The sequence below is a fragment of the Hibiscus syriacus genome, unplaced genomic scaffold (genome assembly GCF_006381635.1).
Source record: "Hibiscus syriacus cultivar Baekdansim isolate YM2019G1 unplaced genomic scaffold, ASM638163v2 tig00005856_pilon, whole genome shotgun sequence".
Taxonomy (NCBI): domain Eukaryota; kingdom Viridiplantae; phylum Streptophyta; class Magnoliopsida; order Malvales; family Malvaceae; genus Hibiscus; species Hibiscus syriacus.
In genome coordinates, this window is record NW_024062067.1 from 909,082 (window position 1) to 981,170 (window position 72,089).

The window sequence follows — 72,089 nt, forward strand, 5'->3', positions numbered from 1 at the left end:
CCTTCTGGACGCACATGTGAACGATCGGCAAGTTGCAAGATGACTGAAGTAGGTCTCGTATTTCCTATCTCCAGTTTACGAAAATCGACTTAGGCATCAAGTTTACACTTGAGCCAAGGTCACACAGTGCTTTTCCATTAAATTTGTTTCCAATCGAACATGGAATGATAAAGCTGCCCGGATCACGTCTTTTGGTGGTAGCTTGCTTAAGGAAGAGCAAAATCTTTTGCGTGGCAATTGTTTCGTACTGCTCAACCTTTCTCTCTTTGGTGACGATTTCTTTTAGAAATTTAGCATATGTGGGCATTTGTTCCATTGCTTCAAGAAAAGGAACATTGATCTGCAGTTGACCCAGAATGTCAACAAATTTTTAAACTGAATGTCCTCGTTATGTTTCTTCAGTCTTTGCGGAAAGGAGGCGGGGTCTGGTTCTTATAATGATGGGGTGCGAACAGAAGTTGCCGTGGCATTTCTATTTTCCCCCAGCTTTGTTACTGATGAACCCAGATTCTTCTTTCTTTGGGGCTTCCTCCTGTAGTTTTATCAGCTTGACTGGTTGTGGGGGGTGAATCTTCCTTCGATTTCTCCCACTTATCTCTATATTAATTTGTGTACCGCTTCGGAGAGTTAGCACATTGCATTGTCTTTGCTATGAGGTTTGGTGACTTCAGTGTCACTGGCAAATGTCCGGGTTGCATTCTTGTAATGCCGCGGCAATCTGACCTACTGACTTTCTAGTGCCCTTAACGATGAACTATGGCTCTGGAGTAGAGCTCCTTGATTTTTTATAGAGGTCGAGTGGTCTTGCAACATTGTTTTTTGTTGCAATGAATTCTGCATTGTGGCCTCCAAAGAACTAGTATTTGATGAAGATGGCCTCCCTTGTTTTGATTATGCCATGGCATATTCGATGATAGCCCTGGGAATCATTAAAATTCTGCTGACGAGCTGGCTGTTGAGCAGTGCTGTTTCCTTGATTTCCCCAAGAAAATTTGGATGCTGGACGCCATCCAGGATTATAGTGTTTGAATAGGGGTATTATTGCCTCGATTAAAATTGCCACAAGTTGATGGATTCTTGATTGGTGGGCAATTACTCTCATTGTGATTGCCTGGCATAATAAACAAACTGAACAGTCTGCCTTCGCTTCCCTTACTCACCTGGACTTTGTAAATTCTTTGCATGTTGGTAATGGTAGCAAGTTGGGCTGACACGGCATCATTAGAATCTAGCTCGAGAGCTCCATGTGTTTTACGCCCAAACCCATGCTTAGTTGAGGGAAACTGATAATCATTGGTAGCAATCCTATCCAAGATATCAAATGCCTCTGCTGGTGATTTATCTAGTAACGTCCCATTTGCCGAGGCATCTAGCATCATCCTCGTGGGTGCGTTCACCATTATAGAACATCACAACTTGTGTCCAATCTTGAAAACCATGGTTTGAACACTTGCGAAGCAATGCTTTGTATCTATCCCAGCACTCATGCATACTCGTCATCAGCTTGACGGAATGAAGCAATGTCGTTCCTAAGTTGGGTTCATGTTCGGAGGATTATACCGCAGCAAAAAATATTTGCACAGATCTGTCCACAACTCCATAGAACCCGCTGGAACTCCACTCAACCATGCCCTTGCTCTGTCTCGTAGGAATATGGAATAGCTTTAATTTCAGAACATCTTCGTGCACCCCTTGTTGGCGAAAAGAATCGCACACTTCCAAGAAGTTACGAATATGTGCCTGGCATCTTCATTTGGCACGCCCCCAAACTGCCCTATAGAGTTAACATGTTGAACATGACAGGTTTCAGCTCGAAATGGGATGCCTGAATATCAGGTGCCACAATTCCAGGGTTGAGATCCTCTAAGATTGGATTTAAATGATCACGAATAGCGCGAGGCCTAGCTGCATTCCCAGCATTTGGATTTGCCTCGATATTTTATCACCCTCATGGCCAATTCCCTGATTTCCGAGTTGGTACATGTTGACACGTTGTGCTCGTCTTCTTTGTCTAAAGAGCCTTTCAATTCAGGATCAATAGGTTCCAATGGCTCTTCAGGGTTGCTTCTAGTCATAAACTCAAAAAATCTGAAAAAATTAAAGAAAATATGAAGTAAAGATAACTAAAAGAGAAAAATTTACACAAGTAATATAAAAATGCTATGACAAATCAATTTAACTTCCAGTTGCAATTTCCCAGCAACGGCGCCAAAAAACTTGTCCGCTATTTGTGAGTACTAAAATATGATGCGGATATGTGTGCAAGTATATCAATCGAACAAGTAATAAAGTGATAAGTAGAGTATCGTCTCCAAGGAATTGGGGAATTCAAATAGGTTTGTCAAGGCACTTTACTTTGTCACCTAAGTAAAGTTAGTTATGGTATACAGATGAGAATGCAGTGGCAAAATGGAATGGACGTAGTGGAAATGGAATGGTGATAGTGTGGTAGCGGATGGATATGTCGTGGCAAATTAAATTATGATACGTGAAAACAAATGGAAATGTCAAGGCAAAATAAAAATGCAAATACTAGATTTAATATGTAGGACTTTAGCTTTCTCACAAGACAAGAAGCAATGGAAATGAGTGATGGAGACACAAGGAAAACTTAAGTCTATTTCTCTGAATGGTGCTTCTTCTCTGCTTACCCTGCCGACAGAGTCTACTGATGTGCCCTATGCTATCTCTAGTAAGGGACTCGACAAACTAAAGATGCCTGGCAAAACGATTGGCGTAAGCCCAAGCAGTGATCCTATTGACTCAGCTAATAGAATGTCTCGGCAATACCTTTTTACGGCAGCATTAACATCTAACCTACGTTTACACAACTCTTTTAGTTGAATGAAATCCTATCCTTATCTCTAAGGTGGATTAGGCCTAGTTACTATCTAGAACCCGTTTTTATGTAGTTCCTCCCTAGCTTCTCTCGAAGTCTAAAGATAAATTGCCAAGGCATTCTCTCGAACCTCATGAACCCTCCTAAGGAAAGGCTACTCTCGTAGCTCCTACAACCTTAAGGCTTTAAGTCTCACAAACAAAACAGAATAAGCATGAAAGAAACCATTCATTAAAACAAAACTTAAACATCCATGCGAACTCCCACAAATAGGATTAGTTCATGGTGGGGTTTGAAATCAACAAGCACAAAGCAAGATTCATTCGTTCCTTACAACCCAATCAACAAAATATGAAAACAAGTACTAAGGGGAGGAGAAAAAGCCTTCGACGTGCACTGCCTAATGCTTCCCTCTTCCACCATGAGCTGCTCTTAGCGGACTGGCTCCTCTCGGATGCTTAGAACGCCGCTCCCTTTAGCTTGTCAAGGAGAAATGCCACGGCAAGTGGGATGACGGAGAAAGATGAGACTTTCTCTCTCTAACTTTTTAAGATCAAATGTAACTGTAACTAAAGTCTCACTCAATATGGCTTCCTCCTCTATTTATAGGGGAAAAGAAATCCTAAGGTTTGGTGTTAACCATCCTAGGAAACCCCAAAACCATGGTTGAGTTGCTTAGGAGTCGAGCAGACTGGCATAATCCCGCTACAGGCGCCTAGGACCGACAGGATCTGCAGGGTCAGACTAGGCAACGTCATCAACAGAACCGGTGGTTGAAGCGCCATGCTGCGGGGGTACTCGGGCAGAGCATGCGTAAAATCCGGGACGCTGGCTAGAAAATATCTTCTCTCCTTGTACGCTCCTGAAATGCCATTTGAACTTGGCATTTTATTTTAGCTCAGCAATATCCTTATGCCACAGCATTTTAAATCCTCTTTTCCTTGCTTTCAACACCCTGCATCATCAGACAGTACCTTTCCCATAAAGCATCACCGCTGTAAAAATAAAATGCCACGGCAAACTGAAATCCACCACATGCAACTATATGCTCCTAAATGCATCTAAATGGTTCTAATGGTCTTTTAGACATTCAATAACTTAAGTAAAAAGGTACAAAATGTGACCTTTATGGAGTTATCAGTACTCATCATGATTTAGCTCATGTTGTTAGTCAGTTTGTAAGTACATGTCTAAACTGGTAAACAACATGGAAGAAATCAAGTGGATCTTTAGGTACTTAAAGGGTACTATGGGACATGGAATTATTTTGGTAGTCAGCGGGATAATCCTTTGGTTGTAGGATATGTGCACTCAGACTATACCGGTGACTTGGATAATAGAGATCTACGACAGGGTATATCTTTAAAGGTGGTGTCTCTAATGGCTTATGAAGAGCCCGAGGTATCTTTAACTCAAATGAATTTAATTCATATACATTTGAGTTTTATAAGATGCTTTTAATAGGTTATATTCGGAGTTTGAGACCATGAACTCCAAATATAAGAAAATGATTTCAAAATTTAAAATTGAAAACGATTTTCTTTGAAAACAAAATAGAATTTGAAAGCCAAAATGAAATTTTGAAAAAGGATTTAGAGCTTTCAAAAATAAAAATGATAGTTTTGAAAAACAAAATTTTGATTTAAAAGTTAAGCTTGAATGCTTAACAAAAGAAAATAAATCATTTTAAATAATTCATTTAGTTCAATAATGACAATATGCTCACATTGTCATTATCATGGTCATTGGAACATACTTGTCCTTTGAAGAAAGGAAAACGTTTTAAATTAGGCAAGTATGGATTCCGAAGGAACAAGGGGCATTGAAACTAACGTCCAAGGATCCAAAGCAATTTTGATACCAAAATCTACTTAAATGTCTCTTGTAGGTGTGTGGGAGCAATGGTGATGAGAGTGATGATATTCAAGATGCTCTAGCCACACATGAAAAAGGAATGGGTAACCTCTAATCTTAATGCTTTTAATTTTGGTTATTGGTTGCTCATTTGATTTTTAGCATGCATGAGTTTTGTTTTTAAATGATTATGCATCATGTTTTAATCTCATGTATGTTGAAAGATGATTATGATGAACATTCTAAAGTTATATTAATTTTTAAGAATTTTAGTTCATCATAATAAATTTTGGTCAAAATTAGTTTTAATGCTATCTCTCTAACAATTGATATCAAATTTCAAATACTTTGATTTTACAAATTTAAAATTTTTGACTAAATTTGAATGTTTAGCATGTGGTTTAAATGAAATGATATCTCTCTAACAATTGATATCAAAATTTTCAAATGCATAACATTTTTGGAAAACTTTATGCATATGATCTTAAATTCAACAATTGGTAATGCATAAAGTATTTTAGTCTTGGATATATTGAATTCATGTGCTACTAACATGTTGTTATTCTTTGTTGAAATTCAATTTTGTTTAAGTGTGTCTTGTCTTAAAGCTAATTTTATTTGGAATGCATTTATTGAAGGGGAGCTTTGATTTTTCAAATGATTTTTAAAATGTCAAATTTATTACTTACTCTCCAAAGTTATTTTGAACTTCAAGATTAGAGTCTTTTGATTTAACAAAAAGGGGAGAAGTGTAAGGTGTTAAAGGGGAGAAGTGTTAAAGTAAGGGGAGTAATTTCAAACTTGATTTCAAATCTTAAAATTACTCAAATGTTTTGTTATATCAAAAAGGGGGAGATTGTTGAAAACATTTTGATGTTTCGATATAACAAATTAAGTTAAATGAATTTTAAGATTTTACAAAATTTCTAAGTATATTCGATGTAATTATTTGAATATCAAATATTACTCCAAGTCTTTCAAAGTTCATTTTAATCCTTACTAAAGTGTAAAATTGTGTTTTATACTTAAACTATTTTAAAACAATTTTACAAAGTATTTCGAGCCTTAATCGAGCCAAAAATATTTTCTTTTTAAAGGGTTTCAAGAAAAATCATATTGTCCAGGGGTACAGATTCCCCCCAGGGGGAACAGATTCCCCCCAGGGGGTATCGATTCCCCGGGAACAGATTCCCCCCAGGGGTATCGATTCCCCGGGTACAGATTCCCCCTGCATGGTTTGGCTCCGAGAAATAACTGTTTACTCGGAGAGAACCGATTCCCCCTTGAGGGTACCAATTCCTTCACTTTTCATCAGCCCAACGGTCATAATATTTGAATATTATGAAGGGGTATCGATTCCCTATGAAGGGGTACCGATTCCCCCCATTCTTGACAGCCTATTTTTACAGAAAAATCATTCCCAAACGGCTCCAAAACATCCCCAACGGCTAGATATGACTTCAAACACATTCCAAGCTATAAATACAAGCTAAGGACACTTGAATAAGTAAGAGAACAACTATCCAAGCAATCAAACACAAGAGAAGAACTTTTCATTCTTATTTCATCTTTCTCTTGTATATATTTTGTTCTTGTGAGCTCAATCTTGTAAACACCTACCTTAGAGAGGTTTTCTTGTTTACATTTCTTATCCTTTTGTAAAGGGGAAAGGTTCTAGCTAATATCGTGTAAAAGCTAGGGAAAGGTTCTAGTTTAGCCCGGAAAAACTAGGGAGTTTGTAAGGTTACTCTTTATCCTCAAAAAAAAGAACATATTAGTGAATTTGTTGGAAAATCCTTGGTGAGGAGCTAAGGTAGTGGACGTAGATTTTGATTGAGAAAGTCGAACCACTATAAATCGCTGTGCAATTCTCTATCTTTCAATCTCCTTACTCCTAAACCAAAACCGTTCCGACCCTCTTTGCAAACCGTTCCGGTTGTCGATTCGAGCTTCCAAAATCCAACAAGTTTGTGAGATACAAGAAATCTATATATTATGCCCTTTATGATCTCTACTTTTATAATGAATTATTTGTTTTTCTTATCAATAGAGGTAGATAAGACCACACCATGTCAAAAAGCTCGTCTTACATTATCTTAATTTTATCTTATCTTATTTTGATTTCTCTTCTCCTTACAAATTTCTAAAAAGAATCATGAGTTATGATTTGAGTGGTAGAGTTTCAAAGTAGTTTGTTGGTGTGGATTTTGTTAGCGATGTTGAAGTTTATTACATACGAATTTAACGTGGTTAAATATCTAAAATTTTTAAATTCGTATATATTTTAGATATTTTCTTTATATTTTTGCCCCTCTAAAATTTTATAAGCTTGCCACTCCTAACATAAAATCCTGCATCCGTCCCTGCTTGATGGTGGTGTTTTAATGGATATTTGACTTACACAAATTTAAGTTGATAAGACTTGAATGCTAATTTTTTGATGAAATTTGTTTTAGGGAGAATGTTGCATGTTAACTAAAATTCTAATTCTTAATTAAGTTGAATTTTATTGTAATTCTAGTGGTTAAAGATTAATAGGTGAATAAGTTTATATGGATAAAAATAAGGATAAGCTACACGTTTAGTAGCTAAATTATTATTTTTGTTTCGTTTTGGTACCTAATTTTTTTTCTTTCAAAACCATATCTAATGTTTAGTTTATATTTCATTTTGGTACCTCGCCGTTAAATATTTAACGGTGATGTTGGTGTGTCATTATAAGGTAATGTATGTGTCATAATTGAAAATATTTTTAAAGAAATGAATGCTATCAATTCTATTAAGTTTTTAACGACTGATACAAAATTCAAGCATAAACTAAACATTAGATATGATTTTGAAAAAGAAATTTGAGTACCAAAACAGAACAAAAGTAATAATTTATTAACTAAACGTGTAGTTTACCCAAAAAACTTGAAGTAAGAATTCTAGGCGACTAAGTTTGTTTTCTCTATAAATATAGAGTATGTATTCACCTTTATAATTATGAGAGAGAATTATTTTGAAGAGATGTAATTATTTTTGTGATATTTGCAACTATTAGAGTTTATGATATATAAATTATTTCGCTTTTTTAGACACATAAAATTTTTGAGATTATATGTATTTATATTATTCATGATATTTTTTATTTATAGTGGATTATTTGATTATCTAATAGAAATAAAACTTAATAGACCATGTTATTAAAACTTGATAGAAATAAATAGTTTTGATTTGACCATGTTAATAAGACTTATGTTATCAAAACTTAATAGAATTATTTATTTATTTTAACACGTAAGATCCAAATTATACATTTAATAACTATAAAGTGTTTAAAAATAGATCAATACATTTTAAATATACTTTGAATTAAATTTAAATTAGTATATAGTATCTTAGTAGATAACTAGACTAACAGTTGATCTAATTAAAATTGGATCGTTTTAAAATTTATATATTAATTTAAAATCTTAGCCATAGATTCATTTAACTCGTAAAAGAAAAAACAAACATTACGAATTTACTTCATTTGTTGTCTCTGCCGGAGCAACCAAACGGAAAAACAGGTGAAGCGAGTTGGAGCGAGAAAGTGGAGGATTTGGTGGCTGCCGGAGACAAGCAGGCCGCCATTACTTTCCTCGAACACCTCATTTCTTAAATCCAAACGACGTCTTCCGACGATCTCCGATTAGCCTCTGCTATTTCCGACTTAGCTTCCCTCTATTCCTCCATCGGTTTCTCCCTTAAATCCGATGAACTTCTTTCACGCGCTTCTCTTCTCAAAGTCCGTACTCACTCTTCAAGGTACTTTCTTTCTTTTTTTCTCTTTACTTTTAATGTAAATGGAAATGATTTCATGGCTAAATTTCCTGCCTTTCTTTGAACTTCAGTGCGGGAATGAAAAACAAGGACTTGAAGGATTCTTTAACGTCACCTAATGTTTCTTTGGCTGCAAATGGCAATCCTTTGACTCACGGTGCAACTCAATTTACTTACTCTTAGCTAAACCTTCGCTTGATTCCTTTTTTTGTTTCTGAATGCACATATAGTATTTCGGTGCTTAGATACGATAAAAAGTTTGCTTCTCTTGTGGAATGGTGTGATGGGGACAACCTAATATCTTGGGGTTTGGGGGGATTTTATTGCATTTATCTCTTATGAACTATGTGTAACTGATTTTTTTTCCTTTTAATGGTTGGCTAAAGCGAATCTTGGAAAGTTGCCGGCATTTCCCGATGATTGTTTGCCACCTAACTCATCTGCAGATGATGGTATGTTTTATTTTAGTAGTTTTGCTCCTCGGAATGAGTTTTTTTTTGGTTCCCTGAAAAGGATGACCTGCTATGTAATTGCAATTCTAATTGTACAGATTGAGAAGCCATTGCGGATCGCGAAGCAAATGAGATACTTTCTTCAGAATGTTTGCCTGGAGTATCAAAACTTTCTTTGGAGGATAGTAAAGCCGAAGCCCCTAAGAGACGCGGAAGGGGGACATTTTCTTATAAAAGAAGTGATTTGTACAGTGATCACTCTCTGACATGTCTGCTCCTGAAGATACTGAGAATGAGGATCTGGGGAAACACCCTGAAACAAAACGGTGGAACGTAAGCCTTTGTCTCAAAATTCCATATTTTGTTTCCACAAATGTTCTATATTTGTACAAGATAGGTAGCCAAGTCTTTTCTTAATGAACCTGAAACTATGTTTATTTGCTTCTTTCCGGGCCTTGACCTATTGAGACATAGGATTCCTTTCAAACTGAAATATTATACACTGTGTTTTGACTACAGACTTTCTTCAATCTTGTCATCTCTTTCAATGATTTCAAGTTATTTATGGTCTTTCCTTCTTCTTTTTCCCTGGTCAAATATATCTTTATAAAAAGTCGAATGAAAGTTTCTGTATATGGTTTGTAACTTTGTGTTATCTTTTTCTTTTTTTGTTCTTATTTATTTTACTTCATTGTAGTAAGATAAATTCAAGTCACAATATGGGGAAAGGAATAAGTTATTTTCATGGATTTGAATATGTTCCTGTTAAACCTCTAAAACCAAGGCTGATTGTAGTTTGACAGTCAATTCTCATGTTAACTTTTCTGTATTGTCTTTGTAGATCATACTAATCATTAGGGTTGGAAATTCTTTTGAATGCAGCTAAATATGGCACACATCATGTTCTTGTTTTGGCCGACTTTTCACCAAGTACTAGGACACAAGACCTAGAGAAGCTTTTTGAGAACTTCAGAGATCGAGGAGTTTCCATTCGCTGGGTCAATGATACAACTGCCCTTGCAGTATTTCGAACACCTTCTATTGGTAATAGTTACTAACTTCGTCGTTGATGTTCTGTGAAATAGATTTCTAAAGTTAGTTTGAGGTAGGTGATATCTTTTTAAAAATGTTTCCACTAGTTTAGAGAACCGGAACTGGTATCATCATGGTTGTAGCTCTTTAATGTGCATCGTTCAAACTTGGGGCTGGATACAAGCATTATTCCCCTTGATTAAATACTTGTCCAAGAACATGATGCAATTATGGAAAAGATATCTCCACCCATACCGTTTGGTTGGAATGGTGAACAAACTTTGTATGTTTCACCTTTCTTGAGTGACCATCTATCCTTCAAATTTAGTTGTGTAAATTAGTTGATGAAACATGAACTCTTCAGCCTAATTTTTATGTGCTTTCATCTCAAAGTCAATAAGAGATCAGAATGCAAACATTTTATGTGCCACATATGTCCATGGGAATCGTTCAAGTAGAAACAAACATAGGACTTGTAAAGAAATCAACTTGAATTGCATCTAGTGTTGTCTATATGGACTATAGTGACAATATCAGACCTTGAATCAGCATCACTTCTATGGAATGTTTTTATTTTTCATTTCGAACCACTTGAACAATCTTAGCATAGCTCTTAAGAAAGGGTAAAACATGTTTGTGTTGTCCTATCTACAATCAGCTTGCAAAGTTCTGCAACAATAGTTTTTATTTGGCTAACTATCTCAAAATTTGATGCCAGCCCTTGAAGCCCTCAACTATGTTTGCTGTCCATTTACTGTACGCATACTTGATAAGGATGATGCACTCTTGGGCTCAATTTCGGCTAGAGGTATTTTAAATAGGCTTACTTTCATTTAGTTGGACAATAACAGCTGCGTTCCAATTTTAAATGCTCCATGTGCATTTCTTCTTCAGTTTGGCTATTGGTTCCTTGCATTTTTATTTCTTTATTTATTTATATTTGGTATTGTAGGTCTTGCTTTGTTTTGTTTTGTTTATGCATTTCATTTGCATTCCATGCCTAGTAGATAGTATATTCTTCATTTTATAAAATGATGCAACTTCTCTGTTCAAAGTGTTTCAGTTAGCTTCTCAAGTAACAAACATCAAAAAATAAAAGGAGAGAAAAAAATGATGTTATTGCATTTTGGGCTTATGTTTGCATAATTTAGAGTTGTAAGATTTATCTAATGAAGGAATATGAAAGCCAGAAAAAAATTTGATATCGGTGAATACATGTTCTGTTCATTTCCCAGATTTGGAGCCGCCTCGGCAAAGATCACAAACATCAGCAAGAACTGCCCAGAGGATGATTGCTCAGGCAATAGGGTCGAAATTTACATCCACCTTTGGGTCTAGAGAACTGAGAAACCAGGAAGAAGCCAGGAGGAACCGAATAACTACAAGGCAAAAGTTGAGAGATGATGCCTGGGGCGATGATTGAATTGAATATAGGGTTCTTATGTTAATCAATACATTGTTAACCATCCAAAGGGAAAAAGGAAAAGCAAAAATGGAGCTTAAATACTTGTTTGCTTGTACTCAACAGGTTCTGCAACACAACTAGGGATAGCTTAATAACCAGTTTCATATTTTCTTTGAAGATTAACGTTGATTGCATGATCGTCTTCACCTATGACACATTTCTGGAAAAATGTAACTTTGATATCAAACCGGGTTTATAATGCTACTTTAACACCTTCAAAATGTTCAACTTTCACGATAAAACATGTTATTCATTACAAGTTGCTGCCAGATTATCATCATATCCATGATGTCTCTTGGCAATTATTTGAAACAAATGAAAAGCATCCATGCAGCATGCTGTCATTCACAGTTCTAGAGGAGTACTTACGGTCAAAGACTGCTCTGTCATGAACATCAGCTAATTAAGGATTTGACATATCCACATTGATTCAACTTCATGATCATGACCATGATCATCATCAATGATTCTAATGAGTGAGATATATGGTGAAGTGGGGATGTTGTCATTTACTTTTCCGCATATACTCTCTACCAGGCCATTTGAAACCTCAAACAAGCGGACCTCTTTCAAATGGGTTAGATGCTCCCAACCATATGGCAATCTCCTCAGCTCTCTGCACCTCAAGACTTGTAGTTCTTCGAGATTTGGCATCGCTCCTCTCTCCACCAGAATCTCATTCAACTGAGGGCACCCCATTATTTCTAAAATCTTAAGCTTTGGGAATCCTTCAATAAACCATAAGCGCTCTCCTAGAAATGCATTACTTAAAAGACTGAGATGCAACAAATTAGGCAATGCTTGGATGTGAGGAAGTGCATCCTCCCACAATTCTGACCACTGTAGGTTCAAGTATTTGAGGTTGTATAGGGTGTTAAACCATCGCGGCACCGTTCTCAATTTCCCGATTAGAAGAAGCTTCTCAAGATGCCTAGGAGCCGACGAAAGAGCATCTAGCTTTAGTGTAGCCTGAGGTCGAGCAGTTAATGATAAGTGGTGAAGGTGTTCCATTCTTTCACTGAGATGCATAGGGGTATTTCATCAGCTTCTGTTATTCCATCAAGTCCAAGCCTTCTCAATTGTGTCATTTCTTTGAGCTTAATCAAGAAGGCATCCACTCCTTTAACATATAAAACTTGCAAACTCTTTATCGTACAAATGTTTAGTGGTACACATATGCCCTCTATAGTTGGAAGAGTAAATCTGTATCACTTACTACCAAATAGGAAGCTCTTAGATGCCGCAAATTCTGCAACATCATGATTTCATCTGGGAGCTTCTGAATTTTGACGAAGTTCAGGAGTAATGTCAGCAAGTTAGAAAGTCTACCGATCGATTTTCGGAAGCTCCTTCACTTGAGTTCTTGACAAGTTCAGATATCTCAAATTGAATAAATCTCCAAATTCCCTTGGGAGTTCATGGATTGGAGCATTCTCTAAATCTAGTACTCTTAACAACTTCAAACCAGATGGCAGTTCATAGTGCAAAGATTTAGAAATTTCGCCAACAACGAAAACAATTAAGGAACGAAGTTTGACGTACCATTTCCCGGCATTATCTCGCCATCCGTAACTTGAATCGAGTAGCGACGACTTCCTTTTTCTTCTTTCCTCTCTTCCCATCAGATACAGCAACGAATTTTCTTCTTTCGATATTGAAAGTGCGAAATCTCGTATGAGATCATGCATTTTAAATGCCTTGGGCCTTCCAAAATAGTTTCTCCATGCGACTTGAAGCAAATTTCGTCTAATGAGATCCATTAGGTAGCTCTCAGCAATAACTTCCGGTGGTGTATCATTAGCCTTCTCCAGAAAGCCTTCTGCCATCCACAGTCTAATGATTCTTTTTCGTCCTATGTCGTAATCTTCAGGGAAAATACAGCAGTACAAGAAGCAATGCTTGAGTTGGAAAGGCAAATCATGATAACTAAGTAGTGAGATAGTTCTCACCAATTCAAGTGAAGGGTTGTTGCCGAGCTCCCAATTCAAATTATCGTGAACTCTCTTCCATTCTGCTAACGACTTCTTCGAAGACATCAAACCGCCGAGCGCAGCAATAGCTAACGAAGGCCTTGGCATTTTTCAACTAGATTTCTTGCCAAGGAATCAAGATACGACGGACATCCTCCTAGCTCGTTTGGAAAAGCTTTCACACAAAACAGTTTCCAGGCCTCATCGATTCGTAGGGGTTGAATTCGGTGGATGTAGCTTACAATTCCGGATTGGAAAGGAGCTACATCTTCTTTACGAGTAGTAATCATGATCCTGCTTCCACGCATACCTTCCGGAAGGGCTATATTGATCGTGCCAGAATCGAATGCTCCACACATCATCTAAAACAATAAGGACCTTCTTGACTGCAAGAATTGCAACTCTTCTATTGCATATTGTTGGGAGACAGTGATCCAGTGCAGAAATCAAAATGTTGCTTAACATTTTGTTTGTTGAAAGTGTTGGCAACAAGAGTGGTCTTTCCCGAACCACCCATGCCAACCACCGAGACGACGGTCCGTTTCGGTTCTTCATTCATTAGCCATCCCAACAATTCATGCTGTGCTTTTCTGATCCCCACGAGATCGTCGTCTTTAAAGTAAAGCGACGCCTCGCTCAACCTGTTCTTCCAATTAGGATCATGGTGAGAAGAAGCATCAACCCTTTCTTCAAGCTGTTGAACTCCAAATTGGTTGGCTTTCTCTGTGATCTTTTCATCCTCGTATGATATCTTTCAACTTGGTTGCTACTTTATGCCTCACCAGCAAAACCTTGGGGAAATGAAGGGTTCGATGGAGGAAGCTACATTGTCTTTGCCGATTCAAGTGATAAATGTATTCATCGATGGCGTCTTCAACTTGGTATGCAAGGTCCCGGATACTTCCGACCCAAGCCTTTTGTGTTTCACTATTTTCACCAGCTCTATCAGCATCCACAAGAAAGGATGTGATGGTTTGAAACAGAGCTTCATCTCTTGGATTTCATTAGAAATGCCAGCTAAAGAAGAAGCTTCGTTTTCTAGGTTGAGATGAGTTGGCCAAGAAAAGGATCTAAACTGTTTGAAGCCATTGCAGCTCCTCAATGTGAAGTGTGAACAATAGCTAAACAGAACCTAATCAACATATCTATTAACAAGCTAACATGGTGGTGGAAAACAGAGAAAATAAAGCAGAGAGAGATTCATACTTTGCAAACAGAAAGATGAGCAAGATTTGTTGATGAATGAGCTGCTTTGCTAATTGCACTTGCCACTAGAGACAACGTTTCCAGGTCAACACGTACAAGAAAACGATTTAAGAAAACGCGTTAAGTTAAAATAATCAACAGGTTGTTTTTCTTATTTTATTTTAAACAAAAACAATCGTTGACTGAAGCTTTAAATTTGTGGGCAATGGACCTGAATCGTGGAAAAATCACTTTATCGTTAACATAACCATTAATATTTTAACGGGAACTTAACTAGTATAAATATAATTTCATAATTACCAGATTTATTTTAGTTAATTTTAATATTAATAATTACTCATAAAATTGGATATTCTTTAGTTGCTAATACTCCACGATAAGTATCACATAATCATTAAGCTACAAAGCGTACAATAATTGGATTAACTGGCTTAAAATGCCATCTAGTATGTAATTTAACAAAAATAGCACATATGTAGCAGATATGGATTCTAGATCATATTCCCTGCAATCAGTGTATTCATGGCTCTCGAGCGAGAAAATGAAGCCGAACCAGAATTAATGGCTACACAATGTCATCAGGTATCTTTCTGGACAGGTTCTCATCCCAGAACCCCAACATTTAAGGACACCGTCCCTGTGGATGGATCTGGCTTGATCACAAATTGAACATCTAGAAAATCCTTGATTTGCCTTAGCGTTTCAATTCCATATGGTGACAATTTTCCCACACGAACCTTTGAAACATCTTTCGGACAAAGTGCACAAAGAAGGAATAACAAACCCTACAAACCAAACAATGGGTTATGCTGTTAAGTAACCACATACACTAACCCAAAACGAAATATTACAAGTAGCTTATGAAGTTTCATCTTATTCTGAAGAAGAAAAAAACATTCTTATCAAGATAAATCTTATGTTCAAATGGAACTTGATAAGATGCCACATGGTAAAGCTTAGATGTCAAACCCTGGGTAAAAACCAGTTCTTTTGTATGACAAGTCTACTAAGTTAAAAAAGATGATTAAATATGGAATAACTTCCATTTTCTTGGCCAGTTAAGATATTTCGATTTCCTAAAAGGAAAAAAATATGGAAAATAGAAAGGAAAACAAGGATCAATAAAAGCAGAACAGCCAGAACTAAACCAATATAATCAGTATGAAGACAAGGCCAATTGGCCATATTGTTATAAAGATTTTAACAGGAGTCCATTTCCATGTTTACAACTTAAATCTTTTAAATCTCTAGTGGAAGATAAACACAACAGGACAAAATAAAGGAATGATATGCAAAAAAAAATATTTACTAAACTTGTATGTATCCAAATCAGCAGATTAGCAGAGGTAGAAAGCTTTTGATTAATGCAAACACTGCCCATCTTCTTTGATTCATGCTAAACATGAAGACTTCATTTTAACCCCCCCCCCAACACACACAAAAAAAAAAGGAGTTTTAGATGAGCATAATATTCTAAACAAAAAAAATCACATTTTATGTAAAAATTATCCTAGTCACTGCTCATACATACAAACAATACTGTATACATGATAAGCAATAAATTTAAAATTTAAGCTATTAGTTCAATGTTAATGAAGAATGAAGACAGAGTGATATCACGAACATAAAATGGCATTAGAATAATGAAACTGGACGGTGGCAGGTTAATGGAACAGAAACTTTGAAATACAAACCTGGTGAGTTGAATCCACCACTCCACCTTTCTCAATCTCTTCAAGAAGCACAGAAGCAATTTCTCACCAACATCAGCTGCAGGTATCAGCTCTTTCTTGTCCTCACTTTCAATATCTTCTGCTTCTCCCCCATAAGAAATTGTAATATCAGCAGAGATGCAGCAACCAGAAGTAGTTTCAGCAACTAGTGAAATTCCATCCGGTGAGCTGTGTATTAAGGGAAAAAATTTTGAAATTTCCTGGTTACGATAAAAAAGGAAAAAAAATAAATTTCAAAATATAGATAGTGACCGTACTTTCCAGATCCGGCCTCTAAGCGCTTTCTATAATCACTAGCGATATAAACATCAGGAAGCAAACGATTAAAAATTCCACGAGCAGCATATATCATCTCATTTCCGAGCTGGGGACTCACTCTGGTAGTGAAAGCTTCCCCTCTGATTCTCTTAACCATTCCTTCATCAGTCCACATGGTTGCCTGTACCAAAAAGTGTGATAAATATCACCCAAAAAAATTGAAGTAACATTAGATTAAAAAACTCACTCTTAGGTGCTGAACATTAGGAATTGTCAAATGAACTTCACCACCACCATGAGGTGAAACCCCACGACTCTTTATTTCCAACTTTAATCCTTCTGAAGGAACCCCAAAATGCTTCAACATGGGAAAGGTAGTGGAACGGAAAGTATCGACAGATGGGTCCTTAGAATCATTTGTAATCCCTGAAAAAAACAACATATGGAATGGCAACCACTTAACTTTTGTATTACAACAAGGAAATCATATGCATTAGCATTATGGTGAAAAGCAATACCAGGTTTGAGAAAGGATAATTAAATACTAGTTTACATGCATTACATAAACGATCCAAACGATCAGTGAAGGTTATCAAAGGTAGTCTAATCATATGAATCAAAATGACCTATGACGCTTTCATACTTCAATATTGAAATAATATACCTTCCGATTGTATGTCATTAAACATTGCACAATAATACTTCAAAACTCAGATGAGTTTTTCCTAGCAAGGGTGACCAAGGAGCATATTAACAGAAAATCAAGGAACCAACGCAAAAAAAAAAAGATTCTAACAAAAAAAGGATTACCTTTGAGGATTATAGCTAGGGGTTTCCTAGCAAATAATCCAAGCAAGATCAAAGGCTCCAAAAAATACCCAATTGCTCTACTCACACCACAATCATGCACCAGATTACTCCCTCCAACTATTATCCCAGGCTTGTACTTCAATTTAGTACCTATCAATCAAATAGCACCAGTAGCTTTTAAATTGTTTATTACTATTTTCAACTGAAAAGCTAATAGCTCAGAGGGGACAAAAAAAGGGGTTACCGGTTTCGTTGATTTCAACGACGCAGTCATCGGTGAGCTTTTCAAAAAGATGGAGGAGGGTAATCTCATGTGGCCGGAGGCCAGGTAAAGTGTCGTCGGCGTGGATGTCTTCAATGAGAATAGGAGTTGATTTCAACGTTGCTAAGAGTAACCTTTGCCTCATGTTTTGACTTCCCTTCAGTTTCTTATACGTTATTTTCCCCATTCAACTTTCCTTCTTCTTCTTGGCGTTGATCTGTAGAGAGGGAGGCGAGAGTTTTGGTTGAAACGGGGGAGATTCTGCCCGGGAAGAAGAGATTGAAGGGTTTTAGGGATTTCACTAAACCCTAAAACTAATAAAGAAAAGATTGGGTTCTAGTTTGTGGGCTGGAGTTCCTAGTGCTTCAAACAAAATATTGACGCAAATATTGTGTCTTTTATTATAAAAATATGTTTTTATTTTAAATATTTAAATTATACTTGTTTTATTTTAGGTATTTATTTTTTCCATCAAATTAGTTGTATAATATTTCATTCTTTAACTTTTTATTAATTCCTCTATTAAAATATTTATCCTCCATTATAAGTTTTTCAAGCTTTAAATTTTTTATTCAATTCGTCATTTTAAGTTGTGTTATACATTAATCATTTATAATTTATTTTAAAAAAAATTATATTTTAATTAATATTTTCAAGAAAACTTATAAATAGATGAGATTAGGTATTAACTATGAATGTAATTTTATTAAAATAATTTGAAATAATAATAAGATAATATTTATTTAATTTTTTTTAGTTGTGGGCATGTACGAGTGAAGGTTTCATTGTATTAATGTAAAACCAAGGTTTAATGTAAAATTAAGTATCCCAATTATAATCAAAGTTAATTTTTGGTGTTTATCGTTAAAAATATGTGCTTAATGTTTTTTCCGTTACACTTTTAGGTGTCTATCATTAAAAAAACTTTAAGTGACATGTGTCACATTTATATTTTTTCTAACATTTTAAGAAAAGAAAAAAATATTATTTAAAAAAATAAATCCCTCCGACCCCTGCCGTCCCTTCCCTCCCATTCGCCCCCTGCTTTTTCTCCCTTTTATCCCCCACCTTCGATGATGAAAAGTCACTATCAACTAAGCTTTGTTCGGAGTATGATGAAGAACTCAATAGTGGCGGCCATGTAACTAGGGGCGGAACATCGGAGCCTTGGCCCCCGCCAATTATTTTTTAAAATATTAATTAATATTAATATATATATATATATATATATATATATATATGAAAATAAATAAATAAAATTTTACCAGGCTCCCCTTAATTTAAAAAAATTGTATTTGTGAAAAATAAAAAATACATAACCCGCTATAATAAATTTCTAGTTCTGCCCCTACATGTAACGCACAAGAGTAGTTGGAATCACCAAAAAATAGTAAAGTAAAATCTTGAATTCCGACGACCCTTCGCGACACTTTTCATGACGATCGACACAGTTTCACGGTAGGTGAGGGACTAGATTTTGGTTGCGACAGCAAGACGATTATGATGGTATCAACGATGACAACAATAGACCGACAATGGTTGATCGGCAGTGGAAGAAACAAATAATATTTTTAAGTTTTTTTAAATAAAAATTTTAAAAAATATATAAACATGTCACATGTCACTTAAGGGGCAAAATTAATAGACGTTACGACGTAGGTACATAAAAGTGTAACGTTAAAAACATTAAATACCCAATTTTAACAAAATATTATTTAAACACTTAAAATTAATTTTAAATATAATTTAATCACTTATTTTTAGATTAAGCCTAAAATACATTAAAAATTTTTACCTACAATCATTGACAACCCAATAAGATCATCATATGCCCAAGAAATTGGCAAGTAGTTGTACAAGTATTCTATTAAAAAAGTATACAATTATTATAATAATAATTAATATATGCGAGAAAAATCAACCCCTCTTAATCTTTCATAGTGTTTTATATTCGATAAATATATAAAAAGAATCTGTCAATTGAGATTATACTTTGACCGCCAATCTTAGTTATAATTGGTCTAAACTTTGTACCTAATTCTTGGTATATTTTGGAGCAAAGTTGTAACCAGTAAGTAAATAAAATAGATTTTAGGTCTTTTGGAGAGAAAAAAACTAATAGGTTAATATAAAACTCGAAAAATAAAATCAAACATTTAAGTGTAAAATTAAAAATAATTTTCTGTGAGAGATACGACTCTTAAAATAAAATAAAAAATGTATCAGGTAGATATAAAACTAGAGAAGATCCCAAATATTTTCAATTAAAATATAAAAAATTCAAAGATTTTATTTTAAAGTTTCATGTTTAAAATTTAATTGATTTAATTTAAAATTATTTAGATACTTGATCTTTATGCATATTAATTTGTAAAAGAATATACATTAAATAGACTTAAAATAATTGATAATGAATCTATTGAATGGTCTTGATGATAAAAGAAGATAATAGTCTCTCTAAATGACCAAATTCGAATAGTTGCATTTGTAAGAGACGTGTATATTATTAATGATTAATTTTATTTTAACAAATATTATCTTAGAGTCACATCGTAATATTAAAAATTTGATAATACAAAATTTGAATTAAGATAAATAATGATTTAATCGCCATGTGAATGATAATTTAGTACATTATACTATATAAACAAATAAATTAGATGATGAGGTTTACCCAAAGCTAAACTTATAGTCGACAGTGTATTTATTGATCGATTTTAGTGGTTAGAAGGAAAATTGTTTTTTTTTTTATATTATGAATTTAAATAATTATATTTGTAGAATGATTATGCATTATTAATAATTAAAAAAATATATAGATATATACTATCTTTTTACTATAAAGAAAAAAAAAACCTTATAGTCGGCTGTTTACAATAACATTGGTGAGCGAAGAGAAGTTTGAATTCCATTCCACGCATGGCTGTCATTGTTGGTTTTGTTTGGTGTTTCATTCCAGTCCAAGTCGCCAGGTCGTGCCCCATGCCAGTCTTCTCTTTTTGTCGGCATATAATAAATTTTGGAAATTGCTAAAAAAATTATTAAACCCCAAAGCCAGAAAATGGAAGAAATTACCTTTGAAATAAACGTTCGTCATGGCCACTTTGTTTTAACCGCGTGGTTAAAGGAGTCAGGCTTGTAGGGGATCCCTTTTGACCCACCATTGTCCTTTTCCTGCCTTCGAACCACTAAATAACTCCCAAATGGCGGTTCATTACCAGTTGGAAGGGATTTTCATACCCAATGTGATTAGGATTGTTGACCATTGAATAATCTGAACGACACTTTTAAGTATACTTGGAACTATCCCTTGTTGCATATAAATATAAGCCACTTTCTCTTACCATTTTGGCTCTAATCTTGGAATTTGAGCTTTTAGCTTTATACCAACGGATGACGTTGAAATACCTCAATATTTCATCTGTCCGTTTTGCCGTCCGGTTCCGAATTGACGCCGAACCACACGCTTCAACGGTTGAGTCAGGCTTGGTGTTCGGCAAATGCGGGCGGCGGTGTCGATAAGGTTCCTACCCGGGAGTCTCCTCTATGTAACATTCGTCTTCTTGAACTCGTTCGTGAACTAGACGTTCCTGGTTTGTATGTAAATGCTTTGAACGAAATAGAAGTCCTAGGAAAGGACAATGAGGGGAACAAGAAGTTCATGGAGGACGCTGGTGTAGCCAGAGCTGTGATCTTGTTGTTGATACTGTCGTAACCGGTTTTCGTCCGGACACGAAATATTATACTTGGCAGGGAAATTGATGTAAATAAATAATTTTGAAAATAATTTGTGAGTCGCCATCGGCCTTTTGGATCAGGTAGGTCGAATACCTAAAAATTATTTTCTTTAAAAGAGTTTTAAGAAAACATCAATTAAAAAAATGAACTGATCTGCGTTTTATAACCAAAAATTCGTTCTTTTTAATAATAAAAAGGGATTCGTGGTCGGTTACGTTTAGGGAAGGATTAGCACCCCTACAACGCCCAAAATTGGTACTTTTTAATTATAAATTGTCTCTATTATTAAAATTTAAAAATTCAAAAATATATTTAATTTATAATCCTATTATTTCAAAATTATATAAAAAAATTTATTTATTTAAAAATATCAGAAAAGAACTTCTAGGTGCCTTAAGACAGCTCTTTTCTTTGATATTGATAAATATTAATTTAAATAATATTGTTTAATTTTTAATTTTAAAATATCAGAATAGGACATCCAGTTGTATTAAGACTGTCCTTTTCTTCGATATTAAAAATAAATATTTAAAAATTACTATTTATTATATATATATTTATGAATACATGAAAATATTTAAAAATATAAACAAATAAAATAAAAATACCACTAAAACAATATATAAAAAAACAGAAAAATAAATGAAAACATATAAAATAAATGACTAAATTACAGTAAAAATAAAATTAAAAATCTAATTCATAATTAATCACAATTATAGGGATTAAACATGCAATTTATTTATTTTATTTATTTAGTGACTAAAATAAAATTATCTAAAATTCGGATATTAGAATAAAATAAATTAAAAATATAAACTAAGGATTAAAATATTATTTATTAAAATTAAGGGATTAAATCTGTTATTTATCCTAAATATATTATTTTAATATAGAAGACTAAAATAAAAGAAATTAAAATTAAAGACCTGAATTAAAAGTATTATAAAATCGATTTAGTGACTAGAATGTAAAAATTACAAATTCGGAGGACGGCGGACGGGGTTTAACTATTGTCTAATTACACTCATAGTCCTTCCCGAAACGACGTCGTTCGGGAAGGTCTATATAAGTCCAAAACCGGCTGGCCCGAAGGGCCAGCTTCATTTCATTTTTTTTTTCTTTCTCTCTCAACCCGAGAGAGCTCTGACCTCTCTCTAGATTCCCTCATCGGAGGGAAGCCGATCACCGGACGGCAACCGTCTGCCGCCGTGACCGTCACCGCCGGCCACCGCATTCGGTGGCCGGAAAATTTTATTTTTACACCATTAGATAGATCGGGACGTCCTAAGGACGTTTCCGGTGTTCTTTTTCCTTAAAAAGCTCCTAATCGGAGCGAATCTACAAAAGTACCTTCGGTGTTTCGAAGGTTCCGGTGAGATCCGGTGGTCGGGGCTTCCTCGGTAAGTTTCTTTTCTTCATTTTTCTTTCTTTTCTGTTTCTTTGCTGCTGAGATCGTTGGTAGTATTTTGTATATATATTTTTTTTGTTTCTCTGGGATCTGTTCTCTGTCTTCTTCCTCTCTTTTTTTTTTCCAGGTTCGGGTGGTGGCTTTTATAGCCACCACCGGTGTGGCCATCAGACCGGTCCGAAGAGGGGATTTCGGTGAGTCACCGGACTACCAGTGGTGACTCACCCCGTAGCCATGGCGTGGACGGCTGGCGTTGGAGCTTCTGGAGCTTCGGTTGGGACGTGGCAGCGGCGGAGCGGCGAGAGCAGCAGCGGCAGCGCGTGGCCCTAGGGTATCATACCCTAGGGTTTCCATCTGGAGCCATCTGGACCGTTGGATCTTGCCAGATCCAACGGTCAGTCTGAGGCGGCTGGCTAGAGGCGGCTGGCATGGGATTAGGGTTAGGAAACCCTAACTGAAACCTTAAATTGGTTTAGGGTTTCCTTTTGGGTCTGGGCCGGTTCTGGTTGTTTGTAACTGGGCCGGTCCAGTTGTAATTGGGCCTGTAATTAATTATTTATATATGTATTTAATATATATTTAATAATAATAATAATAATGATAATAATAATAATAATAATAATATGGGTAAAAAATTAATATCTTCAGCTGCCCCTCTTTGCTCATTCTTGTGTTAACAAGAATAGGGCAAAGATGAAAAGATAATAAATTTTTTTATCCATTTGGCTTCACTTGATCACAATGGAGATATTGAATAAATTCTTCTCTTTCTTCAGATGAGTTCTTCTCATTATAAACTTTCTGCTGGGGATGATGCTGACCTCTTTCTTTCTGTGATAGAGTCATTCAAAAGGTTGAATAAGCTTTTGATGAGTTCTTCTCATTATGAATTTTCTCCAGAAAGGCTGATGCTAATCTATCTCCTTCTGTGATAGAATTATTGAACAAGTTCTTCTTATTATGAACTTCTTCTTCCTTCTTCAGATGACGAGTTTTTCTCATTATGAACTCTACTTGGCAATGTTGATCCATCCAATGATGAATTCAAAAAGATTGAACAAGTTCTTCTCATTATGAACTTCTTCTTCCTTCTTCAGATGACGAGTTCTTCTCATTATGAACTCTACCTGGCAACGTTGATCCATCAAATGATGAATTCAAACAAAAAGTTGAACAAGTTCTTCTCATTATGAACTTATTCTTCCTTCTTCAGATGAAGAGTTCTTCTTATTATGAACCTTCTCTGGCAAAAATAATCCATCAAGTGATGAATTCAGACAAAAGGTTGAACAAATTCTTCTCATTATGAACTTCTTCTTCCTTCTTCAGATGAGTTCTTCTCATTATGAACTTTTTCTGGAAAAGCTAATCCATCAATTTGATGAATTCAAATAAAAGGTTGAACAAATTCTTCTCATTATGAACTTCTTCTTCCTTCTTCAGATGAGTTCTTCTCATTATGAACTTCTCTGGCAAAAATAATCCATCAAGTGATGAATTCAAATAAAAGGTTGAACAAATTCTTCTCATTATGAACTTCTTCTTCCTTCTTCAGATGAGTTCTTCTCATTATGAACTTTCTCTGGAAAAAATAATCCATCAAATGATAGATTTGAATCTTTGCTAAAATCTTCGAAATTCCTGTTAAAAATTCAACATAGATGAAAATGAATGAAAATGCACCTATTTTTGTAAACACCTAAAATATGATGCATGAATGTTAATTTATTTGATTTCAGACTGGTGAATTGAGTATTTCTTCAATTGTAAAAACCCAATAGATCTTTCTTCTTCAAATCAGAGAATCTATCATCTTTGACAAATGTAGATATAATGTCACAAAACCTCTTGAGAATAAAACTCAATAGTATAGGCTCTTGAAAAGCTTGCATTCAGGCAACATGTTGATTCTGATAACAACTCATCTGATTATGAAGTGACCTTTCAAGATGATTTCACAGATATCAATAGTTCTTCTAATACCGAGAAATCTTGAATTCTGATTCTGATGAGGAGAATAAACTGTTATACTTGACAGAAATGGGATTCTCAGAGGCTGAAACTTCAAATAGCCCTGGAGAAATGTGGTCCAGATTCATCAATTGCAAAATTGATAGATTTTATATGTGCTGCTCAAATGATTAAAGATGCTGACGCACTTCTTCCGGTAAAAGATGGGAAGCCATTATGTGATGATCCCAATTACAAGAAAAGGCAAAACTTGGACTATGATTTTTGGGAAAGGAATAAGCAAAAGAAACTTGAAAAGAAACTTCTTAATGAAGACAATCATGCAGTTCATCTTTTAATTCCAATGATTGGTTCTGTAGTTCCTACCAAACCAGATCAGATAACTCAAAGAACACTTCCAGAAGATGCTATTGGCAAATTCATCTTCTAAATTCAATGATTGGTTTACCAAACCAGATCAGATAACTCAAAGAACACTTCCAGAAGATGCTATTGGCAAATTCATCTTTCATTTAATGATTGGTTCTATCCAACCAGATCAGATAACTCAAAGAACACTTCCAGAAGATGCTATTGGCAAATTCATCTTCTAAATTCAATGATTGGTTCTGTCCAACCAGATCAGATAACTCAAAGAACACTTCCAGAAGATGCTATTGGCAAATTCATCTTCTAAATTCAATGATTGGTTCTGTCCAACCAGATCAGATAACTCAAAGAACACTTCCAGAAGATACTATTGGCAAATTCATCTTCTAAATTCAATGATTGGTTTACCAAACCAGATCAGATAACTCAAAGAACACTTCCAGAAGATGCTATTGGCAAATTCATCTTCTAAGTTCAATGATTGGTTCTGTCCAACCAGATCAGATAACTCAAAGAACACTTCCAGAAGATGCTATTGGCAAATTCATCTTCTAAATTCAATGATTGGTTTACCAAACCAGATCAGATAACTCAAAGAACACTTCCAGAAGATGCTATTGGCAAATTCATCTTCTAAATTCAATGATTGGTTTACCAAACCAGATCAGATAACTCAAAGAACACTTCCAGAAGATGCTATTGGCAAATTCATCTTTCATTTAATGTTTGGTTCTGTCCAACCAGATCATATAACTCAAAGAACACTTCCAGAAGATGCTATTGGCAAATTCATCTTCTAAATTCAATGATTGGTTTACCAAACCAGATCAGATAACTCAAAGAACACTTCCAGAAGATGCTATTGGCAAATTCATCTTTCATTTAATGTTTGGACTAGGATATCACAATGCTTATTCGAGGTAGAGCCAGAATTTGTAGATTCGAAGCATTTCCATGCTACTACACTGAAAAGGGCTATATTCATAATTCTGCCAATTAAGAATAGATTTTCTCTTTATTCTGCTTCCTCCATGTGCTGATGCTTTTCCATTGACAAAGAAATGATGGCCTTTCTGGGATCCAAGAACAAAGTTAAACTGTTTATAAACATGTACAGGAAGTGTCAAATTGACAGAAAAGATCTGTAAGGCTCTTGAAGCTTATGACAATGAGCCACCTTCGAGTGTCCAGAAGTATGTTCTTGATGAGTGCTGAAAATGTAATCTAGTATGGGTTGGAAGGAATAAAGTTGCTCCACTTGAACCTGATGAGGTGGAAATGCTTCTAGATTTCCTTAAAAACCATACACAAGGATCTGTATAGAGATATGTTTCCCAGTGATATCAATGTCTTGTTTCTTTTTGCTGGAATCAGTGCTGCAAAGATCGCCTTTTATTGTCTTAATATATCTTTGAAAACAGATGTGCAAGAACTGAATGGTGATCGGTTGGAGCAATTGATGAGTAGATTTGGCGGATTTGACCTTGTTGTCGGTAGCATCCCGTATAACAATCTTAATGTTCATGGCTTTAAGATGGTGATGATTTGCTTACTTTGTATTCCATGTATTTAAAAGTATTAACATAAAGTGATATTCAGAAATCTTTAACTCATTTCAAAATTATATTAATTCATAGAAGAATAAATTGAATTTCCAAAAATAAATTGAATCTCAAATAAATTGAACTTGAAATAAATATAATTGTATTCAAAGTTATGGCAAGCATAAGAATGATAAAAATTCAAATGTCTCAATAAATTATAAGCATAAGTATTTCTAAATTAATCAAGTTGACACAATTTAGAGTAATGATGTAAGCTTTTGTCTGGAAGATCTCAAACGTTGTTGAAATACTTGTAGATGTGAAGTTTCTTCCAAACTGTCAAAATCTTAAGAGAGTTCAATTGCCAGATGCCTAATATCAACCTGCATTCGAGCCGCCTTTTCAGGTTTTCAACTCAAATCCTTCCTTTGGTTACAAGATGCCCTTTGCGGGTTTTCACCTTGACCCCCTTTTTTTTCTCTCTTTTTTTTTTTCTTTCTTTTTTTTTCTTTTCTTTTTTTTCTTTTCTTTCTTTTCAAGCATAATATTTCTTGACAGAATCCGAGTTTATTGGGTTTCTCAGAATTTTTCCATCCATTTCTGCTAAGATCAATGCTCCTCCGGAAAAGGCCTTTTTTACAACGTATGGCCCTTCCCAATTAGGCATCCATTTCCCACGGAAATCTTTATGTATAGGCAAGATCTTTTTTAATACTAGATCACCCTCTTGGAACTCTCTTGGATGTACTTTTTTGTCATGAGACTTCATCATCCGTTTTTGATACATCTGTCCATGGCAAATAGCTTTCAATCTTTTCTCCTCAATAAGGTTCAATTGATCAAATCTAGCTTGGATCCATTCAGATTCATCTAATCTTATTTCTCTCAATATTCGAAGCGATGGAATCTCAACTTCAATTGGTAAGACTGCTTCCATCCCATAGACTAAAGAAAAAGGCGTTGCCCCAGTAGATGTTCGAACAGTAGTTCGGTATGCATATAAAGCAAAAGGTAACTTCTCGTGCCAGTCTTTGTAAGTTTCAGTAGTCTTTGTAATGATTCTCTTGATGTTCTTATTTGCTGCTTCAACTGCCCCATTCATCTTTGGACGATATGCCACTGAGTTTGCATGTTTGATCTTAAACTGTGCACAAAGTTCGGTCATCATTTTGTTGTTCAGGTTCAGAGCATTGTCTGTAATGATCCTCTCTGGTAGGCCATATCGGCAAACTATCTCTTTCTTTATGAATTTGCAGACTGTGGATCTCTTAATATTGGTATATGAAGCAGCTTCAACCCATTTGGTAAAATAATCAATTGCCACAAGGATGAAACAATGTCCATTCGATTCTTTTGGTGTGATTGCTCCTATGACATCTATTCCCCACATAGAAAATGGCCAGGGTGCTGTCATTACATGTAAAGGAGATGGAGGTACATGAATCTTGTCTGCATATATCTGGCATTTATGACATTTCCTTGCATAATCAATGCAATCTGTGTACATAGTAGCCCAATAGTATCCATATCTCATTATTTTTCTGGCCATAGAAAGACCATTTGCATGTGTTCCACATATTCCACTGTGTATTTCTTCAATGACATTTCGAGCTTCACTGGTATTTAAACATCTCAATAACATTTGATCATTGCTTCTTCTATACATAATCTCTCCATCAAGAAAATATCCAGCAGCCATTCTTCTCAAGGTTCTTTTATCAATTTCCGATGCATTTGGTGGATAACTTTGATTTTTGATATATTGCAGAATATCATGATACCATGGTTTACCATCTACCTCTTCTTCCACACTATAACAATGTGCAGGAATTTCATATACTTGCATTTTGATTGGCATCATATCAACCTTCTTAGTTGCTTGAAACATAGCAGCTAATGTAGCCAAAGCATCTGCCATTTGATTTTCTTCTCGAGGGAGATAATTGAAGGTAACTTTCTCAAATTCCTTCACTAATTCAAGGGTAAAATTTCGATATTCCAACAATTTGGGATCTTTTGTTTCCCATTCTCCTCGCAATTGATACACCACTAACGATGAATCTCCATATATTTTGAGACATTTGATTTTTCTTTCTATAGCTGCTTTCAATCCCATGACACAAGCTTCATATTCTGCCATATTATTGGTGCAAAAGAACTCCAGTCTACTCGTAAAGGGATAATAAACATTTTCTGGAGAAATTAACACTGCCCCGATTCCTCGTCCCAAAGCATTAGATGCTCCGTCAAAATAAAGCTTCCAAGTTGCAAATTCATCATTTGTTCTGACTTCTTCATTCATGGATATGCATAACAAATCTTCATCGGGAAAATTGAAGTTCAAAGGCTGATAATCATTTGATACACGACTGGCCAGAAAATCAGCTATTACACTTCCTTTTATCGCTTTTTGGTTGACATATACAATATCAAACTCAGATAATAACATCTGCCATCTAGCCATTCTGCCTGTCAAAGCTGGTGATTCCATTAAGAATTTCAAAGGATCAAGTTTTGATATCAACCAAGTAGTATGGTATAACATATATTGTCTGAGTCTTCGAGTAGTCCACACCAAAGCACAACATAATTTTTGTATTGGTGGATATCGAACTTCACAATCAGTAAATTTCTTGCTCAGATAATAAATAGCTTTTTCTTTTCTTCCAGATTCATCATGCTGTCCTAGTACACATCCCATCGAATTTTTGAAAACCGTCAAGTAGAGAATTAATGGTCTATCAGGCATTGGTGATACTAAAATGGGGGCATTGGATAAATATTTCTTAATAATATCCAAAGTTTCTTGACATTTTTCATTCCAGACTTCAGGATTGTTCTTTCGAAGTAATTTGAACACTGGATCACATTTGTCAGTTAATTGAGAAATGAACCGAGATATATAATTTAATCTTCCCAAAAAGCCTCGAATTTCTTTTTTTGTATTGGGTGGTGGAAGACCTTGAATTGCTTTTACTTTATCTGGATCAATCTCGATTCCTTTTTTGCTGACCACAAATCCCAAAAGTTTTCCGGAAGTTACCCCAAAAGTGCATTTTGCGGGGTTGAGCTTTAATTGATACTTCCTCAATCTCTGGAAAAGCTTTCTCAGATTTTGAATATGTTCTTCTTCAGTCCTGGACTTGGCAATCATGTCATCTACATATACTTCAATCTCTTTGTGCATCATGTCATGAAACAAAGTTACCATGGCTCTTTGATATGTTGCCCCTGCATTTTTCAATCCAAATGGCATCACTTTATAACAGAATGTGCCCCACATGGTTACAAATGTTGTTTTTTCCATGTCTTCAGGATTCATTTTTATCTGATTATATCCTGAAAATCCATCCATAAATGAAAACCATGCGTGCCCTGCAGTATTGTCCACCAATGTGTCTATGTGGGGTAATGGAAAACTATCTTTCGGACTAGCTCTATTGAGATCTCTGTAATCCACACACATTCGAACTTTCCCATTTTTCTTTGGTACGGGAACAATGTTGGCTACCCATTCTGGGTATTTAGATGTCTGTAGGAAACCTGCATTGATCTGTTTCATTACTTCCTCTTTGATTTGTAACAACATTTCTGGCCTCATTCTTCTGAGCTTTTGTTGGACCGGTTTATATTCTGGATTGATTGGAAGCTTGTGTATCACTATATCTGTGCTTAAACCGGGCATATCTTGATAAGACCATGCAAAGATATCTTTGAACTCTTGAAGGAGATTTATCAATTCTTGTTTTATCTGGATTGTCAGAGTAGTACCAATTTTCACCTCTTTCATTTCTTCATCTGTTCCCAAATTCACAGTCTCAACCTCTTCCTTGTGGGGTAGAATTTGTTTGTCTTCTTTTTCTACCAATCTTAATAGTTCAGTAGGAACATCACATTCCAGTTCATCCTCACAACCATTGATTTCTTCCAGACATATAGGATGCTCTAAATTTATCACTGGATTAAATTTAGGAATACACATGCTATTAACACGGTGACACCTGCAAATTTAAGTCGGACATATTTCCGAAAGAATATAGTAAATTTATGAAATGTAAAAATGTAATAAAATGTAAAGAATGATTGCCATCTGAAAATTTTAAAGAAAATTTCTTATATTTAACATAATTTCTTTTACAAGATAACAAAAAGTTTTCATATTTTTGAGCTAAACATAAAGATTAGTTCTGAATATTACTCTGCGTTAATATTAAAAACTATAGGAAGATCTTCAGTGGTCCAATTGTTGAGTGTTTCTCCAGGAAAACATGGGCGAATCCTATCCAAGTATTTGCCAGTCTTGTTGTCCTTCATGATCATGTTGATAAATAATCCATTCATAGCTTCTTCGACTATGCCTTGATCTTTCGTCAACTTTTCTTCTTTAAAGGCTTCAACAAGCTGCTGTTCTACATTAATAGTTCCCCCTGATCTGAATGTAGTCTTCAACTGTGGAAAAAACATGTGTTCCCAGATGATTTCTTTCCCTTTCAATTTTGCCTTTCTGTCTTCACATCTTCTTTCATCTCTTTGTTCTTTTGCTGGAAATTGGGCTTAAATCCAAGCCCAAAACGATCTTTTCATCTGTATATTGACAGGAACTGAAATCCCTTGAAGATTCTTTCCTAACCCTTTCCCAGCTTTAGCTCCGATGCCTAAAGTTTGTTGTACCGTCATCTTGGTGCAATCAGACAATCTGGGATATGGAATTTTGCTTCCTTCTGCAATAAAGGTTGCATTTACAAATTCAAGAGCTCGGAAAGAGCATTCAAGAGCATCATCATTGGTGTCGATATATGGAACATCACTTGTTACTGACGCAATGATTTCTTCTTCAGCTCCTACGCATATTAGTTGTCCATCAACAACAAATTTCAATTTCTGATGTAATGAAGAAGGAACGGCTCCTGCTGAATGAATCCATGGCCTCCCTAATAGACAATTATATGTAGGGTGGATGTCCATCACCACAAAGTCAATATTATACACGACTGGACCAATTAACAACGGTATTTCCATTTTCCCAAGCACCTCTTTTTGAGTTCCATCAAATGCTCGCACTACATTCTGATAACTCTTCATGTGTGATTGATTCACAGGCATTCTTTGAAGTGTGACTAGAGGCATCAAGTTGAGAGCGGATCCATTGTCAATCAATACTCCTGGCAACACATGACCATGACAATGTGTTGTGATGTTCAAAGCTTTTACTGACCCCATTCCGCCTTCCGGTATTTCATCATCCGTGAACGTTATGTAATTGTCAGCGGCTATATGTCCCACAATTCTGTCAAGTTTATTGAGGGATATATCTTCGGGGATAAATGTTTGATTGAGAATTTTCATCAAAGCATTTCTATGTGCTTCTGAATTCATCAATAGATCAAGAATGGAAATTCTCGCTTGTTGTTTGTGTAGTTGTTCAACCACACTATACTCACTATGTTTTAGGAATTTCAAAAATTCTTGAGCTTGTTTTTCTGTCACAGGCTCATTAAATGCTGGAAGGGATTCATCTTCAAATACCTTCTGAGGTATTGCCATGGCTTTTCCTTTTGCTTTCACTTGTTCTGAAGCATTGGATGTTTCGGGAGAGTAACATCTCCCACTTCTCGTAAAGAAACCGACTTCGCTCACTGCTTCAGACGTCGATGTTGTACCCAAACTCTGTATTTTCTCTTCTGTTTTTTCTAGAGAAACAGATCCTCCTACCATTGAAACATTGGTAGTATAATTCCAAGGTACCCTGCGGGTATCTTTGTATGGAAATGGTAGAGGAGCGGTGATAACTACTTTTGGATTTATTGGTGCAGGAATCATCGTAGATGATTTCACATTAATGATCACAGGATCATTTGTTCTTTGACTAGGTTTAGAATCCTCTGATGAGCAAACATCATCTTCTTTTTTCCCTGGTTCTTCTTCAAAGAATTCTATTTCTCTGTTGTTCATCAATTTTTGCACCAAATCCCTAAATTCAGGACATAGTTGGATTTTATGCCCTTTCTCCTGATGATATTCACAATAATTCTTGCCTTCATTCTGCTTTGGCCTGAATTGTTGTGGAATTATACCGGCTAAAGTGAGTTGTTGAAATACCCAAACAAACGGAGATTTAATTTCATAAATGTCAGTTTTTGCTTTCTTTCTGTTCTCTTCCTGAATTGCATTCATGTTTTTATCTCCATGATTTGGCAATGGATGATTTGATGCAGATGGTGTATTGAATTCCAACTTCCCAGTGTTGATCAAATTTTGAACCACCCTTTTGAATGCCAAACAGTTTTCAATAGAATGACCCGTGATTCCTTCATGATAAACACAGTGTGCCTTTGTATCATACCAATGAGGGAATGGTGGTTGCATGGGAACCAAAGGATAGGGCCGTATGACATCTGCTTTTAACAGCGAATCATAGATCTCAGCATATGTTACTGGTAAAGGTGTAAAAGACAACCTTTCATTTTCCTTTCGAGATCCTCTGGAATCTGCTCGATTAGTGTTTGTTTCCTCTTTCTTAACCATTGGCTGGGTTATTGTAACACTTTTCGATGAATCCTTGCTGTAAGAATTTGCATTGTTGACTTCATTCTCCTTTTTCCGGTACGTAGGTCTTTTGGAACTAGACCCATCATTTGATTCAATCTTGCCACTTTTCAAGACATTTTCAATGAGTTCTCCAGAAATGACCAAATCTGCAAAATTTCTGGTTGCATTCCCCATTAGATGATTTAAATAAGGAGCCTTCAAGGTATGAACAAATATTACTGTGGCCTCTTTTTCTGACAAAGGTGGTTGAACTTGGGCTGCTGTGTCACGCCATCTCTGGGCATACTGTCTGAACGTTTCATTATTCTTTTTCTCCAAATTTTGGAGAGTCCATCTATCAGGAACCATGTCTGTTACGTGGCGATACTACTCTAAAAATGCTTTAGCCAGATCTTTCCAGGATTTAATGTTGGCTTTGGTCAATTGAGTATACCATTTTAAAGCCGGTCCTGTCAAACTATCCTGAAAGCAGTGAATTAACAATTTCTCGTCCTTCACATATCCTGCCATTCTTCGACAAAACATAGTAATGTGGGATGAAGGGCATGTAGTACCGTCATATTTATCAAATTCGGGAGCTTTGAACTTGATAGGGAGGATTAAGTCTGGAACCAAACTCAACTCACTAGCATCAAACCCATAGAATGATTCAGTTATTTCCACGAATTTCATTCGTTCTTCTAAGCTCTTGATCTGTCTGGTCAGTTCTTCATTTAATTTTTGTTTCTCATTCAGCTCATTCAAATCTGGGATCAAATGATCAGTATTAAGATCCCCTATTTTCACATCTGATATAAGCGGATTTTTGCTTGAAGATGCAGGATTCACTTGTTGATCTTCATGTGGTTTGACTTCTTGTAATGCAGATGTACGAGCATTGATTTGTATAGGTGTAGTACCAGAGTGATAAATTGGTTCTGGTGGAAAACCTAGAGGATACATAGGATCTTGATCAAAAGATACAGGATTTTCAGGCATTTTTCCAATGATAGCCTGCCTTTTAAACATGTCCTCTATTTTCTGCATCATACTGTCTTGTGAATTTGCAATACTGGCTTCAATTTTTTCCAGCTTCATTCTCATTTATTCTTGTTCTTTATGATGTTGTTCCTCAATACGCTGTATTTTATCCTCCATAATTCTCTTAGTAGCTTGTCTAGTACCGTAATGATGTTGTATTTCTCTTTTAGCCAGAATAACTGCGATTGAGAAATCTTTTAATATTATTATTTTTTCTCAAATTTTAATTAATGAATTTTATCTTAATAAAAAAATAATAATAAAATTATTCATAAAGAAAATTATGAAATGAATGATGAATGTATGCAAAATGTATGTATGCAAAAAAACATTGATCCCAAAAAGTTAACTGTCATAGAACAACTTTCATCGGCATACAAAAGTTTCTTTATAATATTTCATAACTACAGATAAGGCATAGCTTTCCTATTAAGCTCTATAACTTCTTTCATTAACCATGACACCTTCTTTCCGTACTTAGAGACTGGATCAACTTGATGCTCAATTATTTTGGCTTCAACAGCTAGTTCCCCAACATATTTAGCAACTTCACTCATTTGTACCATGGCCTCGAACACCATATTACTTCTTTCTTCACTTCTTTCAACATAGAAATCAGTTGACTTTTGCCATTGTTCATTCGTTCCTTCAAGAGTTTGCTCTAACTCAGTGATTCTGACTTGACAATTGTGCAGAATTTTTTCAAGATCTCTAATGCGTCTTCGCAGTGAAGCATTTTCCTCATTACTTTCTTTGAGGTCATTAGGTCCTAGACGAACCTTTTCTTGAAACAATGATTCTTCAAGTTGCAAAATGTAAGCATTAAACTCTGAATTTTTATTTCTAGACTGATCCAGATCTTCTTCAAGTTTTGTTCGTGCTTCTTGCGTTCTTTGATTAAGCTTCTGAATTTGAATATCCTTGTTTCTGCATCTTTGCATCCAATTGCTAGCCATTTCCTGCTCTACCTCAAGTCTGGTGTTGAAATTTTTTCTTTCCAACTCCCATTTTTCTTTTTCAACTTTGGATTCTTCCATCTTTTGGCCTCTGACTTCAAGTTCAGCCATCAACTGGTTCATTTCAGATTCAAATCCCGTGAACATGATATTTTTCTCACCTTCAAATTTAACAAAGATGTCATTCTTCATTTCTTCTAAATCTTTGGCTCGATCCCTTTCTTTTTGCATTTCATTCTTGATCTCGCGGTGTTCAGCCTTGCTTTTTATAATTCGCCCTCTTCTGTCGACCTCAAAATCTTCCATTTTTTGCTTTCCTTTCTCAAGGCTTTTGAGTAGACGGCTATTCTTTCCTTTCAGATCTTCAACTCGTCTTTTCTCGATGTTTAATTCTCTGGTCATCTGTATTGTTGCTTGGCTTGATCCTGATGTTTTCCGGGATTTATATAACTCCTGGTAATTTTTCTGTAATGCTCTGAACTCATCATCACCTTTTTCTTTATCTTTTCTCAACATTACACATTGTGATGAATGAAAGTCAATGTCAAACCCCAACATAGCTTTATCTTGTCTCATTTGCTCTAATTCTTTCGACCAGCCTTCTCTTTCTGCTTCAAACTCAGCTCTCAAGATTTCAATCTCTGACGGAACCACCTTAATGCGATCTTCCATAGAGATATCCTCATTTTGATCTGGTAGAGGAATATTTTCGTTTTTTCTGACAGATCTTCATTCTTCATAATCAGGAGTTAGCATTTCTTTTGCTGCTTTAGCTCGGATACAAAAAGTTGTTTTCCAAGCTGTAACGGCTTCCATGATACTTCTTTTATAATTTTTGCTGTGGAATGCGAACTCAGATGACTGTAATCCAGCAGTGACAGGTACAAATTGACGACCTTCATACTGTCTTATAACCAGAAGTGGTGCATATCCAATTCCTCCCCATAATCCGAGCAGCATTATCCAGTTGTAATCTCCACATTTGTAAAAGAATTCCCTTTGGATTTGCCACGGGCTCGCCAAATCACGTCATTGCTTTGTAGATTTCGAAATGCATTAATCCACATATCTTTCTTAATTTCTTTCGGCCATTTCTGCTCCAGAAATTCTTTTAATGGTGAGTAATCCGTATTAAAGCGTCGGTATGACACTTTTTCTGTCCTCCAGAAATGACTACGGATCCAAACATATAACAACTGGGTACACCTTGAGAATCGTCCACCTCCTAACTTTCTACAAGTATTTAATGATCTGAAGGTCTCTGCTAGGATTGCAGAAGCAGGATTAATCTTTTTCGGTAGCTGTTCAAACAAATCTACCACTGCAGCTTCAACATATCCCAATACTTTTGGGAAGATGACCATACCATATATACCCAGAGCAAATAAATCGAATCGTACTTTAATATCTGGATGGCTCTGAATAATTTCTCTAATGTTGGTCCAAGCAATGCCTTCGCTTTCGCCTTTTTGTTTTGTACGGGATGCCACCCATTCTTCTCGTACACCGGCAATCTTTGTTAATTTAACTCGAAAGGGTTGAGTTTTAATTGACTTTGAATAGATTCGATTCTCCAAAGCCCCTTCGATATGTAGCAAAGTTGTGTATTCTTCAATAGTAGGGACCAAGTCCTCTTTATTGAGAGTGAAGCAATTGTACCCTGGATTCCAGAATTGAATTAGGGCTCTGAGTAATTCATCATCAACTTCAACATAGAGCAAATATGGGATGTCTCCGTAAGTCTGATAAAACTGCAATTTTTTGTTTGAATCCCAACTTTCCCAAATGCTTCGCAAATCTTGCATATCATTTCTTTTTAGTGAAACTGGAGCATAACTGGCCAAGTTAGATACATAATCATCCTGCAGACTGTCTCCTTCTTGTCTTTGTAAGTCCTCAGCCCATTGTCTTACTTCTGAGTTTAGAATTACTTGATTTGAACACTTTTTATCCATAGATGAAGGCTTTCCAATGAGACAACTAACACAAGGATCAATGTCTTTTATCCTGTATGATGCTATGCAAACAGAAAAATAAAGAACACACAAAAGAGAAAATAAATTAGTTTACATAATAAAAAATTTAATAATAACATTTACATAAATATTTTTTTTATTTAAACATGCTTTTCTAAATTTAAATAATTTAAATATACATGTAATTTAATCATTAACGAAAATAAATAAACAAGAAAGTTTAGAATTCATTTCTCCTGTGTGTACACCTATTTTAGACAAAATTTCGGCATGACTTCGGATTGGAAGAGTTTCTAAGGTTTTTTATATGCAGGGTTTCAGATCTAGGAGTAAAGGTACTCGAATTGTCCATGTTAGTGCCCCCTTAGGCTGCTAACCCTCAATCCTAGTCCATCACAGACTAAAGTGGATCGAGTTCAATTCGAGGGGATACATTTCTCTATGCCTGACACGGAGAATAAATTCTCACGAAGACATAGAGCATATGAACCCCGAAAGTTACTTGCTAGGTCTGACACGGAGAATAAATTCTCACGAAGACGTCGCTTTCACTCCTACTTAAAAGGGACAACTCAATTATAGAGCTTTATGTAATGCAATGCAAGTGTTGTGTGTGAGGAGAAATGTTCAAACCTTTGACAGAAAAATAAATAATGAAATAAAATACTTGCAAATAAAATAAAACATATAAATATTATAAAAATAATAAATAAATAAAAAATTTGACAAGAAAGAATTAAAAAATAAATATATGAATTTTTAATTTTTAATTAATAGAGACAATTTATAATTGATTTTTAAAAGTTTGACCATTCCCCAGCAGAGTCGCCAAGCTGTCGTAACCGGTTTTCGTCCGGGCACGAAATATTATACTTGGCAGGGAAATTGATGTAAATAAATAATTTTGAAAATAATTTGTGAGTCGCCATCGGCCTTTTGGATCAGGTAGGTCGAATACCTAAAAATTATTTTCTTTAAAAGAGTTTTAAGAAAACATCAATTAAAAAAATGAACTGATATGCGTTTTATAACCAAAAATTCGTTCTTTTTAATAATAAAAAGGGATTCGTGGTCGGTTACGTTTAGGGAAGGATTAACACCCCTACAACGCCCAAAATTGGTACTTTTTAATTATAAATTGTCTCTATTATTAAAATTTAAAAATTCAAAAATATATTTAATTTATAATCCTATTATTTCAAAATTATATAAAAAATTTATTTATTTAAAAATATCAGAAAAGAACTTCTAGGTGCCTTAAGACACCTCTTTTCTTTGATATTGATAAATATTAATTTAAATAATATTGTTTAATTTTTAATTTTAAAATATCAGAATAGGACATCCAGTTGTATTAAGACTGTCCTTTTCTTCGATATTAAAAATAAATATTTAAAAATTACTATTTATATATATATTTATGAATACATGAAAATATTTAAAAATATAAACAAATAAAATAAAAATACCACTAAAACAATATATAAAAAAAACAGAAAAATAAATGAAAACATATAAAATAAATGACTAAATTACAGTAAAAATAAAATTAAAAATCTAATTCATAATTAATCACAATTATAGGGATTAAACATGCTATTTCTTTATTTTATTTATTTAGTGACTAAAATAAAATTATCTAAAATTCGGATATTAGAATAAAATAAATTAAAAATATAAACTAAGGATTAAAATATTATTTATTAAAATTAAGGGATTAAATGTTATTTATCCTAAATATATTATTTTAATATAGAAGACTAAAATAAAAGAAATTAAAATTAAAGACCTGAATTAAAAGTATTATAAAATCGATTTAGTGACTAGAATGTAAAAATTACAAATTTGGAGGACGGCGGACGGGGTTTAACTATTGTCTAATTACGCTCATAGTCCTTCCCGAAACGACGTCGTTCGGGAAGGTCTATATAAGTCCAAAACTGGCTGGCCCGAAGGGCCAGCTTCATTTCATTTTTTTTTCTTTCTCTCTCAAGCCGAGAGAGCTCTGACCTCTCTCTAGATTCCCTCATCGGAGGGAAGCCGGTCACCGGACGGTAACCGTCTGCCGCCGTGACCGTCACCGCCGGCCACCGCATTCGGTGGCCAGAAAATTTTATTTTTACACCATTAGATAGATCGGGACGTCCTAAGGACGTTTCCGGTGTTCTTTTTCCTTAAAAAGCTCCTAATCGGAGCGAATCTACAAAAGTACCTTCGGTGTTTCGAAGGTTCCGGTGAGATCCGGTGGTCGGGGCTTCCTCGGCAAGTTTTCTTTTCTTCCTTTTTCTTTCTTTTCTGTTTCTTTGCTGCTGAGATCGTGGTAGTATTTGTATATATATTTTTTTGTTTCTCTGGGATCTGTTCTCTGTCTTCTTCCTCTCTTTTTTTTTTCAGGTTCGGGTGGTGGCTTTTATAGCCACCACCGGTGTGGCCATCGGACCGGTCCGAAGAGGGGATTTCGGTGAGTCACCGGACTACCAGTGGTGACTCACCCCGTAGCCATGGCGTGGACGGCTGGCGTTGGAGCTTCTGGAGCCTTCGGTTGGGACGTGGCAGCGGCGGAGGCGGCGAGAGTAGCAGCGGCAGCCGCGTGGCCCTAGGGTATCATACCCTAGGGTTTCCATCTGGAGCCATCTGGAACCGTTGGATCTTGCCAGATCCAACGGGTCAGTCTAAGGCGGCTGGCTAGAGGCGGCTGGCATGGGATTAGGGTTAGGAAACCCTAACTGAAACCCTAAATTGGTTTAGGGTTTCCTTTTGGGTCTGGGCCGGTTCTGGTTGTTTGTAACTGGGCCGGTCCAGTTGTAATTGGGCATGTAATTAATTATTATATATTTAATAATATTTATAATAATAATAATAATGATAATAATAATAATAATAATAATAATAATAATATGGGTAAAAAATTAATATCTTCAGATACGATGTTACGATGAAAGTAAAACGATGGGGACTGAACAAGCTTTGAGGACTCTCTGTCATGTTTGGACACCATCAGGTGAAATCAAGGCATTTTTGGATGAAAATCATCGGCTCATTGACTGTCTAACATGGATTCTCGGGTGCGAAGTCGAGAACCATGTCCACCAAGACTCTCGCAATGCTTTCATTGAAACGGGTGATCGAGGCATCCAATACGAGGTCGTTGGAGAAGTTGAAACCCGAGTTCATGAAACAAATGTTAACGGTAATTAAATCGAAAATCTCTCAACAAGCGACCAAATCCTCCTTGCAAGTTCTGATCCAAGCGTGCCTTCAAGGACGAAACAAGATGAAGATCGTCAAGGCCAACGCGATCTTCGAGCTCATCGAATTCGAACTCGAGAAACCGGAAAAGAACATATCGGAACTGATCTTCAACCTTCTGGCACATCTATGTTCATGCGCCGATGGTAGAGCCGAGTTTCTTCGCCATGCGGGAAGCATAGCGATGGTGGCGAAAAGGATCCTGAGAGTTTCTCCGGCAACCGATGATCAAGCCGTTTGCATACTTTCGTCGATCTCGAAAAATGCAGCAACAAAAGAAGTACTTTTAGAGATGTTGAAGGTTGGGGCAGTGACAAAGCTATGCATGGTAATTCAAGCAGATTGTCCAACATATCTGAAACAGAAAGCCAGAGGGGTCCTTTGATTGCACTCTAATTTGTGGAGTGATTCTCCTTGTATTGCTGTTTATCTGTTAACCAGGCACCAAAGGTAACTCATGGTGACAAAAGTAAAAAAAAGATTACAGTTTGTAGTTAAAAACATCGTGATTGATTAATACAGTCATATTCATAATGACCAATATCAATAAATGTATATACAATATTCATCAATTACACTTTTTATCTTTAATTTTATGCAATTTTATAGATGAAACTTTTATTTAATTTTCAAAATTTACCATCATAGTTATCAATGTATTATATATCATTTTGTAATTAACATATTATAATAAATACAAAGAATTATATTAATCTAAAATAAAAATAAATTGATATATGTGTATTTAAAATATATATAATTAAATCAAAATAAAAGTTATATATATAATTTATTAAAAAAATCATGTATATAGTTACACTAAATCAAAATTTATATATTATACAATACATTTAATCAAAATTCATGCTGATATTTAATATGTATCTCTTTGTTAAGTTATTTATTGAATTTGACAATCAAATCATCTATTTTATGATTCACGCCACAAAAAACGTGTATATATAAACATTTTTGTTGAACGATCATGTAAAATAATATTTGATGCGATAGGTAAGATTGTTGAACCAATTTTAAAGTTCATAATATAAGAATTTGATCTTAATTAATCAATACTATTATTGTTATAATAATTTAAAACATGTGAACTAAACGTTTAATATTCATTAATTTAATTTTAAATTTAGAGATTACAAATAATTTAATCAATCTAACAATATATAAAATAGTAATCAGTTGTTGGGAGTTGAAACATTTTTGTGTGTTTGGAATATAATATATGAAGTAAATTAATATTGCGTCACATTGGAGTTCACTTATATTATAAATTTAAACAAAATAATTATAACTTCCAATTTCATAGCTAAACAAAAATTATGAATTTAGAAAATAATTTAACATAGAAATAGAATCAACTCGAATTTCAAAACCATCCATGTATAGGGATATTTATCGAGTGAGTCGATCAAGAGTTGAGAAGTACTTGATTCGTGCTCGTTAAAAAAATTTATTAGTCAGCTCATGTTCGTTAAAAAAATTCGTTGCTTGTTAAGCTCATCAAAATTTGTACCTATTTTTTAATTATAGGTAAATTTTACTAACATTATATAAAGCTTAATATAAACATAAATTAACATTTAACCAAAACATTATCAAAATCTGTACTATATAAGGTTGATTTTTGGTATAATAAATTATTAATTTATTTTTGTTTATTAGAAAATTAATAAATTTATAAAATAATAATAGTTATTAATTAGTAGTTATTATTTATTAGTAAACTAGTAGTTGTTATTTATATTTTTTTCTGAATGTAAATATTAAGGTAACTACTAAAACAAATATTGAAATATAATGAATTGCTCGCAAACTTATTGTGTCGTTGAACTTTACTCGACTCAAATTGTTAAAATCTCAAGTCGAACTTTAATTTAAATCGAATCAATCTATCAAAGACTAATTAAATTTTAAAAACATCTCACGAACTGTTCAACTCATTAAACAAATTATATCCGTCTGCTTTATCATTATCTCTTTGGATCGTATGTGAATCTTCTAGAAGTTTTATTATATGGCTTTCAAAACATTTGAATTCCACCCATTTTTCTATGAATGGAGTAGCTGCATGGGCGGCCTAGCTTTGTATTTTATCCATCTTTTATGAATTACTATTACATAAAAAATTATAAAATAAATCAGCCATTAAGCTTTGAATTTAAAAATTAGTGAAATTAAACTCCCAATCTTTTAATTTTTATAGTTTAATTAATTTTTAGGACCCTATTTATTTTAAAGTTAAATAATTAATCCCCTCGTAATTCAATTATGATTTCATCTTTGGATAAAGGATTATTTTATAATAGGATCTATGCAGAGCCAACTCATAAGTGCATGAGCTCCAGCTCAGGGGCTCAGGGGATCATTCTTTAACTTTAATAAAATATAAAAATAATGTGTTAGACAGTATTATAAGTTAATATTATAAGTTAATGTCCACGTTTATGTTTTAGTTGTATTTAAAGTGTTTCTTATCAAAACAATAAAAATTATAAATTTGACAAATTTTATTACGTTTCTATGATTTATTAATAAATTAATAAATTAATTATTTAAAATTTGTAGAATATACTTTCGTTCTATATGAGCCTAGTTTTAAAATTTTACTTTAAGACTTAAAAAGTAGTTGAGATATCTTTGGGATCCATGTGTTATTTGATCGACATATTTTTTAGAAATACGATCGATTGTCTCTTAGCTTTCCAATTGTACATGAAACACACTAATTTGCGATTTGAAACTCAATATATTATCATTTTAATAAAATATCGCATGCAAAAATATTTATACGGGTTAATTGGGTATTAATATCTAATATGGATTAATAAATTGGAAATTAATAATCTTGAAAAGCTAACATTGAACTTTTATCCTTTCCTACTTCCTCACCGAAAAATAATATAGAATATTTTCAAAGAATAATAACAAAATTCTCATGAAAAGAGTCTCTGCATTGACAAATATTTGATTATCCCTAATAAATTTGCTAGTTCCAACATTAGTTGCATGGAGAGACGTGCTTTAATTTCACCCATGCCTGTTTCAATCTATCACACACTATCAAATAAAAGAGCACCAATCTCAAGAAGATGGATAATAAGACAACAAATGAGAAGGGATACAAGAATGGTTCCTCCAAACCCTAGCGTGCAATTTCAATATCTCCCTTGCTTCTCCTTTGTTTATAACCATATCAAGTTGAAGAACCAAACAAAGCTTTGCCACCACCCCAACCTGCAACATCTCCTGAAGAACCCTAGATGTTGCCGAGAACCTGCAAATCGATGATAGTATCCTCACCGCCCTCTCGCTTGCCGCATGCGAAACCCTAAATATCTTCTTCGACACCATCGCTATCCCCGCTCCGTGGATCATGAACTCCGCCCTTCCTTCGGCGCAACCGCAGAGCTGATCTAGAACGATCAATGCGAGTTCCGAAACTCGCTTGCTCGAGCTCTCGAGGAGAAGCTCGACCAACACGAACACGGCTCCTTCCTCCACGGCTTTGATCCTGTTTCTTCCCCATGGACAAAGCTCCATTAGGAGTTTCAATGCTGCCTTGGGGCTTGTTGAGAGATCTGGTCTCGTAAAGTGCGTACGATCTCGGCCAGGAATTCGGGTGTAGGGCTGATCAAATGGATTGGATCCGCCACTTGGAAGACATTATTCAATAGAATCGTGGCGTATGCTCGAGATTGGTAGCTACCATTTTTCAGGATTTGAACTAAAGACTCCACAAACTCATTATCATTGTCGACGATTCTCTTTAGACAGCTTTCGGATACCTGATTTGATAAAGAATGCTCAACGCTTCGTCGCAAGCTTTTATAACTTCAGACCATTGGTTGCTCTCCATTTTAAACGACGAATCATAACTCCTGATGATCGATACAAGAAACTCAACTGCATCGGTGGCTTCCAGGCAGCTCTGTTTCTTTCACCTTCGAGGGTGATTGATCTGAGGCTTTCAAGGCATTGACTTGCATCTCAGGGAAACTTGTTGGCATCTTTAATCAACTTGGCGATCTGGGTTTTGTGGATCAGAGGCTTGGGTGTCGGGATTCTTTCGATTCCATGGGAAGCATGAGAGTGCACCACGCTTGGATCAAGCGACGAAGAGTATGGTTCGGGGTTAGATCTGAATCCCCGTCCAACGGTTGTTTAGTCACCGGACATACCTTGTTCTTGGATGAAAACAACCATTGCTCTATGCTTTCTCTATCGTATGTTATCCCGGTTGAGATCGCAACTGGATCTCTTAGTTGAAGCGAAATCGGACAAAGAAAATGAGAAGGAATCTCAATTTCATCCATAACTTTTGGTGTATTACTAATTCTATAGGGGGGGGGGGGAAACAAGAAGCAGCTTTTTATGAAAACTATATCGGAAAATAAGATGGTACCAGATAAAGGATGGCAAAAAAAAGTGAACTTAAACACTTGCCAAAATAGTGGTTGGAGAGAAGCTTTCTATATGAATGGACAAGTGCAAGTTGTTCAATATCAATGAATATAAAGTCAACACACGCATAATTAGAGGGAAATTAAATTAGGACCATTTCAAGGTTTTGTAGAGAAAGGCTCTAAAATAAAAACACTACTTCCAAGGTATAAAAAAATGGGCAAGACTTGTTTCGTGAGGGCAATAAATTGGGGGAGCTTCGAGACAGGTGTCGGTTGCAATGGGCGTTTGTTGAGCTTTATTGGTTCTTTGACTTTATTTTTTGGATAAAGTAAGACTTTGTTTGTTTTTACGTGTATTGGGTGTGGATCATGAATGTTGCATGGCTGGTGCCGACAGTCCTCATGTGGTCGTGGATCTCCGCTCTCGCGTCATCGGTTGTCCTTTAAGAACTCCATTTATGTGCTACTCCTAATTTCAAATTTCTTGTTTAATGCGGCTTTACTTTGGAGTTGGAGGACGGGGTCAATCTAAATGGATTGATTGCCTTTAACTATCAACATTTATATAGTTTATTAATTCAATCTTTATTGTACTTTCTCATGCATCTTATACGGTCACTAACGTCTATCAAATTTTGAGGCTTTCAGTTCTATATCCTCCAATCAACAATTCCTTAACATGATCATGATAGACTCATGTGATCTACTAATATATCTATACATGATAGTAAGATCAATTTAGCTTGCCAACCTAAATATCTATCATCACCTTAGACCTAACACTAACTCTAAAGGTATGATATAAATAAAAAATCACTATGCAGTATTGGAGAAAGAGAGACTCTCATTCATCTTCATCAACTCTTTTCATCATATCTAATAAAAAAGGATGAACCGCCAAAAACCACTACAAACTCCCTAGCCTCTATTCTTTTCTAACTTAATTTGATCATTGATTTTTAAACAATTATTAAAAATACTTATTATTAATATAAATATTATATTTAATAGTGATGAAATGGCACTCTACATAATCTAATGTATTTTGTGATTATATAAATGACATATTTATGTTATATATCAAATTAATAAATATAAAAAATAAAAAAAATCATATTTCTTTCAAGAGAAAAAAGTATATGATTGTTGACATAAAGCAAACAATATATATATCTAAGCAGAAAGGAAATAAGCATTGCGGTAAAGTGTAGATCTCAATAAAATGGGGGAATTGGACATATTATCCGAGTGCATGAATGATTGAAAGCAAGTGTCCAAGTTCAAAGGTGCTTTGGTTTCGTAAGATAAATAAATTGTTATCGTAATAAGACAATATGTAAAAAATAATCCCAAAACAATACAATTTTGATTGCGAATCTATTGAGCGTATTAGCGATAAGATGAAATATTGTTCTTCCTAAAAATTTCGAATTCGATCAGTTGTATCTGTAGAATGTATATACATTATTAAGAGTTTAATAAAATTCTTAACCGATATTGTTTTATAATCACTCAAACTGATAAAAAAATTCGAGTGCCAAAAGGGCAGGCAATTAAGGGCAGCACAAGTTGCGGGAATTGGCTCGAGGGCAGTAGGGGATGAGCAAATTAAGGAAGGTGGTCATGCAGGCCTGAGCTGTATATCTGGGGATCCAGGAATCAGACAATTGATTATCGAGCGGTGCCGGCACCAGACATGGCAATGTCCACAATCACCTCCTACTATAAAATTATTATAAAGATAAGGTGGAGGAATCCTAATCATGCAACGTTTATTTTAACTCCTTTTTAATGTTTCAACGCAGAGTATTAAAAAATTAGGTTTACAATTTATATGTATTGTTTAACTATTCAAACTGCAAACTATTTTTCAGACAGCTCGTCTTCCAGTTTATATGTTAGTTTTTTAAACTTTTTTGTTTATTTCAATGCTTATGTCTTCATTTTTCTAGTTAAATATTGTGTTAAATGCAAATATTGGACGCAGATACTTAAAAAAATATTAATATTTATATGAAATATATTTTTAAACAATTAGTAGAATCAAGCTATTTGATTATGAATATCTAGAAATCTTTAAACTTTTTAGTTTATTATTAAAATCCAAACTCAAATTCATGCTTGTAAATTCTCCGGAAATCCATTAGCATGCGTGATGAGAGACTATATTGTGTCAACGAAATTGGATTGGAACCACAATAATTTTATAATTTATAACACCAACTTGTGTTGTTACATTCAACACACCGCACAAATGTCATGAATTGTGTTCTTCAATGAAACCTATACTTTCTCCAACTTTAAGTTTCAATCTCCATCACCCGATAAATTATTTTATAAACCCTTCCAACCATGTCATCAATAGTCCTAACCAATTAAAAGAATTCACCTCAATTTTTTCCATGTCATTTGCACACAGATTTGTTCAATTCACCTAACTCCTTTCTACCATTGTCGTCGCTCATTTGTTCAAGTCGTTCATCGGCTTTTGCCAATTACTGCTCAAGGGTAGATAGCAACACAAATTTCTATCCAATAAATGGTAGTGAGTTACCTGCAACAATAATAACCCGGATGCACAAATAATCCACCCTTGAGCAAATAATATATACATATTCATCATAAGGTGAAGCTAAGGGAGTCATAGTGCAGGTTTCGAATCAATCCGGGTGCATAAATATCACAACAGCGTGCTGCGTCTTCCTTGATTCACACGAAAGAACTCTTACATCTAATTCTTTAAATCGAATATATTTCTGCACTGTAATATCAAGATGAACCATGAACTTTGATCTGTTGTTGGAGAAGAAAAGGTATTAATGAATGCCCTAAAAATAATCCTTAAATTAGATTCAATATTGATATGCATTCATGAAGAAAATTTTCATAAATAAATCCTTGTGTGACATAACTTATGGTATACGTCAACATCACTATTAAATTTTTAACGGCATCATACTAAAATGAAACTAAACTAAACATTAAAATGAATTTGAAAAAATATTTAAGTACCAAAATAGAAAAAAAGTAATAATTTAAATATTAAATGTGTAGTTTACCGGTTTATTAACTATTGGTATAATTCAATGAAAGTTGACCAGCACACTCCCCATTTGGGTTCGGCCTCTATTAGGCCAGAACTCTGATGACCTCGGTCCATATATGATATCTAGTTGGCTACTTGGATGATGTCCAAGTATGAGCTCATCTCATATGTAATTCGTTTAATTAATAGTACGAGATAATTATAATATAATATTTATTTAATTTTTTATTTATTGAAAAATATATAAACCTTTTAAACACAATTATTAAATTCGAATTGGAAAGAATAATACTATTTTTTATCATCAAAACCACTTAATAAGTTTAATTAAAAAATAAATAATAAGGGAATCTACGAGAGAACACGAGGACATAAATTCTAGGAAAGAAAACTTTAAAATGCAAGCCACAAGCCCAAAATAAATAACTGTCAATAATTGTGGCAGCAGCCGACTGCTAATTTAGTTTAAGTGGCCAGTCAACTTTGGTTGATTTTAGTAAGGTATAATTACAAAATTTAATCACTAAACTTAGGGTATTTACAAGATTAAGTCCTTAAGATTAGCTATAATACCCTAGCCCATTAGCTTCAAAACCATCTCAAAGCATCTAGCTTTCTTCTAATATAGAGAGAATTTAGAGAGTTTCTTGAGAGTTGTTTTCCTTTTTATCAAGAGAGAATTATCATTGTTTTCTCCTGGTAGATCGATAGAGGTTAATCCTATTTTCTCATAGTGAAATTCTTCTACCGTGCCCGTGATTTTTACCATTATTATAGTTTGTTTCTATCTTCTCTGCGATGCTGTCTCCGCAACAATTGGTATCCGATCCAGATTGAGTGTGTAATATCTGTTTATTATCTTTGTGGTTACCACCAAAAGGTGGATCCTCTAACATAAGAAAGTAAGAAGTTATTACCCTTCTTGAAGGTTCCAGAGAACTATTCACGATAGTGAAATAGTGGGAGCTATCCGTAAAGAAGTTATGGCAACGAAATTTGATATTGAAAAAGTTCAATGGGAGAAATTTCTCATTGTGGAAATTAAAGATAAAGGTCATCCTGAGGAAAGACGGGTGTCTAGCGGCTATCAGTGAAAGACCGGTGGATTTTGCAGATGACATCAAATGGATCGAAATGGACGGAAATGCTATGAAAAACCTTCATCTAGCATTAGCAGATGAAGTATTGTCAAGCATCGAGGAGAAAAAGACAGCTAAAGAGATATGAGATCATCTCACCAAATTGTACGAGGCCATATCATTGCACAATAAAATTTTCCTTAAGAGGAAATTGTATACTCTCCGTATGCCAGAATCTACTTCAGTGACAGAGCATTAAACACTGAACACTTTATTCTCAGCTTACATCCTTAAGTTGTAAAATAGTAGAACAAGAACGTGCTGAACTTCTACTTCAAAGTCTATCGGATTCGTATGATCAACTCATCATCAACTTGACAAACAGTAATGTCACCAGTCTAGTCTTCGATGACGTTGCAGCTGCTATTCTACAATAAGAAAATCGGAGAAAGAACAAGGAAGACAGACAAGTAAATTTGCAACAAGCAGAAGCATTGACAACGATGGGAGGGAGATCAACAGAACGTGGCCAAAGCAGTAGTCACAAACATGGTAGATCGAAGTCGAGGAGCAAGAAGAATTTAAAGTGTTACAACTGTGGAAAGAAGGGTCACTTGAAGAAGGATTGTTGGAGTCTAAATAAAAACTCCAATCCACAAGGCAATACTGCAAACACTTCAGATGTGGAGATACTCTATGTTGTGAAACGTCAACCACCGTGGAAGGCAGAAAGAGATATGTAGATATATGGCTCATTGATTCGGGAGCAACATATCATATGACCTCAAGAAGAGAATGGTTCCATCATTATGAACCTGTCTCAGGAGGATCTGTGTATAGTTGCAATGATCATGCCTTAGAGATCGTTGGCATTGGAACTATCAAATTGAAGATGTACGATGGAACAATTAAAGTTGTTCGAGATGTGCGACACGTGAAAGGCCTGAAGAAAAATTTATTATCATACGGATTGTTGGATAATAATGCAAGCAAGATTGAAACACGTAACGGAATCATGAAGGTGTTCCGTGGAGCGCTTGTGGTGCTGAAAGGCGAAAAGATAACATCAAACTTGTACATGCTGAAGGGAGAGACTTTGCTAGAAGCAAAGCCTCTGTTTCCTCGTGTAGTTCAAATTCTGCAATGCTATGGCATCAGAAACTTGGACACATGTCAGAACAAGGAATGAAAGTCCTTGGAAGCAAAACCTACTTCCAGGCTTAACAAAGGTAACACTTCCTTTGTGTGACCATTGCATAACAAGTAAGTAGCACCAGTTGAAATTCAACAAATCAAATTCTAGAGGCAAAAGTGTTCTAGAATTGGTTCACTCTGACGTATGGCAAGCACCAGTTACATCCCTAGGTGGAGCAAAATACTTTGTCTCATTTATTGATGACTACTCCAGGAGATGTTGGGTGTACCCTATCAAGAAGAAGTCAGACGTATTTTCAACTTTCAAAAACTTCAAGGCGCGGGTGGAACTTGATTCTGGAAATAAGATCAAGTGTTTCATAACAGATAATGGAGGAGAATACACAAGCGAAGAATTTGATGACTTTTACGGGAAAGAAGGCATCAAAAGACAGTTCACAGTGGCGAACACTCCTCAACAAAATAAAGTGGCAGAGCGGATGAACAGAACCTTGTTAGAAAGAACAAGAGCAATGTTGAGGGATGCAGGCCTAGAAAAATCATTCTGGACAGAAGCAGTCAATACCGCCTGTTATTTGGTGAATCGAGCTCCATCAACTGCATTAGAGCTGAAGACACCAATGGAGATATGGACTGGTAAATCAGCTGATTATTCAAACCTCCATGTATTTGGAAGTATTGTGTATGTGATGTACAACTCCCAAGAAATTTCAAAGCTAGATCCAAAATCCAGGAAATGCAAATTCTTGGGGTATGCTGATGGAGTAAAGGGGTATCGATTGTAGGATCCCACTGCCCGCAAAGTGATCATCAGCAGTGATGTTATCTTTGTAGAAGATAAGCTATAAAGAAAAGAAGACGATAATAGCGCTGAAAAGTCAGAGACTACACAAATATTTGTGGAAAAGGAGTTTGAACAAGGAGATTTTTCTGAAGCAGAACCAGCACATGATGAACAAGAACCAGAGAGTTCTGAAGCTCCAATAACTCGTCAATCAGATCGTGTTAGAAGACGTCCCAATTGGCACTCAGATTATGTTATAGAAGGTAATATTGCATACTGCCTTTTAACAGAGGACGGTGAGCCATCAACATACCATGAGGCAATAAACAGCTCAAATGCTTCATTGTGGATGATGGCGATGCAAGAAGAAATTGAAGCCCTTCATAAAAATAAATAATACATGGGACCTTATGCCACTACCACAAGGAAGGAAGCCAATTGGTAACAAATGGGTTTTCAAAATCAAGCGAAATGATGACGATCAAGTGGAGAGGTATCGTGCAAGACTGGTGGTCAAAGGATATGCTCAAAAAGAAGATATTGATTTTAATGAAATCTTTTCTCCTGTGGTTCGACTAACAACAGATCGAGTAGTCTTGGCAATGTGTGCTACATTGAACTTACATCTAGAGCAGCTAGATGTTAAAACAGCTTTTCTTCATGGAAATCTTGAAGAAGAGATTTACATGCTCCAGCCTGAAGGTTTTGAAGAGAAAGAAAAGAAGAACTTGGTTTGCAGTTGAACAAATCTCTGTACGGTCTAAAGCAGGCACCGAGGTGTTGGTATAAGAGATTTGATTCCTTCATTATGTGCCTTGGATACAACAGACTTAATGCAGACCCTTGTACTTATTTCAAGAGGTCTGGTGATAACAATTTTGTTATATTACTGTTGTATGTGGATGACATGTTGGTTGCAGGACCCAACAAAGATCATATTGAAGAATTAAAGGCACAACTGGCTAGGGAATTTGAAATGAAGGACTTGGGATCAGCAAACAAGATTCTAGGGATGCACATTCACCGAGACAGAAGTAATAGGAAGATTTGGCTTTCACAAAAGAATTACTTGAAGAAGATCTTGTCACGATTCAGCATGCAAGATTGTAAGCCAATTTCTACCCATCTTCCTGTTAACTTCAAATTATCCTCCAGTATGAGTCCTAGCAGTGAAGAAGAGAAGATGAAGATGTCTCGAGTGTCGTATGCATCAACAGTGGGAAGTTTGATGTTCGCTATGATATGCACAAGACCAGACATTGCACAAGCAGTGGGAGTGGTTAGTCGGTACATGGCGAATCCAGGCAAAGAGCATTGGAATACAGTAAAAAGGATCCTGAGATACATCAAAGGGACCTCAAATGTTGGATTATGTTACGGAGGATCAAACTTACTAATCAATGGGTATGTAGATTCTGACTATGCAGGAGATTTGGATAAAAGCAAATCTACTACAAGATATGTGTTTAAAGTTGCTGGTGGAGCTGTAAGCTGGGTTTCAAAATTGTAGTCAGTTGTGGCTACATCCACAACAGAGGCAGAATATGTAGCAGCTACACAAGCCAGTAAAGAAGCAATTTGGTTGAAGATGTTATTGGAGGAGCTTAGGCACAATCAAGAGCATGTTTCTCTGTTTTGTGACAGTCAAAGCACCTTGTATCTAGCAAGGAATCCAGCATTTCATTCAAGAACAAAGCACATACGAGTTCAGTACCATTTCATTTGTGAAAAGGTGGAAGAAGGAACGATAAATATGCAGAAGATCCATACCAAAGACAACATTGCAGATTTCATGACGAAGTCGATCAACGCTGATAAATTTACCTGGTGTCGATCCTCTTGTGGCCTGTCAGAGACGTAAGCAACATGATGGTACAAGGTAGAAAGAATTGTGTGAAGATATTATTGTTCCAATCAAATCTTCAAGTGGGAGATTATCAATAATTGTGGCAGCAGCCGGCTGCTAATTTAGTCTAAGTGGGCATCCAACTTTGGTTGATTTTAGTAAGGTATAATTACAAAATTTAATCACTAAACTTTAGGGTATTTACAAGATTAAGTCCTTAAGATTTAACTATAAATACCCTAGCCCATTTAGCTTCAAAACCATCCAAAGCATTCTAGCTTTCTTTTAATACTAGAGAGAATTTAGAGAGTTTCTTGAGAGTTGTTTTCTCCTTTTTATCAAGAGAGAATTATCATTGTTTTCTCCTTGGTAGATCGAGAGAGGTTGTAATTCATATTTTTCTCATAGTGAAATTCTTCTACCGTTGCCCGTGGTTTTTACCCTATATTATTTAGGGGTTTTCCACGTAAATTTTGTGTCTCTTTTATCTTCATTTTTATTTTCTCAAATTATCAGTTGCGATTTTGCTCTATCCGATAGCCGTCTTCCGCAACAATAACAGCCCTAGTGGTGTCTTGTAAAGAATCCTATAGGTCGGAGGGTGGAAAGATCCAACCACATCGCCTTCATGTTCGGCTGCTTCCCACCCATCACTTCCCTCCAACTTTCATCCTACCCTAGTTTTCTTGCCATATCTCGTGCTTCACTATTTTCAACTCTTGAATTTCATATATATATATATATAATACTAAATACTTATAAATTTTATTTACTATTCTACTTATTATTAGTTATTAAAAAATTCAACAAATATTTTTTTAATATGAAATATTTATTTTCATTAAGTGTGAAAAATCAATAAAATTATGATTGAGAAGTACATTCTATCACGATGAGATGCCAATTTGGTGTTTGGATAACGTTCTCATTCATACATGCCTTAATTAAGGATCATTCATTGAAATTTCTCAAAGATTTCTCAAAGATTTGACAAAGACAACACCATTTGTATATAGTTTTTCCTTTAAACCATTTTAGTTTAGTATAGAATTAGGATAGTTAGATGAATAAAAATAAAAAATTGAAATTAACCGCAAGAAATATGAGTTAATCCCAGTCTTCATTTTCATTCATATCCAACAGTCATAAATCCATGTAAAATTGGAAAAAAAAACATTATGTTGCATAAATGGATACTAACCTTATATATAACATGTTTATTGCTTTATATATTACTTAATAAGTAGATATTAATATATTATTCCTTTCGAGTTACAATTTTAACCATATATAAACGTGTAACATGTATCTTTAACAATCACAACTTTTTTTATAGAAAAAAATTCAATGTATAAATAAATTATTATGTGCTAAAATAAGTAGACATTCCCCTTTCTAGGTCTAACATATTATTCTTTTAGTTTTAAACTCTTGTAAATATACGTTAATGTGGCGAGTTGAATGAATAATCCAATGAAGTAGATAAGAATCTCACTAAAAGGCTTTCCCTGTATCGTGCAAGTTACGACTGCAACTTGCTAACACAAATTTCATGGAAGCAACACTCTTGGCATAAAGTTGGTCCTTCAGTGCTCTCAAAACTACTGTTTTGATTCTTGTTCTTTTTAACTTCTGACAATGACGTGCAAAATCACGGGAATCAAAATCTTCCATGCATGTCCATCGCTTTGAGTTTTGTTTGCAGATATGGATTCAAACAACCAATTATAATTTTAAACTGTAATAATAGACAATATAAATGATCAAAATTTAATAATTCGATAATATAAGTGATAAAACATAATTTTTTTAAATTTTTTAACCAAAAATATATAAATATAAAATAAAAGGGATCAATCCGATAATTTATCCAACTTTAAAAGTTTGGCTCATGATAGCCAACTGGGATAGGGTATCTTAATATAAGAAAGAAACAAGGTGGGGGATAAACCTTTGAATAAACTTTGACATTAATTATCAAATCGACCTAGTAATTAACCCACAATTAAATAAATTACCACTAGATTAATCAGGGATGAACATAAAAGATGGCGGCTAGGAGCTATTGTAGTCTTAAAAATTTTAAATTCTTATATATTTTATATTTTTTATCGTTAATTTATTTTCTTTCTAAAATTTTATAAATTCACCTACCTAACATAAAATTTTACATTGGTCACGTGTTTTATTGTTTAAAAATATATATTGAAAATTAGTGTGAATCCTACAACCTAAAGTCGACACGTGTAAACCGTGAAAATCGAAAATGGTAATGGTAGGAGTAGGAATATGCCTAGATTCATAATGATGGCCACTAATTCATCATGTGGTCAAAACTCGAAACTATTGGGGGTTCATTCGACCATTTTTAGACAGCGTTGGATTTATACAGTGAAATGTTGTTTTTGAAAATAAAACTTTTAAAATATTTGATTAATTGATATATTATTTGAATCATTTAATGAAAATATAAGATCATAATATTTGATCGAATGAATGTAAAATTATTCAAAGGTAAATTCTATTAAATTGTTATTATTATGATATTTTTTTATAAATTAAACTTCTAATATTAACCTAAACTATTTTTATGAGAAGTTATAAATCTATTTTCATTATATTATCTGAATTTTACAAAAAAATAATATTTGAAAATAAATTTACATAATTATATAGTTTATGTTTACTTTTATTAACACGATCACCGCTTAACCAAATTAAAGTAACTTATGACAAACATTGTTATAAGCTTGTAAGTCAAACTCTCATATAAAAATAAAGCTCAAACTTGAATCGAGTTTACATTATTTCAATCAAATTTATACTACGTGCTAAATATTTAGATTACGTAGTTAAAAATATAATATTAGAGACATCATAACATAATATTAATAAGATGTTGAAATACTATTTAAATCTGTGTAAAATCATTTAAATATTAAAATTAATATGAAATAAAAGGTATTTAATAAATTATACATCCTAATTATTTAGACATCTAACTAAAAATATACAATAAATGAACCAACAAAAAACTATTATTTAGGGACAATATTATTAACTTGATCAAAATTGACTGATACCTAAACATAATAATGAAAATGTAATCCTTATTATTTTGACAAAAAATTACTTTTATTTGTGATCATTTTATTGTAATATAAGTCTCTCCAAATTAAACATGAAAATAAAATTTCAAGGAAAATATTATCCTAACAATAATAACAAAATATTCCTTAATCACAGTTGCTCTCGACCATCAAAAATAGTGTTTGGAATGATTAAACATGATTCGCTCATTAAAGGAAATTGAGGTGTTTAAAAAGAAATTCATTGAACGACTCCTGTGATAAAAAATATTATTTTTTTAAAAAAATTGAATTTAAACAGTTATATTCCTAAAATGTATGTGTTATAAAAAGGTAAAAAAACTTTAAACAAATATTATGCCAAGACTATTAAAAAATCTCAAAAGGACTGGAACCACGACCTATATGAACGTCCCTTGAACCAAGCCGAAAGCAAATCACATATCTACGTGTCCCGGTTAACTTTTCAACACGTGGCCGTTTCTAATTCGCAGGGTTTGGCATTCCCAATGGTGGAAAGGCATGCATGCAAAAAGCAAAGGCATAGATTCAAATAGATGGTGCAAGATTGTGTCATCCGTAACTTTGTCCCATCACCCTGCTGATATTTCCAATTATTTATTAAATTTTCAAGAGAAATTTAAAAAACAATTAGTCCAACTCCCAACAGTTGATACCTTATCGTTAATATATTATGATTAGTCTTATAAAATTATGGAGGAGAACGAATTTATAAAATTATTATTAATAAACAACACAAAAAATTTAAAATTTAAAAAAAAACTTAAAAATTTCAAAGGGATAATTACATTCTTCCACTTTCTCGATCTATCCGTATTTATGACAAGATCCAATCAAAAGTAATAACGGTAAGAAGATGTTTTGTATATGAGACTGTGGCATATCATTTCATTTCATGTTGTAAAAACCTTTCATCAAATTTCAAAAGCAATCGCAAATATGTTTGTTGGGGGGGGGGCGAATATCTTCCTTTTCTTTTCTCATTGTCTTTTCCATTGAAATTTTCATCAAATAATATTATACATTCTATTCATCAAAGCTTTTTCAGAAACGAGAGGCTCTGCTTTTGCTGATATCATTCCAAAAATAATACAGAAAATTATTTTTTAATTAATTTGCATGTAATTTTATAATATATTTTCAATTATTTTTAAAAATGAAAAAAAACTTGGCCGCCGTGATAAACGTGGCAAGTGCCTTCATTATGCCTAATGCTATTCGCAAGCATAAAAAAATGTAATTTATATCAAATAAAAATGACACGTAAGTAGTTTTGTTAATTTTTTAACGGTGAGTTACCAAAATGAAACCAAATATAATGTTAGGTATGATTTGGAAAAAAATCGTTGGATGACGAAAATGGAACAAAAGGGATAGTTCAAGTACTAAACATGTAGTTTACCCTAATTTTTATCAATATAAAAGTATTGAGGATCATTTTCTCTAATTACGAAGTAAATTGATATTAATTAAGGAGATGTAGAATTTAGAATCACATTTTGTATCTATAAACTCTAACCTCCTAAAGATGGTTATGAGCATTCATCTGGGTTAGGGTATGTTAGTGTATAAATGTTAGTGAAGAGTTAGTTGTAACTAAAGTTGTTAAGAGTGTTGTTGCTAGTTAGTTAAAGAAGCTGTTGCTAGTTAGTTAAAGAAGTTGTTAGCTGGCGTTGTTAATCAGCTAGTATAAATGAGCTGGTTAACCTCCTATCGTGTATGCAAGATTATTGAAATGCAATACATAAATTTCTTCTATCTTCTCCTTTATCTCTTTGTTACATTACAGTTATAGTTATATCTCAACATAGTATCAGTCACTAATTCCTGGTGCTGCTGTGGTGTGGCTTCTTGCTGCCATTCATAAAACTCAAGTGCTTGTCGTCTGCCTTCATTGCTTCATCGTTCTTTACTTCTTGATCTGATACGTGTTTCTTGAAGTTCAGATCTGTGTTCTTGCCCAATATAGTTGATCTTATGGCTGATCCGACTCGTGACGAGAATGGTTCTCAGATTAATTCCCCTACGAGCTGTACTGGCACTCGTGTAAGTCCCATTCAGCATATACCCAAACATGATACAGTTAAACTCACTGAAAATACGTATTTGTTGTGGAAACATCAAGTGTCGTTAATCGTTGATGGTTATGGTTTGTTGAAGTTCATTTCGCCTAATATAGTTATTCCAAGTGAATTTGTTACCAATGATGCTGGGCAAATCGAGGAATCCAGAATTCTTGGCTTTCAGGCAATAAGATAAGTTGCTTGCCTCCTGGTTGTTAACTACTGTAAGCATGGAGATTCTGCCCCACCTCACTGGTCTTACCTCTGCAGTTGCTATTTGGAATGTTTTGACACGTTTATTTGGTGCTCGATCTAGTGCGAAAATCTCCTCGCTTCGCCATACTTGCATTCACAAAAGAAGTCTGGTCTGTCTATTCATGAGTTTTTAACAAAAGTCAAAGATGTATGTGATTTACTAAATGCTTCTGGAAGTCTTGTGACTGAGCAAGAACATGTTAGTGTCATTTTAGCAGGCCTAACTATGGAGTTTGAATCCATTATTGCTATAGCTTCCAGGGAAGAGGTATCATAAGACACTCTCACGGAAATGTTGCTTGATTGTGAGGCTCGACAGAAGATGTTCTTAGGCGATGGACTCTCGGCCAATGTGGTTCAATTAAAGCCCGATGGTGAACCGAATGTTAAAGATTCTATTGATGATCATTCCTCTCAAGTGCGTGATCAGCAGGGAGGTAGTTATCGAGGACGAGGTCGTGGACGGAGTTATAACTCCAACAGGCCACAATGTCAATTATGTGGGAAGTTTGGGCATGTTGTCCAGAAGTGTTATCATCGGTTTGATCGTGATTACATTGGGGTTGGTGACTCTAGTACATTGACTGGGAGTTATTCAAAACGATCAAATGGTTTAGGTATTGATCAACATCAACCTTCTGTAAGGGGATATAATCATGCAGTGAACACGATAACATATTATGGTCTTGTTCCTGCCCTTCCCCATATTTGTATCCACTCCGTTCGATAGCTTCTGGTGCCTCGTTTTGTTCCCCAACAGCCTTTGGTTACTATCCATCTTCTGGGTTCGCAGTTAGTTCTCCCAATGATGGTTCAAACCCTTCTGTAGTGAGCCAGAATCCGTTCTTGACACCCTCAACACCTGCAACCTTCGTTTTGATGATTCCATCCTTAGGTGTCCAACCTTCTTTGAAGTCCACGAATGATGTTGTTTGGTATCCTGACACTGGTGCAACTCACCATGTAACTAATGATCCATCCGTTTTCCACTCAGGTATGGTGTACACGGGTGACAATGACTTGCACATGGGCAATGGCGATGGCATTAAAATTGCACATGTGGGGCAAAGTTCTTTATATTCTAATCTAAAACCCTTACTTTTGCGAAACATGTTACATGTTCCTAACATCAAGAAGAAGCTGATTTCTGTTTCACAGTTTACACGTGATAACAATGTTTTTCTTGAATTTCACCCATATGAGTGTGTTGTGAATGATGCTCAGACACGGCAGGTTCTTCTCCGAGGGACTTTATCAGCTATTCCCTTGTGCTGAGACGTGCTCGAATGCTCAGTTAAATCATGTTTCCATGGCTTCAAATCCCATGAATCTGTGGCATCGACGCCTTGGTCATGCTTCCAGCGAAGTAGTGAAGTCTGTTATGAAGCATTGTAATGTTTCCTTTCATAAGAATAAGATGACACATGTGTGTGTGCTTGTATGCAAGGAAAGGCTCACAAACTTCCGTTTTATACTTCTACCTCGCAATATAATGAACCTTTCCACTTAGTTGTTTCAGATGTCTGGGGTCATGCTCCTTGTAATTCATCAGATGATTTTTCATTTTATGTTTCCTTTGTTGATATCGCAAGAAAATACACCTGAATTTATTTGCTTAAAAGAAAGTCTGAGGTACAATCATGTTTTATTAACTTCTGTAAGCTAATTGAGGTACAGTTCGGCTGCAAAATTAAAATTTTGCAAACAAATGGTGGTGGAGAATATCAACCGCTTAAGGGATGACTGTAGCAAAATGGTGTTGAACATCGAATCTCATGCCCAGGCACCTCTGAGCAAAATGGTCGAGCTGAGCGTAAACACAAACACATTGTTGAAATAGGGTCAACCATACTCGCTCAAGCATCTCTACCCCTAAATTTTGGAGTTATGCGTTTGTGTCTGCAGTCCATCTTATTAATAGGTTGCCCACTCAAGTGTTAGATGGAAAATCTCCATTTGAGATATTGTATCACAAGTGCCAGGGTATGATTTTCTGCGTGTGTTCGACTGTTTGTGCTTCTCGTGCATGAGGTATGCCAATCACCACAAGTTGGAATTCAGGTCAAGGCAATGTACTTTTCTAGGATATAACTCGTCTCATAAAGGCTATCGATGTTTGGATGATGATGGGAGAATGATCATCTCTCGACATGTTGTGTTCGATGAATATGTCTTTCCTTTTCAACAAAGGGGCAACTTCTCGAAAAATAATTTGTGTTCTTCAGCGGTCTCTAACGGGTTTCTTCCTGTTGTTACAACTTCAGTCTCTGGACCGAGTGGAGTGAACGAGGGCATCACCCCGCATACTGTAAATTCTCCATCTACTAATGATTTGTTGTTACCTGTGGAACATATTGTTATGGACTCGGTTGATACGCATGAACAACGTCTTCATCTGCTGGTGGAATGTCTCATGAGGCGCAAGTTTCTACTGTTTCAGCAGATGTTCTTATACACTCTACACCACCTGGGAGTGTTGCTGAAGAATCACCACCTTGGAGTGGGGTTGAAGAATCATCACCTGGGAATAATGCTGAAGATACTGGTCATATACAATGTTATGGTGTTGAAGCATGTTCTTCGCGTGACATCATGCCACCCACTCATATTGATCAGACTGCCCCTGGTCAAAACATTCATCCCATGGTTACACGTGGTAAGAATGGAATACGAAAACCCAAGGTGTTAAAAGTGTCTTTAAGTGATAAAGAACCTACAATAATTTATGAGGCGCTTCTTCACCCCCATTGGAAGGCTGCTGCACAGGTTGAATTCGATGCCTTGACTCGCAATGAAACCTGGACATTGGTTCCTCTTCCTAAGGGTAGGCGAGCTGTGAGTTGTAAATGGCTTTTTAAAATTAAAAAAACGTTGATGGCTCCATTGCACGCTACAAAGCTCGTCTCATGGCTAAAGGATTTCTTCAGAAACCCGGGATTGATTTCAATGAAGTGTTTAGTCCTGTGGTAAAACCAGTTTCTGTTCGAGTCATTATTTCACTCGCTTTAGCCAAAGGCTGGTCTCTCAGGTAGGTAGACATCAACAATGCCTTTTTAAATGGTCACTTATCTGAAGAAGTATACATGCATCAACCTCCGGGTTATGAACAAGGCGATGTTAATATGGTGTGGAAGTTGAACAAAACAATAATGGCCTGAAACAGGCACCCCGAGCATGGTTTGAGAGCCTCAAAGGGTACTTGATCTCAGAAGGTTTTGATGTATCAAGATCAGATGCTTCATTGTTCGTTCGCAGAACCAGTGCTGGTATGATTTATCTACTGGTCTTTGTAGATGATATTATTTTAACAGGAAGTTGTGCGAGTGAAGTACAAACTATTATAAACAAGCTTCATGCAAAGTTTGCCTTGAAAGATCTTGGACTCCTTAAGTTCTTCCTGTGCATCGAAGTCCACTATGACTCGAATGGTTTAGTACTAAACCAACAAAAGTATGTGCTTGATTTTTTTACAAATGATTGGATTTGCAACAGCTAAGGAGTTTCCTACTCCCATGATAACTCAGTGCAAACTCTCTGCAGTCAGCGGAACACTTCTTGATGAAGTAGCTAACTACAGAAGTATTGTTGGTACTCTCCAATATATGGTGATCACTAGGCCAGACATTGCCTACGCTGTTAATCGTGTCTGTCAGTTCATGCAGGCTCCTAGAGACTCACATTTCCAGGCAGTCAAAAGAATTATACGTTACTTACAAGGCACATCAGACTATGGTCTGAGGTTTTCATCCTCGTCTCGACTATCATTGGTGGGATTTGCTGATGCGAATTGGGGGGCTGATGTGGATGACAGACGATCCACATCAAGATACTGCATCTATTTTGGTGGCAATCTAGTGTCCTGGAGTTCTCGTAAACAGCAGGTGGTTGCTCGATCTACTGCTGAAGCAGAATATCGCAGTGTTGCCGCAGCTACTTCAGAAATCATGTGGCTTATGTCTTTGTTCAAGGAGTTGCAGTGCTCACTTCATGGAAAACAAACCCTTTGGTGTGACAATACAAGCACGATTGATATATGTTCTAATCCAGTTCTCCATTCAAAATTCAAACATGTTGAGTTGGATTTATTCTTTGCTCGAGAAATTGTAGTAGCTGGCCACTTACAGGTACAAGAGGTTCCAGCATATGAGCAGGTTGTTGATGCTCTCACTAAGCCACTATCTGCCCCGATGTTTATCCGTCATCGGCAGAAACTGTTGGTCACTCAGACTCTTAAGGATGGGTTTGCTTTGCTAACCAGCTTTTCCAAAAGTTTGAGTGATGATGATGAAGTTGAAAGTGTGAATCACACGGAGAATGTTAGTGTATATGAATTGCATGAAGAATGTTCATCAAAGCCAAGGCTGGAAATGTGAATTGTATGAGGAATGTTAGTGTATAAATGTTAGTGGAGAGTTAGTTGTAACTAAAGTTGTTAAGAGTGTTGTTGCTAGTTAGTTAAAGAAGTTGTTGCTAGTTAGTTAAAGAAGTTGTTAGCTGGCGTTGTTAATCAGCTAGTATAAATGAGCTGGTTAACCTCCTATCGTGTATGCAAGATTATTGAAATGCAATACAGAAATTTCTTCTATCTTCTCTTTATCTCTTTGTTACATTACAGTTAGAGTTATATCTCAACAGGGTAGGTCTCCTCTATAATGGAGTATGGCTCTTACTTTTGTTTTTCCTTTAACCAACCACTTTTTAAATTAAGTTGCGATCTGTAATCTAGCCTTGCATTGAAGGGTTCTCTTTTCTTTTGTCCCTCTTCTCAGCCTCCACTTTACGACCAAATCTGAATGACCTTTCCATCTTTGGTAGGGAACCAAACCGCCTTGTAAACACATCATCCCATAATCACTAGGAATAATTGAGTTGGATTTTATTTGTTGGGGTCCATATATGAAACTATAACTTAACCATCAAGCTCCATTGAGGAATATATGTACATTGTGTTACCGAGAACAACACCTCTTCGTTCTTCAAAACTCATGTATAAGCATTTTTGTTCACCAGTGTTTTTAAGGAATTTATGTCCTTTGGAGACGAGTTTCTGAATCAGCTATTGTATATGAACAAGATTTCTGGATAAAACTTTTGACATATTAGATAATCCACTAGAATAAAATTTAATATATGATAATCAAATCTATTTAACGTGTTAGCATACAAATAGTTATAATGATCATATACCTAACACAACTAGGTAAGAATCATTATAAATAATTCTTAGTCACAACTGAGAGGGGAGATTTTCTTCCTTCTTCTTCTCTTCTGATATTCATCTGCACCATCCATATCTTTGAACCAGCAAACGTGTAATATCTCACCGGCTGTGACTCTCTACCCAAACCAAAAAGTGTGAAATGGTAATGATGGACGAGATCAATTTGTTTTCATAAACAATTTGATATATTGATATATGATTTTATGTATTATTAATGAACTAAATGATAGTATATATAAAAAATAAAAATAAAATTATTTAAATTAAAATGTTATATCATCATTTGATTTATTTATCGTGTACAAAATTATACAATATATAAAATAATAATCTTATGTATATTATCATCATTCATAGCTAGATTCTATTGATATATATGTACATAATAGGCCAGAGTAAATACTGTCTATAGCATTCTTCAACATGGCATGCATCGTATATGTAAATAGAGAGGGTATAATGTATATCTAGAGAGAAAATCTGTTCTTGTACCCAGGAATATGTTTTGAAAAAACAATGAGGTAACTCAAGCTAAGCTAACTGTAATCGACAAAAACAGACACAAGATCTATATTAGAGGAGACGGACTTATAAAATCTTTGAGGAACGAAAACATATTGTTAATAGAAAATACAAAGAAAACGTATAATTTATATGAGAATTTAAAAATATCAAGACGTGACTGCCTCGTTCCTTGATCCATCCATGTTTACTGAGGATGGACATGAAAGAATTGAACCATTAATGCAGGGACGAAATCATCAAGGGCTAGAAAATCTAATTTTCCCTTTTAAATCAAGTATTGCTCGCATAGCATTGGTCAATTTGATTTAGGGTATAAAGCTGAAAAAATTGAGGGGAACAAGCATTTTGCAACTTGACATTTCGAAAAGCGAAGGCGCACTACTAGTTTAACTTCATTCAGCTTTAGGAAAAGAATGAAGAAGCAAATTAATGACGCTGAATTCACCTCCTTCCTTCGCTATTCCTTTTTGTTAAATTCCTTTATGATATAATATATGATATCCAATTCTCAATTTAATGTCATTCTCTTATTTTATACATCTTTAATATTCCATTTACCTCATAATATTCATGATATTCATCACAAGAGATAAACTTGTGACCTTAATTGATCATAAAAAAAAGATTCATCCATTGTTCAAGTAGAATTTATGCCTACTCAATTCAAGCTCAAGCATAGATTTCACTCTCATTCTAGACTTATTTTTTTTTTATCGAAATGGATAGTCTAACTAACAATATTATGTTTATCACTTTGTATTACGTTAATTATTTCATTAGTAAGATGTATATAGTGTTGATATAAGATGTAGTATATAGTGGTGATGGAAAGCTCTTATATAAATAACGAACCTATTGTGTTGTGATTCATCTTAGATAAATGTCGTACTAAGAAGGATTGGTGGTAGAGCCGTAAAGAACATACAAAGATGTGATTCAATCATACCTTGGAGAGTTGATATTGGAGTTATGATTCAATCACATCCAACACCTTTGGAGAGTTAACAGACCTCCTATAATACCCAATAATTCCAAGAAAACTATGAACCCAAAAAATGTTTGTCGTTACCAACAAGTAGTTGGTCTAGTGGGATGAGGTACTAGATTCCTGAAAAAATCGATTAATAACACATAGTGGCCATACCTCATCATGAGTCAAATAACTTGACTCGATTAATATGAAATTAATATATATATATATATTAAAATCGAATTAAGGTTTGTTCATTCTTATTCTCACTCAACCACTAGGCTCCAAGAGAATTTCTGAACTGACCAAAAGGTAACCCAAAGTAACAAGCAGGAAGAGTTTCGGAAGAGGTTAATCATTTTTTTAGAATGAAGTTTAAAGTCAATTCAATCATTATTTGTATAAACGTAAATGGATTTAGAAAAATATGGATATTTTTTCAATCAAATTAAATAGAATTTAGAAAATATAACTTTTATTAACATATGATTTAAATTTGGATTAATTGAATTTACGAAGGTATCAAAATTCACAATGCGTAATATATATTTAAAGAATTGAACGCCAAATATGTCAGCTTTTAAATGAATCGCATTCCTTTTATAGGAAAAAATATTAGGCCAGTAATAGGGAAAAATATTAAATTAAATTGAAAATAATAATAATAAAGCTTATGTTTGGAGGTAACGATGGATTTAAAAATATTGTAGAAGGTGGATATAAATGTAAATTTTTTATACATAGTGGACAAAAATAAAATTTTAAAATAAACACAATTAATTAGATAAAAAAATATTTAAAAAAATTAAATTTTAAGATAAACACGTACGTCACTACTATTATTAGGTGGACGAACCTAATGCTCACTTTTCCATAATACATGGTCTCCGGCATTTTTTTTATTAACAAAAGTACTGCTAATTATAATAAGTGATAATTAATTATAATAATGCCTGCAAATCCTACTTTTACAAGGTTTTCAAACTTATAAGACACTCGAGACGAATGCACCTTTTTTTTATTTTAAGTTATTTAGAAAAAGTTGGGTTTTGACTTTAGACATAAAAAATGGTAAAATAATATTAAACCTTAATTAATCCGCATTTTGGAGGAATAATAATTAATTAGTATAACATATTAATAGGAATAGTAAATTTAGTACGTACTTCCAGTTATTTTTATTTACAAGCTCCGATTCCCTGCGTCACTCAGTCAGCTTGGAATTTGTTCATCCAGTTGTTGCTAGTTGGCATCTGCTAATTTATTATATGTTTTATTTTGGGGTAATTATATATATATATATATATATATATATATATATATATATATATATATATATATATATATATATATATATACACTTTAATATTTTTATACGGATTATTTGTGGAAGGGTTAATATAATTTGTTTCATATAATGACCATGAAAAAAAATCATAGAAGGGTTAAAATATCTTCATATATTAGTAAAATTGATCAAATAATATTTTGGGAAAAAATATTTTTTTCATATAAGATGTTAAGAAAATTAATTTTTCATCTAGAGTGAATATTACAATATTGTATGGAAGACGTCTAAAAGATTTGACGATTTTTGAAAGACGTTTAGAAGAGTCGACGATTTTTGAAAAACGCTTACAATACTCGACGACTTTTGAAAGATTCATGAGAAGACAAAGTCAGGCACACATGCAGCTTAAAGAAGTCATCATGTCTTTCAGACATTTTTCATGCGAATTATTGTAACTTTCATCCTGAATGAGAAAATTATATTTATAATCCCTTATATGAAAAAAAAATTCAAAGGATTATTCGGCCAATTTTATGATCATATATCTTATCTAAGATTTAGAGTTAAAGTTTTAGGATTTAATATGAATTAATTGTATCATATGTCCCCAAAGTAAACTTCTTATTTTAAATTAGTTCTTAAACTTTTGAATATTCTAATTTTATCCCTAAACTATTACTCTCTTTCTAAATTGGTCCCCAAACATTTGAATTTTCTAATTTCATCCCCAAATCCATCAAAATATGTAATTTGTTTCAACTATAGTTTAGCCTAAATTCTATTTTTAACGTATAATAATATAACTTGACCTAATGTTTTATTAACAAAGGATGTGATCAGTATATACATCAACAGATGAAATTAGAATGTTCAAAAAGTTTGAGGACCAATTTAGAGTGAAGGTCATAGTTTGGGGATGAAATTGGAACATTTAAAAGTTTAGAGACCATTTTAAAATGAGTGACATACTTTAAGGACACAATTAACTCATTAGTGGATTGATTTTCAAGTTTGAGTTAAGTCTATCAACTTTGCGTAACATATGTATATCACATATGTTTATTTTTTTTAATAGAAGCCGATAATTTTATGAAAAATGAAAATATCCAAAATCACAATAAGAGTTTATAACTATCATCGTAAACTAAATACATAATTTGAACAATTTCCTATAACATTGAAACTAGGCACTTTAGATCATATAAGGACCAAACATGGAAAAGGTTAAAAACCCAACCAAAAGAATTGAACAAAAAATAGATACAAATAAATCTGAATGAATTGGTAAATGAACCATAGAATGAGATTAAGCTATTGAACGATCACAGAGAACTGTAAATCAAAGTCGAGAGTCGTGAGAAACTATCCACGATCGTAAAATCACGTATCCAAATTCAATCTGAGGGTCCATAGCAGGGAAGATCAATAGGATTACAAATAAACGTCATCTTGATCAATTGTGACATCGTCAAATCCAACCATGAAAACATAAAATAAAAAGAACGGACAAATAACCGAGAAAGAAGACGAAAAATGTGTCACAAAGATAAAATTGTTCTTATTAAAATTTAAAAAAGAAACTAAAAGAGAAGAGAACCGATGATCGAAATCTAGCATCAAAATCGATATCACTGTCGACTAAATAAAATCAAAGAAGAAAAAATTGATTTGATTTATAAAAAATAATACAAACTCTTAAGAAAAAAGAGGGGTGGAGAGAGCTGCTAGGGGAAAAAAAAGACACATGAATTTTTTTTGAAGAAGTATATATATATATATATATATATATATATATATATATATATTATAGAAAATTGTTTAAATTAAAATCACGTAGTTTCATAATATTAAAATATTTATAATTAAATTTAAATAGAAATTTAAATAACTCAAATCGACTCAAATTTCACAAACTCGAATAAAAATATTTAAATAAAATTTAAATTATAAAATAAAAATTTAAAATTTAAAAAATTTATTTAACTCGATTCGATCCCATCTAAAAAGGAGAATGATTTGACTTCAATCTATGAAAATCATGTGGATTTTCAAAAAAATTAAAAATAAAAGAAGAGGAAGAAAAGAAAAGGTTGTGTGTTGTGGTGATTAGACTGGGGTCGCTACCATAATCCGATTCCGTCCTCCAAACTACTTCGAGGTCGTATTTCTTAATCATTATTACCCTACTCCAACCACTCATTCTCAACCGTCATGCTCAAGCACCGTTGCTCAAAACCGTGTCTAATAGGTGGGTCGATCCATTAACCATTTGATACGTTTCATGTAATGAATTTTTTTAATTGTTGTAATATAAATATCTAAAAGAGTAATGTCGAAAATATTAAGTTTTTATTTATTATTTTTGAGAAAACGTTTTTTATTAAGTGGAGATATTACATTTCAAAAATAAATATTAAGTTCAAATGCACACAAAATAAAACAATACAAACACTTTTAATCAATCAACTAATTAATAAATCTCAACAACTTACTATTTCGGTAAGTCTGTGTGCACTGGTATAAAGACAGAGTGTAATAAAAGTATTTAACATTTCATAACTTAACACAACTTTTTAACTTAAATTTTAGAAATATTATGGACGGGAAATAAAATTTTGAAAAATGCAGGTATTAAAAATTTATTTTGACATTTAGGATATTTGTTATAGTATACGTGGAATTCGTCGTACCTTCATGATAAATATCATAAAATATTAAAAAATTTAACTTGTCACGTGGACTTAAAAATTGTATGGATATCGTTGTACCCTCATGACGAATTTTAATTATTTATTATATTTTATAAAACAAGACGATTTCCAATTATTTATCATATTTTTTAAAACTCGTCACTAGAACATGATTCCGAATTAACTTTCAACACTATATTCTTAGTATCTTTTAATTTTAAAATCACCCATTTTTTTAAGGGGGAAAAAGCAGTGGTGGAGTGTGTGGATGATGGGGACCAATGGACATGATTCCAAAGCCTCCTACAAATACCCCCACCATTGCATTGCTCCATCAATCAAACCCATGATCTGATTTACATCAACACAAAAATTCAAGCAAAAGCAGTCCCCCCAGAGGGCTGACCTCTGCTGGATGCTATTGCTGCTACATATTTGCTGTTATTAACAATAAGGTAAATTCGTTTCTAATCCATTTTCCCCTTATGATTATCTATACATACAGCTTATAAGCAACATGCATGCATGTTTCTTAGTAACTTGTTATTTGTTGTTTAGCTATACCTATTTCCTAAGCTCTTTTGTTTTGTTTCTTTCAACTGTGACAGATAAATTTGTGTTAATCACTTTGCAGCACCCTTCTATTATCTTCACTTGAAGAGGCCATGGATGCCAAGAAGCAGGGTATAGTCTCCATTCTCGTATCGGATTCCGACACACCGGCGGCCAAAGGTACTTCGCTTAGAAGAACTTTGTCGGCCGATATGTCTTTGACACAACAAGGGTTAATGTCTCCCCTGAAAAAGAGTCCTTCATCCCAGGAATTCCCTGTTTCTTCATCATTCGAAGAAGGGGAAGACGATGATGAGGCGCCGAGTCAATTCGATGTCTGGGCTTCCATTCAACAAAAGAAGAAGGAAGTTGAAAATCAAGGTAAGTTCGATGTATGGAGCTCCATCGTATCACAAAAGCCAGTGGAAGAGACTTCGAACTCTTCCCCGCCTTATATTCACCCTCTTGTGAAGCGATCCGGTAGCTGTTTAAGCGAGAAAAGCCTTGAAATTTGTACCGAGAGCCTTGGTTCCGAAACCGGCTCCGATGGGTTCTCTTCGGAAACCGGTGACATGGAGGAAGATGAACAAGAGGATCAACAACTGCTACACCAAAAGCAAGAACCAGTGGCACCCACGGTTACGCCTTGTTTCGATGGTGAAAAGGCGGAAATAATTCCGAAACATTACGATGTTGGGAAGAAATCGCCAAACCCTTCATTTCCTCCGCCAATCTCTTCCCTTTCGGCCAAAGACGGAGCATCGAGGCGGTTGAAGACTCGTCGTGATAATGGAAAATTGGTCATTGAAGCTGTTTCGATGCCTTGTTTGAACAACTTTCTTGCTCAACGCCAAGACGGTCGCCTTGTCCTCACTTTCGCGAATACCAATGGTGCTGAAGAAGAAGTAATGGAAGTGGAAGAGTTAGAAGAAGAGTTTGAAAGCTTCGGAGAAAAAGAAAGTGAAATAGACATTGATGAAGAAGAAGAGGAAAGTGAAGATAGATGTTATGAGATTGAGCAGGCTCCCAAACTGTCAAGTGGAGCAATCACTGTGCATAGGTTAGCCGTGATGATGAACAAGCCGATGTGGTTAGCAAATAGGAACCCAACATGGCCTAAAGATATCAATGAAATAGTCAAATTCGGAGACGAAAAGGAGGGGAAAGTAAAGCCAACAGTAGCACCAACATCACTAGCACAGTCATTGCCACCACGTCCACCGATGGGTAGGCCAATTCCAATATCACCGTCGAAGGCAGGAGCAGGAGCAGGTACAGTTGTATCATTCAATGCTTATGAGTGCTACTGGAGGAGGCCGAATCAGGGCATGTCAAAGGCGTCACTTGATCAACAGTCACAAGAAATGAAAGTGAATATTAAAGGTGGTGAGTTAGTTCCATTGTCGAAAGGCTGCAAGGAACATAGGAGACCCCTTCTATTCTGGGCACCTCATTGCATTGCCACTTCCTGATGATTAAAATCCATGCCTATAATATTATTTTTGTTCTCTCCTAGCTAGTTTTTTCCACATCCACTCTTTGAGGAGGGTGATTGTGTCTTCAAAATCCCAATAAAAAACATCCGAGGGAGAGATATATATAGTAGATATCTTGTATGATTTTCTTTGCCTATTTGTGGCTAATATAATTATGGATGGATTGGTGGTCTGTTTTTGTCTCTCTTTGTTCTTTCAATTGGTTTGAGCATGAGTCATGGTTTTTAAATTTTGGGCACATAATCATACATGTGCTTGTCTTATGTTTAGATTGGGGTCGTGATTTGTGATTGATATTTCTACCTTTGAAAAAAACCATTTGTAACAGAGGTAATATTTCTATCACATATACTTTTAGTATTTTTGTTCACAAGGTTAAAACAGTAAAAAAATCTTATTTATTTATTTATTTTGTTTTTAAATATACTTAATAAAATTTCTATCACATATACTTTTAGTATTTTTTTTTCTTCATAAGGTTAAAACAGTAAAAAAATCTTATTTATTTTTTTATTTTTTAAATATGCTTAATAAATTAAGTATTAATCATTGTATGATAATAAGGAGAAGTTAACAATTCGTTAAGATGATGTAAATCTACTGCATCAAGGAAACCCTCGAATTCTGACAGCTAAGTTTACAAGTGAGAGAAACGATGAGCAGAACTTGTAAAACTTTGATGGTTGAACAGTAGTTTGTCATCTTCCCACAAACATTGCATAATTGTACAAGGCATAAAAAGAATTACACCAAACACCATCAACTCTTGATACAGCCAACGCCAACATATTCTCTCTTTTTAATATTATCTCCCATCATCACATATAACCAACATCAAAGGGCGTAAAATATATATCAGCCGTAAAAAATATAATAATAAAAAAAACTAAATGTGAAAAATAGTCGACACTTTTGAAGAAACCACCCAACTGATTTACAAAGATAAGCCCGAATTTTGCACGCTCAACACGTACCGAAAAGAAATCCTACGCTGCCGCCCACAATCTGCTTCTCTAACTTGTATCTATCATACTATCAAGAACGGAACTTTGCATCTTTCATACTCTCAAGGCATACCGTGTGCTGAAAACCGGCGAAAAACCAAGGTTGGAGCCTTCAA

The 72,089-nt window shown here is 34.6% G+C and overlaps 2 protein-coding genes, 1 long non-coding RNA gene and 5 pseudogenes across 5 annotated transcripts in view; 4 read left to right on the forward strand and 4 right to left on the reverse strand.

Moving 5' to 3' along the window:
- The first annotated feature begins 8,594 nt into the window (after nt 1-8,594).
- On the forward strand, nt 8,595-9,218 carry LOC120199982. Its single transcript, XR_005523502.1, has 3 exons — nt 8,595-8,654; nt 8,884-8,949; nt 9,048-9,218. It is a non-coding gene; the product is annotated as an uncharacterized LOC120199982 (long non-coding RNA).
- LOC120199960 (R3H and coiled-coil domain-containing protein 1-like) lies at nt 9,217-11,590 on the forward strand. The gene is made up of 4 exons (XM_039200916.1): nt 9,217-9,346; nt 9,808-9,993; nt 10,700-10,789; nt 11,217-11,590. The coding sequence occupies exons 1-4, from the start codon at nt 9,217-9,219 to the stop codon at nt 11,402-11,404; spliced, it is 594 nt and encodes a 197-aa protein (XP_039056847.1). The 3' UTR covers nt 11,405-11,590.
- A 120-nt stretch (nt 11,591-11,710) lies between these two features.
- LOC120199961 lies at nt 11,711-14,505 on the reverse strand (annotated as a pseudogene).
- A 675-nt stretch (nt 14,506-15,180) lies between these two features.
- Nucleotides 15,181-17,984, reverse strand: LOC120199962 (annotated as a pseudogene).
- Nucleotides 17,985-21,103: 3,119 nt separating this feature from the next.
- On the forward strand, nt 21,104-40,937 carry LOC120199963 (annotated as a pseudogene).
- A 2,522-nt stretch (nt 40,938-43,459) lies between these two features.
- Nucleotides 43,460-44,819, reverse strand: LOC120199949 (annotated as a pseudogene).
- A 24,453-nt stretch (nt 44,820-69,272) lies between these two features.
- The window catches only part of LOC120199985 (protein FAF-like, chloroplastic), a 6,123-nt gene continuing 3,306 nt past the window's right edge, over nt 69,273-72,089 (forward strand). Inside the window, exons 1-3 of one of the 3 annotated variants that reach the window (XM_039200939.1) lie at nt 69,273-69,376; nt 69,530-70,954; nt 70,998-71,007. In XM_039200939.1, coding sequence (XP_039056870.1) covers nt 69,587-70,945 — 1,359 coding nt within the window. In that variant the 5' untranslated portion in view covers nt 69,273-69,376; nt 69,530-69,586 and the 3' untranslated portion in view covers nt 70,946-70,954; nt 70,998-71,007. Of the gene's footprint in view, nt 69,377-69,529; nt 71,081-72,089 lie in introns of those variants that run through there. The other 2 variants (XM_039200937.1, XM_039200940.1) reach the window with 2 other exon arrangements.
- LOC120199983 overlaps nt 71,745-72,089 on the reverse strand; it is a 10,389-nt pseudogene continuing 10,044 nt past the window's right edge.

Excerpts from the sequence above, each read along its gene's own strand:
- LOC120199960 (XM_039200916.1), top strand. The coding sequence starts at position 9,217 with ATGTCTGCTCCTGAAGATACTGAGAATGAGGATCTGGGGAAACACCCT. Across the intron at positions 9,994-10,699 it reads ATTTCGAACACCTTCTATTG|CCCTTGAAGCCCTCAACTAT; the intron begins GTAATAGTTACT and ends ATTTGATGCCAG. Across the intron at positions 10,790-11,216 it reads GGGCTCAATTTCGGCTAGAG|ATTTGGAGCCGCCTCGGCAA; the intron begins GTATTTTAAATA and ends TTCATTTCCCAG.